The sequence below is a fragment of the Salvelinus fontinalis genome, chromosome 16 (genome assembly GCF_029448725.1).
Source record: "Salvelinus fontinalis isolate EN_2023a chromosome 16, ASM2944872v1, whole genome shotgun sequence".
Taxonomy (NCBI): domain Eukaryota; kingdom Metazoa; phylum Chordata; class Actinopteri; order Salmoniformes; family Salmonidae; genus Salvelinus; species Salvelinus fontinalis.
Genome location: NC_074680.1, coordinates 11,770,357 through 11,842,445, shown reverse-complemented (window position 1 = coordinate 11,842,445; position 72,089 = coordinate 11,770,357). Strand labels below are relative to the sequence as shown.

General features: G+C 43.9%; 1 protein-coding gene and 1 long non-coding RNA gene across 2 annotated transcripts; one reads left to right on the top strand and one right to left on the bottom strand.

Moving 5' to 3' along the window:
• Window positions 1-13,513: 13,513 nt before the first annotated feature.
• Window positions 13,514-59,647, bottom strand: msrab (methionine sulfoxide reductase Ab). The gene is made up of 6 exons (XM_055864392.1): window positions 59,319-59,647; window positions 50,822-50,890; window positions 49,942-50,061; window positions 40,568-40,672; window positions 32,420-32,526; window positions 13,514-16,974 (listed from the first exon to the last, which is right to left on the bottom strand). The coding sequence occupies exons 1-6, from the start codon at window positions 59,497-59,499 to the stop codon at window positions 16,789-16,791; spliced, it is 768 nt and encodes a 255-aa protein (XP_055720367.1). The 5' UTR covers window positions 59,500-59,647; the 3' UTR covers window positions 13,514-16,788.
• A 172-nt stretch (window positions 59,648-59,819) lies between these two features.
• LOC129812649 (uncharacterized) lies at window positions 59,820-63,248 on the top strand. The gene is made up of 2 exons (XR_008753040.1): window positions 59,820-61,050; window positions 62,783-63,248. It is a non-coding gene; the product is annotated as an uncharacterized LOC129812649 (long non-coding RNA).
• The last annotated feature ends 8,841 nt before the right edge of the window (window positions 63,249-72,089 follow it).

Below are 72,089 nucleotides of genomic sequence, written 5' to 3'. Positions count from 1 at the left end.
TCACTTAATGTGATGTGGATGTTGAGCGGCTTCACTGCAGGTAGATTGTATGTTTTAATATTCAATAAAACATTTTTTTTTTTTTAAATAAGTTGTCACTTATCTTATCACCTTCTGATAGTGTCATGATAAATGCTGAAATAAGTCAAGCTTTGTTTAAGGTCTATTTATACTTTGGTGAGTGGCTGATGACACTGATAATAGAATGGTTAGAATCAATGGTTAGAATCATATCATTAATATTAGAATCATTAAAATGTTATGGTTAGAATCATTAATAACAAGGAAAGAGTAACCAAGGAGAAAATATACAGTGTAATTTGAAATGACACAAACATACCTAGCTCAACGGATAAACTTAACATTCACAGTCACAGTCTCTTAGGAGAGTTGGGGCAACTCCCCCATGGCTTCCTTTTGATACTAAGATTGTGTCTTTGTCTTTAGCTAGTGGAGAGAAGGATCCCAATGAGCACAAGACACTGAAAATACGTCTTTTCAATGTCTTGTGCTCACTGGGATGGAGTGGTATACAGGCTCAAAGCTCATGGTGTTTGGACACAGTCCGAGACAGGACAGTCACAGGACAGGAGGCCTCAGACAGGCCCTATTGTGTCCAGATGGGCCTTTATTGAGTCCACAGCTGTGCACAAAGAGCCTACCGGTACGCCTCTGCAATGTGTCATTCACGCACGCACGCACGCACGCACGCACGCACACACACACACACACACACGCACACACACACACACACAATATTGTGACTTAGTGGTTAGTGGACAAAATAAATAACATCATCCTGGGAAAAAACATACCACTGTATAGGCAAGGGACTAAGAACATGACATTTGATACATTTGGTGTCTTATTCAATTAGTCCACTAGTTTTCACAAATCAAAGAAAGGTCAATCAGCCAGTCAGGTTGCCAGGTGCAGTCCATTGAGGCTAACGTTTAGGTGGGGTTCCCCACTGGAAGACAACTATTGGTTTGAGGTGAAATTGGCAACCTAGGAACCTGGAGGTGTAAATGAGTCATCGCCATGGGAGTGGCTAGTTGGTTGGTTGACAACCAGAAGGGAAGTGATGCAATCTTGTTTACCAGAGGTGCGCTCCATCTCTGCACCCCCGCTGCCCCCACTTCCCGCCCCCGTCCCAACCGCCACCGCTAGTGGCGTCCTGCACTGTGACTGCAGCCCTAATGCAGAGAGGTGCACCCACGCACCCCTGCTGCACACCCCTGTGAATCAAAACACAACGGTATAAGCCTCGAGCTCAGCCCTTCAATACACCACAGATATTATTATAGCTAACAGCAATTTGGTACTGTATGCTCTGTCCTAGATCGTCTGTTATTTATTATTTGTATGCAAAACTCCACACAACCCCAGACGGGAAAATAAAGTTATTTGAATTGAATGAAAGGGACAACATTATTACAATAATTAAGAGATGGTACCCCTAGGCAGTTGGCAGTTGGAATGGGAACAATTGGTAATGATATTCTGACTGTCGTTCAGAGGGAACAGAGGTCCCCCTGAAGAGATGGTCCATATATTGATGGACATGTCCTCTCCTACTAATTATACAATGGGTGGGTCTCATCCTGAATGCTGATTGGTTAACGCCGCATTCCAGTCGGTGTCTATTCCACAAGTTACCATCAGCTAAATCTATGATATTAAAATGCCTATTTACTCGGTTGCAGTCTTTCCAGCTTCAGTTTGAAGTGATTGTTTTAACTGTGTCATTGGCTAGCTCCTCTGAACAACAATGTCCTGATGATTGACCTCATTATTATGGATGTATCCAAATAAACTTCACTAGAAAACAGCATAAACAAATGCAAAATGCAACTACTTTGCTGTTATTCTGGCTGCACTTTTTGACGTGACTGTAAATTAGCCGTAGTTGGCTAGCTAGCAAGCAAGGGATAAGAACGTTGCCAGCCAGTATGGCAATGGAACATTTAGAACGAACGATAGATACAGAACAAAAAGTCTAAACGACTGGGACGCGTCTCTAGCAACCGAACCGATAGAACGATTGAAAGTGTGTCAATCATTAATTTTAATGTGTTGGTAACGCGTTGTATAAAAGTGATAAAGCCCTCGAAGCCGGTGTTTGGAGGATATATTGGCACAGTTTGTCGACAGTTGACTTCGTCTCGGGCCTAACAACACCTGTGCCAATATATCCTCCAAACACCAGCTTCGAGGGCTTTATCACTTCATTAGAACATTCTAAGTTAGAACCTATTTAAAGACATAAATTCACAAAAGCACAACGTCTTCGAACATACAATTACGAAACTTCAGAAGTTATTTTCAATACATTTGCTTGGTCCTAGAGTAATAAAATGTTCACAGTGCATTCAGGGGAGTTACTGCTTTCAATACATTTAAAAACATTCAATTTGGCAAAAAATCAGTTACAAGGTTATCATCCGACAGCGACACGATGTACAGACTTGGAAAGGGACAAACAATCGGTTATATGTGCTGACCTGACAAAGCTTGGCTATATCATCATGACCCACCTCAGGTGCACCATTATCATTCGTTATCTATAAATACCAGTTTTTCCATTTGATTAGACATGCCATGGCAGTCATGGAGCCATTACTACACGCACTGAGCACAAAGCTGGCCCCACACACACACACACGCACGCACGCACGCACGCAGCCTCGCTGCTCAGCTCCTCTCTTCCGCTTGTGTTGTCAGCTCCTCTCTGACTATGTCCTGTTTTGTGTGTGTGCGTGAATGCGTATATGAGCGCGTGTGTTAGTGTGTGTGTGTGTGTGACTATGCTTGTACGTGTGTGTGACTGAGTGTGTATGTACGTGTGTGCATGTGTGTGTGTCGGTGGATGCCAGATGTGTTTTGCGTCCCCTCTCCGTCCGTCCGGCACGCCGGGTCTTAATCGGAGCGTCACAGCTCTGGAGCTCCGGAGCACAGCGGGCCCTCTGTGTCGCCCCAAGAAACGCACCGTTGTGTGGGCCTGGGCATCTGCAGCCCGGGGGCGAGGGAGGAGCCGGTGGCCTTCCCTGGTGGCTTTTACAAGCTGCCTCCTTTTTTGGGACGGTTGACCTCTGAACTCTTGGAGATAGCACTACAACCTCCACACATGCATGCAGACGGACACACGCATGAGCATGACACACACATGGGTACACGCACCCGTGCACACACGCAAGCTCGAGCAAGGGCATGCACACACATGCACATACTCGCACACACACCCTCGTACTCACCCATCCACACACACATGGATGGTCTCGGGGGGCAGTGTGTGGTGTGTCACTGTCTCTGGCCCCAGTGACACGTGCTCCACTAGGCCTGGCTGGAGGCCCAACTGTGCACCTGTGAGCCTGAGCCACCAAGAGACAGGAAACCCCGAAATAACTGCTGAGTGTCTTCATCTCGTGAGTGTGTGTGACAGAAAGAGAGTGGGTGGGGGGGAATCGGTGGAGGGAGGTAGAGTGATAGAGAGGGAGAGAGAGAGAGAGAGAGAAAGAGAGAGAGAGAGAAAAAGAGAGACATTTGCACCTGGACAGTTTGGCTGTTACACTCGCTGCCTTAATATCACCAGTAAACTCTTGGCCTGCCCATCCTGCCCATCCTGCTGCTTACAGCAATTCCCCCCAACCCAAAGTGAACAGGGTCATCTACTCAAACTACACTTCCTTCAATTCTGACTCTAACAAAGCCTCAGTACCCAGTACATTTAAGCGTTCGTCATTTTCAACGAGGAGGCCACACAGCCAATCACGACCTCTGAACCCTCCAGAGGCTCAGATAAACTGTGACTCACAGTGTGGAGAAGTCGACAGTGCTGCCTTTAGCATGTCATTGGCCTCATTGAGACACCGACATTGACACTACAACAGTGTGTGATTAAATCATTCCACTCGGAGACACTGTGTGTAAGTGTGTGTGTGTCTGCTTTATCAAAAGTTATCAGACGAGTACAGACACTGACAAACAGGTAGTTAGCCCGACCACACATGTCTCTGAGCTAGCGGGCATAGTTCATGTCCTCATGGTTCAAACGCTTCGCATAGAGACACAGAGAGGCAGAGAGCTACATGCAGACCCATGCAGAAATCTGTGGCCCAATACTAAAATAAGCCCCGAGAGCGTGCACCTGCACCCCAGGCGGGTCCACCTACACACAGGTGTCAGGAAGTGACACACACAAAGAGAGAAAGAGGGAGAAAAAACTAGAGTAGGGTGAAATCTGTCTGCTGCGGTCACCCAAAGAGCTTTCTCTAGATTTCTCTTCTCTACTCTTTGGAGGGTAAGCATGAGTGTTTGAGTAGAGATGTGAGTCGGTATGAAAGTGGGAGTACTTCAGTATGTGTATGAATGTGTGTGTGTGTGTGTGTCTGGGTGAACTGGAGGGTGTAACTAGAATGTGTGTAGACAGCAGTGGAAGCTCCTCAGAGGAAGAAGGGGAGGACCATCCTCCTCAGTGAATTTCATAAAAATATGAAACATTAAAAAAAGTTTGCCTTTTTTGATAAAACTATACTAAATATATTCACGTCACCAAACAATTGACTTAAACATAGTAGCCTCAACAGCACTCTGTAGGGTAGCACCATGGTGTAGCCAGGCAGCTAGTTTCCGTCCTCCTCTGGGTACATTGACTTCAATACAAAACCCAGGAGGCTCATGGTTCCCACCCCCTTCCATAGACTTACACAGTAATTATGACGACTTCCGGGAGATGTCCTCCAACCTATCAGAGCTCTTGCAGCATGAACTGACATGTCCACTTAATCAAAGGACCAGAGAATTAATCTAGTACTAGAAGCATAAGCTACAGATAGCTAGCACTGCAGTGCATAAAATGTGGACTAGTTGACTCAAAAAGAGAGAAAAACAACAGTTCAACAGTTTCGAACAAATTTATTTATTCAAAAATGAAGGAGAAGAGAGAGAGAGCTGTATTTCTTTAAATGTTTTTCTCTCTCTCACTTACTTAGCTACCGAATGCTGCTAGCTAGTTTATTCTACTCAAACACCCGGATAAAGCAGAGAGGGATGCTATGTTAGCTAGCTGGCTATGGCTATCCAACAATGGAACTCTTCCAAGTCAAGGTAAGCTTTTGGTTTTATTAACTTATTACCACTGGGCTGGCCGGTGTAACTGCTAAACTGCTTGCTGACTATACACTGTACTGCATGATTGTAGCTAGCGGGTTTACTAATGCGTTAGTTCTAGTAGCTAGTAGTCATGTGTTGCTGCCATGCAATGTTGTTGTCTTAGGTCTCTCTATGTAGTGTTGTGGTGTCTCTCTTGTCGTGATGTGTGTTTTGTCCTCTATTTTTTTTATGTTTGCCTTTTGGTAGGCCGTCATTGTAAATAAGAATTTGTTCTTAACTGTCTTGTCTATTTAAATAAAGGTTAAATAAATGGTTAAATACAAAGCTACAGTGCATTCAGAAAGTATTCAGACCCCATGATTTTCCCACATTTTTCTATGTTACAGCCTTATTCTAAAGTGGATTAAATAGTTTTTCCCCGTCAACAATCAACACACAGTACCCCAATAATGACAGAGCAAAAACAAGTTTTTATACATTTTTGAAAATGACAAAAAAACTAAAAATAGAAATATCACATTTGAAAAAATATTAAGACCCTTTACTCAGTGCTTTGTAGAAGCACCTTTGGCAGCGATTACAGTCTCGAGTCTTCTTAGGTATGACGCTACAAGCTTGGCACACCTGTATTTGGGAAGTTTCTCCCATTCTTCTCTGCAGATCCTCTCAAGCTCTGTCTATTTTCAAGTCTCTCCAGAGATGTTTGATCGGGTTCAAGTCTGGGCTCTGGCTGGGCCTCTCAAGAACATTCAGAGACTTGTCCCAAAGCCACCCCTCCATTGTCTTGGCTGTGTGCTTTGGGTCATTGTCCTGTTGGAAGGTGAACCTTCACCCCATTCTGAGGTCCTGAGCACTCCGGAGCAGGTTTCATCAATGATCTCTCTGTATTTTGCTCCGTTCATCTTTCCCTCGATCCTGATAAGTCTCCAAGTCCCTGCTGCTGAAAAACACCCTCCCCCCACATGATGCTGCCACCCCCATGCTTCACCGTAGGGATGGTGCCAGGATTCCTCCAGACGTGACGTTTGGCATTCAGGGCAAAGAGTTCAATCTTGGTTTCATCAGACCAGAGAATCTTGTTTCTCATGGTCTGAGAGGCTTTAGGTGCCTTTTGGCAAACTCCAAGTGGGCTGTCATGTGCCTTTTACTGAGGAGTGGCTTCTGTCTGGCCCCTCAACCATAAAGGTCTGATTGTTGGAGTGCTGCTGAGATGGTTGTCCTTCTGGAAGGTTCTCCCATCTCCACAGAACTCTGGAGCTCTGTCAAAGTGACCATCGACCTCCCTGAAGAAGAACCTTCTCCCCCGATTGCTCAGGTTGTCTGGGCGGCCAGCTCTAGGAAGATTCTTGTTGGTTCCACACTTTTCCATTTAAGAATGATGGAGGCTACTGTGTTCTTGGGGACCTTCTATGCTGCAGAAATGTTTTGGTACTTTTCCCCAGATCTGTGCCTCAACACAATCCTGTCTCGGAGCTCTACGGACAATTCCTTCGACCTCTTGGCTTGGTTTTTGCTCTGACATGCACTTTCAACTGTTGGATCTTATCAAATCAAATGTGCCTAATACAACAGGTGTAGTAGACCTTACAGTGAAATGCTTACTTACAAGCCCTTAACCAACAATGAAGTTAAGAAAAATACCCCCCCCCCCCCAAAACAATAAATATTATATAAAAATATAAAAATAAAAACTACAAATAATTAAGAGCAGCAGAAAAATAACAATAGCGAGGCTATATACAGGGGGTACAGAGTCAATGTGCGGGGGCACTGGTTAGTCTAGGTTAATTGAGGTAATATATACATGCGGGGGGGGGGGGGCAATGCAAATAGTCTGGGTAGCCATTTGATTACATATTCAGTAGTCTTATGGCTTGGGGGTAGAAGCTGTTTAGAAGCCTCTTGGACCTAGACTTGGCTCTCCGGTACCACTTGCCGTGCGGTAGTAGAGAGAACAGTCTATGACTAGGGTGGCTGGAGTCTTTGACAATTTTTAGGGCCTTCCTCTGACACCGCCTGGTATAGAGGTGCTGGATGGCATGAAGCTTGGCCCCAGTGATGTACTGGGCCGAAACGCACTACCCTCTGTAGTGTCTTGCGGTCGGAGGCTGAGCGGTTGCCATACCAGGCAGTGATGCAACCAGTCAGGATACTCTCGATGGTGCAGCTGTAGAACCTTTTGAGGATCTGAGAACCCATGCCAAATCTTTTCAGTCTCTTGAGGGGGAATAGGTTTTGTCATTCCCTCTTTACGACTGTCTTGGTGTGCTTGGACCATGTTAGTCTGTTGGTGATGTGGACACCAAGGAACTTGAAGCTCTCAACCTGCTCCACTACAGCCCCGTTGATGGGAATGGGGGTGCGCTCGGCCCTCCTTTTCCTGTAGTCCACAATCATCTCCTTATATAGACAGGTGTGTGCCTTTCCAAATCATGTCCAATCAATTTAATTTACCACAGGTGGACCCCAATCAAGTTGTAAAAACATATCAAGGATGATCAATGGAAACAGGATCCACCTGAGCTCAATTTCAAGTCTCATAGCGAAGGGTCTGAATACTTAAAAAAAAATATATAAAAATCTATATATTTGCAAACATTTCTAAAAACCTGTTTTCGCTTTGTCATTATGGGGTATTGTGTGTAGATTGATGAGGAAAGCAATTCATTTAATCCATTTTAGAATAAGGCTGTAACAAAATGTAGAAAAAGTCAGTGTCTGAATACTTTCCGAATGCACTGAATGTTGACTATGACGTTAGCTAATATGGTGACAACAATGTAGGCTGTGTGTAGCGTTTATGATATGAAGGTTTGGCATGGAAAGGTTCTTTCACCCGGTCACAGAGAGCTGATGTGTTGTGCACTGAAGTCCACAAGCGAAGGGAAAGGTGAGAGGAGGAGAGTGTAGATGTGAGAAGGAATTATACAACGCACAAAGTGCTTGTGCTATTTGTATGTGGCTGCTATGAAAATGAACTGTGTCTGCGTGTGATCAGGGGTGTATTCATTCCACTGATTCGGTTGAAAAACGTTTCTTAAACGGAAACAAACAGAACAAGACATTGATAAACATACCTGAATTTGTCCAATAGAAACTCTTGTTTGCCACTGTTGGACAAATGATTACATCCTAGATCAGCTAGATGCTGGCAAGAGTGTGCAAGGCGTTATTGAATGTGTCACTGCCTGTCACCTTGATCACTCACATTCTTCTCTCGACCTGTGCACTTCTGTTGTAAACTTTCATTCATAGGCTAGGTTGTAGCAACCTCATGATGGGTATAGGGAAAATGTGAGTATCATGTAGTAGCCTAAACATATCGATGCTACACTGATCTCGGTGAAGGGAATATGAATGACAGTCATCCAATATTCAATAGAAATAAGGCCATGCTCATTAAAAAATAAATAATTCTCCCTTATCTAAATGGCACTGACCGCCACTGGTAGAGAGGTCTGTGTCTCTCTCTTTAGGCACTGTTGTGTGTATCCGTGTGTATGTGTGTGTATTTGCATGTTCAATCATCTCAAATCAAATAATCAAATCAAATCAAATTTTATTTGTCACATACACATGGTTAGCAGATGTTAATGCGAGTGTAGCGAAATGCTTGTGCTTCTAGTTCCGACAATGCAGTAATAACCAACAAGTAATCTAACATCTGTTTGGAAATTAAGGTTTGTCTGAGTTCTAAAACAGTCTGTAAATCATATGCAAGAAGTCCCAGTGTTGCTCATCTGTAGAGCAGAAAGGGTGACACACACACACACACACACACACACACACACACACACACACACACACACACACACACACACACACACACACACACACACACACACACACACACACACACACACACACACACACACACACACACACACAACCCCCACCCATGTCCCCCTCAAACAGAGACGCAGGGATTACCAACATACTTAGAAGAAGAACCTTATTTAGTTTACAAATGGATGGTTCACTTCAACTATTTAATTTCCTTGTTAACAAGTCAAAACTCCATCCTCTACATTCGCTTTGCTCCAGCCAACGTTCGAACTTGGAATATGATTGGAATAGGAATCATTGCTCAAAACACCTATTCACGGTGACATAGAGTGACAGCAACAAAGTGGAATTGTGTTTTTAGATTTTTCTTTACAAATGAATTAATAATAATAATGAATACAACCCCTGTGTTATGGCAAGCCTAAAGAAGTACAGGAGTAAACATTTGCTTAACAAGTCACATAATAAATTGCATGGACTCACTCTGTGTGCAATAATAGTGTTTAACATGATTTCGTAATGACTACCTCATCTCTGTACCTCACACGTTCAATTATCTGTAAGGTCCCTTAGTGGAGCAGTCAAATTCAAACAGAGATTCAACCACAAAGACCAGGGAGGTTTCCTATGCCTCGCAAAGAAGGGCACCTATTGGTAGATAAAATAAAATAAAGGAAGCAGACATTGAATATCCCTTTGAGCATGGTAAAGTTATTAATTACACTTTGGATGGTGTATCAATACACCCAGTCACTACAAAGATACAGGCGTTTTTCCTAACTCAGTTGCCAGAGAGGAAGGAAACTGCTCAGGGATGTCACCATGAGGCCAATGGTGACTTTAAAACAGTTACAGAGTTTTATGACTGTGATAGGAGAAAACTGAGGATGGATCAACAATATTGTATTTACACAATGTTTTGCAATGAAGGTCTACAGTAGCCACAAAAGTACTCTATAGGGTAGCACCATGGCGTAGCCGGAGGACAGCTAGTAACCGTCCTCCTCTGGGTACATTGACTTCAATACAAAACCTAGGAGGCTCATGGTTCTCAACCACTTCCATAGACTTAAACGGTAATTATGACAACTTCTGTAGGATGTCCTCCATCCTATCAGAGCTCTTGCAGCAGGAACTGACATGTTGTCCACCCAATCAAAGGATCAGAGAATGAATCTAGTACTGAGAGCATAAGCTAAAGCTAGCTAGCACTGCAGTGCATAAAATGTGGTGAGTAGTTTAATCAAAGAGAGAGAAAGAGAATAGTTGAACAGTTTGAAACAAATTCATTTCTTTTAAAATTTAGGAGAAGCAAGAGAGAGAACTATATTTCATTGTATTTTTTCCCCACTTTCACTTATTTAGCTTGTGAATGCAGCTAGCTAGTTTAAGCTTACTCAAACACCCAGCTCAAGCAGAGAGTGATGCTATGTTAGCTAGCTGGCTATGGTTATCCAACACTGGAACTCTTCCAAGTCAAGGTAAGCTTTTGGTTTTATACGGCCATTCTCTTGCCTACTCCTTTTGGATTCATAAACATTGTAAGACTCCAACCATCTGCCTCCTGTGTCTGCATCTGGGTCTCACCTTTTGTCATGATATACCAAGAAGACAGTGAATGTTGTCTTCTTCAGTTTTGACTTAAATCTGCTTGAAAATCTATGGCAAGACCTGAAAATGGTTGTCTAGCAATGATCAACAACCAATTTGACAGAGCTTGAAGAATTTTGAAAATAATATTGGCCAAATGTTGCACAATCCAGGTGTGCAAAGCTCTTAGAGACCCAGAAAGACTCACAGCTGTAATCGCTGACAATAGCGATTCTAACAAGTCCTTTTCAAGAAAAAGTATGTGAACCCTTTGGAATTACCTGGATATCAAAGGGTTCACATACTTTTTCTTGCCACTGTGTTGACTCAGGGGATTGAATACTTATCTAATCATGATATACAGTTGAAGTCGGAAGTTTACATACACTTTAGCCAAGTACATTTAAACTCAGTTTTTCACAATTCCTGACATATAATTCCAGTAAAAATTCTCTGTTTTAGGTCAGTTAGGATCACCACTTTATTTTAAGAATGTTATTCTTCCATCACAGTAAGTCAGAAGTTTACATTCACTCAATTAGTATTTGGTAGCATTGGCTTTAAATTGTTTAACTTGGGGCAAATGTTTTGGGCAGCCTTCCACAAGCCTCCCACAATAAGTTGGGTGAATTTTGGCCCATTCCTCCTCACAAAGCTGGTGTAACTGAGTCAGGTTTGTAGGCCTCCTTCCTTGCACACGCTTTTTCAGTTCTGCCCACAAATGTTCTATAGGATTGAGGCCAAGGCTTTGTGATAGCCACTCCAATACCTTGACTTTGTTGTCCTTAAGCCATTTTGCCACAATTTTGGAAGTATGTTTGGGGTCATTGTCCATTTGGAAGACCCCTTTGCAACCAAGCTTTAACTTCCTGACTGTTGTCTTAAGATGTTGCTTCAATATATCCACATAATTCTCCTGCCTCATGATGCCATCCATTTTGTGAAGTGCACCAGTCCCTCCTGCAGCAAAGCACCCCCACAACATGATGCTGCCACCCCCGTGCTTCACGGTTGGGATGGTGTCTTCAGCTTACAAGCATCCCCATTTTTCCTTCAAACATAACAATGGTCATTATGGCCAAACAGTTCCATTTTTGTTTCATCAGACCAGAGGACATTTCTCAAAAAAGTATGATCTTTGTCCCCATGTGCAGTTGCAAACCGTAGTCTGGCTTTTTTTATGACGGTTTTGGAGCAGAGGTTTCTTCCTTGCTGAGCTGCCTTTCAGGTTATGTCGATATAGGACTCGTTTTACTGTGGATATGGATACTTTTGTATCTGTTTCCTCCAGAATCTTCACAAGATCCTTTGCTGTTGTTCTGGGATTGACTTGCACTTTTTGCACCAAAGTACGTTCATCTCTTAGGAGACAGAACGCGTCTCCTTCCTGAGCGGTATGACGGCTGCCTGGTCCCATGGTGTTTATACTTGCATACTATTGTTTGTGCAGATGAACGTGGTACCTTCAGGCGTTTGGAAATTTCTCCCAAGGATGAACCAGACTTGTGGAGGTCTACAATTTTTTTCTGAGGTCTTGGCTGATTTCTTTTGATTTTCCCATGATGTCAAGCAAAGAGGCACTGAGTTTGAAGCTAGGCCTTGAAATACATCCACAGGTAAAACTCAAATGATGTCAATTAGCCTATCAGAAGCTTCTAAAGCCATGACATAATTTTCTGGAATTTTCCAAACTGTTTAAAGGCACAGTCAACTTAGTGTATGTAAACTTCTGACCCACTGGACTTGTGATACAGTGAATTATAAGTGAAATAATCTGTCTGTAAACAATTGTTGGAAAAAGTACTTGTATCATGCACAAAGTAGATGTCCTAACCTACTTGCCAAAACTATAGTTTGTTTAAAAGAAATGTGTGGTGTGGTTGAAAAAGGCGTTTTAATGACTCCAACCTAAGTGTACGTAAACTTCCGACTTCAACTGTATTAGTGTTTTATTTTTCATTAATGTTTTACAAATGTTAGACTTTTTTCTTCCACTTTGACATTACTGAGTAGTTTTTGTAGATTTTTTTATTATTTTTTTTACAGGATAATCATACTTTGTAACAAAATAAAATGGGGGAAAAAGTCAAGGTGTGTGAATACTTTCTGAAGGCATTGTATGTTATAAAACCTTAATAACCAAAAGCAGTCTTACAACATGGCGGTATGATCATGTAAGAGGTCATAGCGTGGCTTCTTGGAATGTAGGAAGAGTTTCATTCACTGTGGAGGTACTTCCTTAATTGAACCATTAAAGCTGTAATCCATAGAGGTGAAACTGCCACGTCTGTTTGCGATATTACAACAATAGAGACGGTACTTCAAATAACAAACACATTTTTCCCCCCTCTAACATCATTGTACACGCGATAGAACAGCAGAGTACTACGTTTTTATTTTACCACGATGCTGGATGTTCATTTCCTCAAAACAAAAACCATAACAAATGCGCCTAGGGGCACATTTGTTTCGCCTATCGCGGATGTCAGCTTTAATGGCCACTCTGTAGATTATTAAGGACCTCACGGACTGTTCACTCGGCGCAGACAGAGATAGTACAGGCGCATCAGTGTCAAGACAGAGAGACTATAACACTGCTTCTATTACCAGGCATCAGACGGTTGAACAGCCATCACTAGCCGTCTACCAGGTGATGCAAAACACAAAACACACACACACACGCTATCACACACACACCTCATACTCATAAACACACACTCCCACACAGCCAACTCTGTTGTCCCATGTCATAGAGACATTGAACCACTGGACACTTCCTGTTTCACACTGAGTATTTAAATACTGCATTCCCGACATACTGTAGCTCATTCAAATATTTGTACTACTGTACTTTATATTTAGTTATACTGTTTATACATATACATTTATACATATTTATTTATATACTGGATTCTTGACATAGCTTACTCTAATATATCTACTGCTGAACATACTAGGCTTGGGCGGTATTCTGCATATACTGTATACTGGGGTATTTGGAAATAGCCACGGGATGGTTTTTCAATACTGTTGAAAATATTTATTTGAAGTTTTTCAATACATTTTATACATTTCATATGTGTAGCTATTTTTTAAGCAAATACCTGCAGTCAACTTGTGCAATACGTTAGGAGATAAAGATCACATACTTCATTTTTATCCGTCACATTATTTTGCATTATGAAGCTTACTTAGCACAGTTGAACCAGTCACGTGTTTGTTTGTAAATAGCACAACAGTAGAAAGCGGGAGCAGGTGAGTCCAGCTGTGTATTGACAGGGGTCACATTTTATATTGAAAGTCAACTGTGTTTATATTTGCTTCAATAGAGTGATAAGGGACGTGCAACTACAGTTTTCCTTCACAGAAAATACATTAGTGCAACACATTCAACATGAAATAGCTTCATTTTCATCAGATGACAATAGAAGTGCAACGCTATTTGGCTGGCAGACACACAAGTAAATGAGCTTACAATGAAAAGGCAAGGTATTCTTTGCATAACTATATATGGCCATCATATTTCTAATGTTTAGGGCCCTAATAGAAAGCCAGCTACATTTCCTTAATGTTTTGCTTAAAGTTAATCTTGCACTTTAAAAGAAGCTACACATCAGTCGGAGCACTGTCTGCTGAGTTTAGACGTGCAACTAAAGCACACAATTAGTCTGATAACGAGCATAAATTACAATTGGCACAGCTAGCATTTTAGATCTGTTTTTACAAAATGCAGCAAGATATTTTTTATGCGTTTTATCTTTTTTTCCTGTGTGAAAAAATGATGCATCTGATATGCATCTGTATTCCCAGTCATGTGAAATCCATAGATTAGGGCCTAATTAATTGATTTCAATTCACTGATTTCCTTATATGAGCTGTTACTCAGTAAAATATTTGAAATTGTTGCATGTATATTTTTATTCAGTATGGCATATCTTGTCTAAAATCTTCCAGTGTACATACGTATAGATTGCATTTTGATTACTGTTACGATGCTATTTGGGTTATTAATTGGTTTTGTCCCGACGTTCTTGATTTCAAGTGCTTTTTTCTCCCCAATTCCGTGGTATCCAATTGGTAGTTACAGTCTTGTCCCATCGCTGCAACTTCCGTATGGACTCGGGAGAGGCGAAGGTCGAGAGCCGTGCGTCCTCCAAAACACGACCCGCCAAGCCGCACTGCTTCTTGACACACTGCTCGCTTAACCTGGAAGCCAGCCGCACCAATGTGTCGGAGGAAACACGTGCACCTGGCGACCGTGTCAGCGTGCATTGCACCCGCCACACCACAGGAGTCGCTAGTGCGCTACCGCTCAAACCTTTCCCTAACCCGGACGATGCTGGGCCAATTGTGCGCCGCCCCATGGGTCTCCCGGTCGCGGCCGGCTGCGACAGAGCCTGGACACGAACCAGGTTCTCTAGTGGCACAGCTACTAGTGTCTTAGACCACTGCACAACTCGGGAGGCACTGTGTGCTTTAAAAAAAACATTTTACGGCATCGTAAGGAGCCCGTAACATATGCATTTCGCTGCACCCACTACAACATCTGCTAAACTGTGTACTTGACCAATAAACGTCGATTTGATTTTGTTTCGCTGAAAACCAGGGATGCTCTCACACATAAGCCTGAGTGTACAAAACATAATGAACACCTGCTCTTTCCATGACATAGACTGACCAGGTGAAAGCTATCATCCCTTATTGATGTCACTTGTTAAATCCACTTCAATCAGTGTAGGTGAAGGGGAGGAGACATGTTAAAGTGTCACGACTTCCACCGAAGGTGGCTCCTCTCCCTGTTTCGGGCGGTGCTCGGGGGTCGTCGTCGCCGGCCTACTAGCTGCCACCGATCCATTTTTCCTTTTCGTTTGTGTCTGTCTGTATTGTTTACACATGTGTCTTGTTAGTTGATTTCGGTGTGTATATTTACCTCCGCTGCCTGCTAGTCTTTGTGCGGGATTGTTTGCTGTGGTGACGTTATTTAGGGGTGCGTGTCTGCACCACGGGGTTTCTTTTCTCTCGGCAGTTGTGCCGTTTGGTAGTGAGTTTAGGAGTAGAGGTTTCTCCCCCGTGTGTATGCGCTTTATTTCCCTGTGTGTGTGGCAACATCGTTTGGGCTTGTTTCAGTCCCATGTGGTAGTTGTGTTTTGGACTGCTCATTAAACTATTTTGCCACTGGGAATTCCTTGCTCTCCTGCTCCTGATTCCTGCACCTCCCTCCGTTAAAAGGCACGTAACATAAAGACAAATTTTTAAGCCTTCGAGACAATTGAGACATGGATTGTGTATGTGTGCCATTTAGAGGGTGAATGGGCAAGACAAAAAAATTTAAGTGCCTTTGAACGGGGTATGGGAGTAGGTGCCAGGTACACCGGTTTGACTGTGTCAAGAACTGCAACACTGCTGGGTTTTTCACGCTCAACAGTTTCCCGTGCGTATCGAGAATGGTCCCCCACCCAAAGGACATCCAGCCAACTTGACACAACTTTGGAAAGCAATGGAGTTAACATGGGCCAGCATCCCTGTGGAATGCTTTCGACACCTTGTAGAGTGTTCCTAATGTTTGGTATAGTCAGTGTATGTTTCTGAGCATGAGACAATAGAAGGAGACAAAACTGATGTGATTCCAACATACATGTCAAAAATTTCTACCACAACGTGCAAATCCCTTCTATGGAAAGGTTACTAATCTCTCTCTTAATGGAAGATAGCCCTAAAGGGTGAGGGTGTCACATTGAGTGGATGGAATGAAATCCTGAAGATGTTTTGTTGAGAGGTTAAGTTTGTTGGTATCTATTGCCATCTTGTGGATTTCTATCAGTACTTCAGCCTCGCATACAAAGAGGTCTCACGGCATCATGCACCAATATAATAATAAAATAACCTTGATATGAGCTATATTGAATTGCAACACTTCAATTTAAATGAGAAAATACAATTATCATTGTATACAAGAGCGTTCATACAGATTGCTAAATACTTTTGAAATGATTTAGCCAATTAGCCAAATGAACTCAATGCTAAGCGAGTTCAGAAACACGTTAGGGAGTGGAAACATTTTTCAACCCATACCTATTGCTGATTGTTTATAGAAAGTCAAGATTGTCCAAACAAGTCTCCTATCTTGGCCATAAAGAGACTATATGAAGCAGGAAAATTCAAAAGCGTGATTTCCACCTTGATGGCGACAAACTCAGATCTGCAAAAAACCCACCTTGTAATCCATCCACTTTCTCTTCCCCTTCTTCTCATCTCTCTCTCTCTCTCTCTCTCTCTCGCTCACGCTCTCTCTCTCTCTTTTCACAGCTCGTCTTTGTCATCGTCTAAATCAGCTCCGATGGGACAGCTCACCCCGGTCCCCTTCAGACAGCAGTAGCCCTTGGGGACCTTCTTCAGGTACTGCTGGAGGTAGTCTTCCGCGTAGAAGAACTCCTGGCCCTCTAGAACCTCCGTGGTGATGGATCCATAGCCCTTCTCAGATAACACCTGAAATGGACACGAGATCAAATTACAAGAAATGTATCATGAATGGAACCAGGAGATTTCCCTCCTGACCATGTGACCTGACCAGGAAAAATCCTAGATTCCGTTTTTGAGGCATTAGTCAGGTTACATGGTCAGGAATTGCCCTAATAACAGCTACAAACTGACTTCAAGGTTTTGTTTACTAGTCAGAAAATGTAAGAAAATAATCTGAAATGGTGCAAAACTGCTCATTTTCGTTTTCCATGACACAACATTTTGAAATGTTTTGCTACAATATGCCCAGAACATGAACCAGGTGCACTGTTTTCAAAGATAATGGATCTGCTCTCTGACTTAGAAAGCAGCGTGATTGATTGACACACGAAACAGACTTGGCTCTGTTCCTCGCGCCCTGGGACAAAGCATGAAAGAGTCTCTGGTTCCTTTGAGCTCTCCATAAGTGTCGCAACATGGTGTAAGCACCTCGAGAGCAGCATTCAAACACACTACCTGCTGGGGGATTACTCCTTTGCAGCAAAACACACAGCTTCCTTCCACCACAAAATACATTTCAAGATGAGCACTCTGGAGACCCCAACAAACAATACATCTAAGCTGTGCTGGATAGTTCACCGACACAAGGGATCACTTCATCCTTCCTTGATTCTTTGCATCCTCGTTTTCTTGGCCTCGTTCTCGAAACACGTCGGAAAGTCCGAGAGGAGGAGAGAGAATGCCAAAAACCACGGAAAGACATTGTACTGCTACGGAGCAGTATTAGTCCCTTATTTGTCAGGGAGAAAGAATAAAGCCGCAACATGCAGTACCAGTCTGCAGCCACATGGCAGCAGTGAAGAATATAGAGTGGAATGGTGCTGGAGGTGATGGTTCTCTCTCTATATCAAAGCACTGACTGCCCCAGAAAACAGGCTGCTTTTGATGGAGTGGTTAAGGTCAGTATTTGGGGAGGTAAGTTGATCCTAGATCTGTAGCCCGAGGAGAACTTCGAACCAGAGCACATTCAAAACAGGATTCAAGACCATCGGTCCTCGCTGGCCAAAACGGTTTGTGATGAGATATTTCGGACTGACATCGCATCAGTTGAGGGTCAAAAAGCATTACACTTATATAAAATGTAGGATGTGCCTATGGCAAATGTACTGTTATAATATACACATTCCCCAACAAAAGCTGCAAAGGGATTGCCCACCCTTTGCATATTTTACAATGGAGAGCAGCTTTTCCGGACTATAAATAGGCCTACTACCCACTCATTAAAGACAGAAAGCCCCAGGACATTAGAGGTTTGCTTTTATATGAGAGGAATACAATGTCCAAGAAATGGCCTGATAACAGAGAAGGAATAGGCTACACTCTCAAGCCTGACTCTAATGCAAGTCACAAAACGGCAGCCATTTTGAGCCCATAAATCAGAATGCATGCAGTCACGTCGTGTCAAAACGCCGTAGTGGATCCGCAATGCTCACTGCGGCTGGAGAATCAGCTAGCGCTAGTGTTAGCAACGGGTCTGACTGAATAGTCTTTGAGTGCAGGGCACCTTAGCGCTACACTAGCCCCAGTGAGTTCTGCATTGCGAGCTAGCCCAGTCAGCCCATCTTCACGCCTGTCGGAAAGGCTTGGCTGTCAAAGGCACTACGGCCGAGCGAGCGCGTCTCTCTCCCGTGTGATGACGGGAGGACCGCGGAGAGCGAGCTTCACCGTCGCTCCAGTCAAGCGAGAAAGCAAGAGACCCCCCCCCCCCCCCCCCCCCCCACCGCTAGAGAGAGACGGACGCGCCCGACACAAATAAAATGTGACACACCGAGTAAGAAAAAGAAAGGTTCACTCTCTATTTATCTACTGTATTCTCTCTATTTCTACTTCGGAAGGCCCACGCTGTAGAGAGAGAGAGAGAGAGAGAAAGAGAGCGAGAGAGACGGAAAGAGCGAGAGAGACAGAAAGACAGAGTGCCAGAAAGAGAGGCAGAAAGAGAGAGTGACACACACAAACACATTGAGTCACCAGTAGGACATTATTAGAGGAGTTTTGCCCTCACCATGGACATTGTCATTTATGCAATCTTTAAAAAAAAATATGGTTGACGGTTCTGTCAAAAGCAAGCTAAAGGACTGTTCCTTTACCCCCCCAGTCCTCTTCTGGGTAATGCTTCACAGATAAATGACATACCATAATATCTAAACAGAGCACACAGCATCCATAATAATGCTGCTACAATAAAAACACGTTACTCAATCAAATAAAGGTTGCTCGAAAATATACACGTATATTGTCAACTTCACACGGTGCACTCTACACTATCTTGTAATTTTTTTTCTTGGAAAGCAATACCTCATTGTGATATAATATTATACTATGATGCTCCTGACATGTTAGAGATGCCCTATGTCAGGGACCATCACCTACATTCAGCCGCGGGACAATGTGTTCTGGAGCAGATGATCAGGGGGGCATTTGTAGACTGCAAAGTGACCGCAAAAAGCCCCAAAAGATACAGTGCCTTCGGAAAGTATTCAGACCCCATTGACTTTCTCCACATTTTGTTACGTTACAGCCCTATTCTACAAAAAAAAAAAATCCCTCGTCAATCTACACACAATACCCCATAGTGACACATTTTTGCTAATTTATAAAAACTACTGAAATATCAGAATTACATAAGTATTCAGACACTTTGCTCAGTACTCTCTCTTTCTTTGTTGAAGTACCTTCTTAGGTATGACGCTACAAGCTTGGCACACCTATATTTGGGGAGTTTATCCCATTCTTCTCTGCAGATCCTCTCAAGCTCTGTCAGGTTGGATGGGGAGTGTCGCTGCACGACTATTAACAGGTCTTTCCAGAGATGTTCGATCGGGTTCAAGTCCGGTCTTTGGCTGGGTCATTCAAGGACATCCAGGGACTTGTCCTGAAGCCACTCCTGGGTTGTCTTGGCTGTGTGCTTAGGGTCGTTGTCTTGTTGGAAGGTGAATCTTCACCCCAGTCTGAGGTTCGGAGTGCTCTGGAGCAGGTGTTCATCAAGGATCTCTCTGTACTCTCTCTGCTCCATTCATCTTTGCCTCGATCCTGACTAGTCTCCAAGTCCCTGCTGCTGAAAAACATCACCACAGCATGATGCTGCCACCACCATGCTTCACCGTAGGGATGATGCCAGGTTTCCTCCAGACGTGACGCTTGGTATTCTGATGAAACCAAGTTCAATCTTGGTTTCATCAGACCAGAGAATCTTGTTTCTCATGGTCTGAGAGTGTTTTGGTGACTTTTGGCAAACTCCAAGCGGGCTGTCATGTGCCTTTTACTGAGGAGGGGCTTCCGTCTGGCCACTACCATAACAGCCTGATTGGTGGAATGCTGCAGAGATGGTTGTCCTTTTGCAAGGTTCTCTCATCTCCACAGAGGAACTCTAGAGCTCTGTCAGAGTGACCATCGCCAAGGACCTTCTCCCCCGATTGATCAGTTTGAACGGGCGGCCAGCTCTAGGAAGAGTCTTGGTGGTTACAAACTTTTCCATTTAAGGATGATGGAGTCCACTGTGTTCTTTTGGACCTTCAATGCTGCTAAAAATCTTTTGGTACCCTTCCCCAGATCTGTGCCTTTAACACAATCCTGTCTCGGAGCTCTACGGGAAATTCCTTCGACCTCATGGCTTGGTTTTTGCTCTGACATGCACTATCAACTGTGGCACCTTATAGAGACAGGTGTGTACCTTTTCAAATCATGTCCAATCAATTGAATTTACCACAAGTGGACTCCAATCAAGTTGTAGAAACATCTCAAGGATGATCAATGGAAACGGGATGCACCTGACCTCAATTTCGAGTCTCATACTTATGTAAATAAGGTATTTCAGTTTTGTGTATTGTCATCGTTGTGTGAAGATTGCTGGAAAAATTGCTGGAAAAAATAACGTAACAAAATGTGGAAAAAGCTAAGGGGTCTGAATACTTTCCGAAAGCACTGTATAACATTTGACTAAAACATAATCACTTCAAACCTTGCTTGCATTTGTATACGGTCACATATATCTCTCTATCATGCGTGTGAATACTTTGGAACAGATTTCCAAAATTAAAATTACGTGGAGCTGATTTGTTGCTGTTTTTACCGTTATTTTGGTCCAACAATAAAATATACATTTTTTTTTTTTGCTCTGAAAACTTCTTGGCCAATAAAATCCTGCGGACCGCCAGTTGGGGAATCCTTCCCTATGTAGAGGATCAACAGCAGAATAATAGCTGAAAGACGAAGGGAAGGGAGTGGTTCGACACAATTGTGATCCAGATAGACAAAGAGAGCAACCATGACAGTGCACCAAATGACCTGAGTGAGGGGGGGGGGGATTGAAAGAGGGTGATGAAGAGGAGAGGGGCATGGAGATGGATAGGCAGGGAGAGGTAATGGCAAATAAGAGAGGAATAGGGGAGCCCCCTGCTCTTCACCCTTTTTCTGGGGAAAAAAAAGGAGGACAGAGAAACGGAGTAGAGAAAATAAACTTTAGAGGCCTGACTATTAATGTTTTCTCCTGACAGGTTCGGGGCAGCGACAGAGCCAAGAACACTTTTTGAGTGTGTGTGTGTTTGTGTATCCCTACTCTCCAATGTACCTCTAGTGGTACCCCCGACACACACACACACACACACACACACACACACACACACCCTTCTCCTCACAGAAATCGAGGAAAGGAGTGTGTCGGTGCATGAGCGAAATAAAAAGGAAAGCTGCGTCGTGACAAAATGGCTCCAAAAAGGAAATCCGACAAGAGGAGAAAACCGATTATGGCCTTTGTTCTTTATGGGAACAGTGAACTGACAGAGCACATCACATACAGTACCAGTCAAAAGTTTGAACACACCTACTCATTCAAGGGCTTTTCTTTATTTGAACTATTTCAAATAAAGATGAAAAAACACATGGAATCATGTAGTAAACCAAAAAGTGTTAAACAACGATTCTTCAAAGTAGGCACCCTTTGCCTTGATGACAGCTTTGCACACTCTTGTTTTGCACAGCTCTGCACACTCTCCAGCTGCACCTGGAATGCTTTTCCAACAGTCTTGAAGGAGTTGCTGAGCACTTGTTGGCCTTCACTCCGCGATCCAACTCATTCCAAACCATCTCAATCGGGTTGAGGTGAGATGATTGTGGAGGCCAGGTCATCTGATGAGGCACTCTATCACTCTCCTTCTTGGTTAAATAGCCCATACACAGCCTGGAGGTGTGCTGGGTCATTGTGCTGCTGAAAAACAAGTGATAATCCCACTAAGTGCAAACCAGATGGGATGGCATATCGCTGCAGAATGCTGTGGTAGCCATGCTGGTTAAGCGTGCCTTGAATTCTAAATAAATCACAGACAGTGTCACCAGCAAAGCACCCCCACACCCTCACACCTCCTCCTCCATGCTTCACGGTGGGAACTACACATGCGGAGATAATCCGTTCACCTACTCTGCGTCTCACAAAGACACGGCGGTTGGAACCAAAAATCTCAAATTTGGACTCATCAGACCAAGGACAGATTTCCACCAGTCTAATGTCCATTGCTTGTGTTTCTTGGCCCAAGCAAGTCTCTTCTTATTGGTGTCCTTTAGTAGTGGTTTCTTTGCAGCAATTCGACAATGAAGGAAGGCCTGATTCACACAGTCTCCTCTGAACAGTTGATGTTGAGATGTGTCTGCTACTTGAACTTTGTGAATCTTCTATCTTCTATCTTCTGCAGCAGAGGTAACTCTGGGTCTTCCTTTCTTGTGGCGGTCCTCATGAGAGCCAGTTTCATCATAGCGCTTGATGGTTTTTGCGACTGCACTTGAAGAAACTTTCAAAGTTCTTGAGATTTTCCAGATTGACTGACCTTCATGTCTTAAAGTAATGATGGACTGTCGTTTCTCTTTGCTTATTTGAGCTGTTCTTGATATGGACTTGGTCTTTTACCAAATAGGGCTCTCTTCTGTATACCAACCCTACCTTGTCACAACACAATTGATTGGCTCAAACGCATTAAGACGGAAAGAAATTCCACAAATGAACTTTTAACAAGGCACACCTGTTAATTGAAATGCATTCCAGGTGACCTGATGAAGCCGGTTGAGAGAATGCCAGGAGTGTGCAAAGCTGTCATCAAGGCAAAGGGTGGCTACTTTGAAGAATCTCAAATATAAAGCATATTTTGATTTGTTTAACACTTTTTTGGTTACTACATGATTCCATATGTGTTATTTCATAGTTTTGATGTCTTCACTATTATTCTACAATGTAGAAAATAGTACAAAAATTAAGAAAAACCCTGGAATGAGTAGGTGTGTCCAAAACTTTTGACTGGTACTATATGTAAAGTACATTTGCCGTGTGAGTGGGTGCTCAGTTCTGTGTATCCTCTGTGAGAGTGTGAGTGTGCATGCTCATTTCTGTGTGTGTGAGTATGTGCGAGTGTGCATCTGTGCACGTAGGATGAAGAGCGCGTGCGCGCTTCTCCGCTCATCCCACTCACAGACCGGGTCAGGCATCCATTTTAGGTTGCCTCTCTAATCTGCAGCCAGTGTGCGGTCCTACATTTTGTTCGGGAGGCAGCGAGACACCAGCAAGCGTGGTTGTGCTTTTTCACTAGCCACAGCACTCCAGCTGCACACTGCGATATCACGCAGCTCACCTATGAACACTCCTTTCTACTTATGCATGACTTTCGAAATACTTATTCTGTATATGTACATATGAATGCACGCAAGTATATGCATGTGTTACCTGCATGGGTTTTGCATGTTCAATAGTGAACGGTAGGGGATTTTAGTAGCATTCAGAGCCTTTTTCATTGTGGCGGTTATAAACTAGAGGGTGGATAAGTAGGACTAAGGTGCGTGTGTGTGTGTGTGTGTGTGTGTGTGTGTGTGTGTGTGTGTGTGTGTGTGTGTGTGTGTGTGTGATGAAATACAGACTATGGTAATAATAGATATATATATATACAGGGCGGCAAAAAAGTATGTGTGAGAGCCAGAAATCTTGCTTGTTTGTAGGTGACCAAATACTTATTTTCCACCATAATTTGCAAATAAATTCATTAAAAATCCTACAATGTGATTTTCTGGATTTTTTTCCTTCTCATTTTGACTGTCATAGTTGAAGTGTACCTATGATGAAAATTACAGGCCTCTCTCATCTTTTTAAGTGGGAGAACTTGCACAATTGGTGGCTGACTAAATACTTTTTTGCCCCACTGTATATATATATATATCACTAATAGTTCAACTCAAGAGTATGCTGAGACACAACGTGGTGCAAGGACATACAGCTGAAGTCAGAAGTTTACATACACCTGAGCCAAATACATTTAAACTCAGTTTTTCACAATTCCTGACATTTAATCCTAGTAAAAATGCCCTATTTTAGGTCAGTTAGGATCACCACTTTATTTTAAGAATGTGTAATGTCAGAATAATAGTAGAGATAATGAATTATTTCAGCTTTTATTTCTTTCATCACATTCATCACACAAGGTGAATGCACCAATTTGTAAGTCGCTCTGGATAAGAGCGTCTGCTAAATGACTTAAATGTAAATGTAAATTCCCAGTGGGTCAGAAGTTTACATACACTCAATTAGTATTTAGTAGCATTGCCTTTAAATTGTTTAACTTGGGTCAAACGTTTCGGGTAGCCTTTCACAACCTTCCCACAACAAATTGGCTGAATTTTGGCCCATTCCTCCTGACAGAGCTGGTGTAACTGAGTCTAGTTTGTAGGCCTCCTTGCTCGCACACGCTTTTTTAGTTCTGCCCACATATTTTCTATAGGATTGAGGTCAGGGCTTTGTGATGGCCACTCGACTACCTTCACTTTGTTGTCCTTAAGCCATTTTGCCACAACTTTGGAAGTATGCTTGGGGTCATTGTCCATTTGGAAGACCCATTTGCGACCAAGCCTTAACTTCCTGACTGATGTCTTGGGATGTTGCTTCAATATATCCACATCATTTCCCCTCCTCATGATGCCATCTATTTTGTGAAGTGCACCAGTCTCTCCTGCAGTAAAGCACCCCCACAACATGATGCTGCCACCCCCGTGCTTCACGGTTGGGATGGTGTTCTTCAGCTCGCAAGCCTCCCCTTTTTTCCTCCAAACATAACAATGGTCATTATGGCCAAACAGTTCTATTTTTGTTTCATCAGACCAGAGGACATTTCTCCAAAAAGTATGATCTTTGTCCCCATGTGCAGTTTCAAACCATAGTCTATTTTTTTTATGGCGGTTTTGGAGCAGTGGCTCCTTCCTTGCTGATTGGCCTTTCAGGTTATGTCGATATAGGACTCGTTTTACTGTGGATATAGATACTTTTGTACCTGTTTCCTCCAGAATCTTCACAAGGTCCTTTGCTGTTGTTCTGGGATTGATTTGCACTTTTCGCACCAAAGTACATTCATCTCTAGGAGACGGAAAGCGTCTCCTTCCTGAGCGGTATGGTGGCTGTGTGGTCCCATGGTGTTTATACTTGCATACTATTGTTTGTACATATGAATGTGCTACCTTCAGGCATTTGGAAATTGCTCCCAAGGATGAACCTTTTGATTTCCCCATGATGTTAAGCAAAGAGGCACTGAGTTTGAAGGTAGGCCCTGAAATACATCCACAGTTACACCTCCAATTGACTCTAAAGCCATGACATAATTTTCTGGAATTTTCCAAGCTGTTTAAAGGCACAGTCAACTTAGTGTATGTAAACTTCTGACCCACTGAAATTGTGATACAGTGAACTATAAGTGAAATAATCTGTCTGTAAACAATTTCTTTTAAATGACTTGTGTCATGCACAAAGTAGATGTCCAAACCGACTTGCCAAAACTATAGTTTGTTAACAAGAAATTTGTGGAGTGGTTGAAAAACGAGTTTTAATGACTCCAACCTAAGTGCATGTAAACTCCCGACTTCAACTGTACGTAGACACATACATGGACACACACAGACAGGCACATAGTCAAAGACCACACATAGGGAAAGACAGGAGTTTTATGGACCAAACCAAGGTGACGAATTGGATAAGACATTCCTTAGTGACTGTAAAAGAGCACAGGTACTCTACACTGTTTAGAGCCCCGAAAAGAGCAGTTCTGCCCCCATTGAAGAACGCGTGGGTTTCTCCTCTATACTTTTTAGCCCCCAACGCCCCTCCACACAAATCTCTTTAAGCCAGGCTCTCTTATCAGAGGGCAAACTTGCTTCACCAAGGATCCTATCACATACGCAGGCAATACGCAAGCACACACACATACACACACACACACAAAAGTGCACACACGCATGGACGCAGGCGCACACACACGCACACACACACTCACTCACTCAATGCACTCTGGCTGGCTTGTTAAAAACCATTGTTCTACACACAGAACGGAACGCGGTCACACCCTCCCCCAACTTCCTACAAAAACCCTAGCCCACCTCACCCCATCCCCCCCCGCCACGCTTCTCCCCCTAATCAAACCCTCCCATCCCTCCTTTCTTCCCCCTAGCCCAGGAGAGACACTGCAGGAGAGAGACGAAGAAAGAGAAAATATGAAAAGGAAGAGAGAGAGGAGAGGGAGAGAGAAGGAGAGAGAGATGGAGAAAGAGAGAGAAGATGGAGCGAGAGAGAAATGTAGAGGGATTGAGGGAGAGGGAAAGACAGGAGAGCGAGAGACAAAGAGAGAGAGACAGGAGAGAGACAGAGAGAGAGAGAGACAGAGAGACAGAGAGAGACAGAGAAAGAGAGAGACAGAGAGAGAGAGACAGGAGAGAGAGACAGGAGAGAGAGAGACAGAGAGAGAGAGACAGAGAGAGAGACAGAGAGAGAGAGACAGAGAGAGAGAGACAGGAGAGAGACAGGAGAGAGAGAGAGAGACAGGAGAGAGAGAGAGACAGCGAGAGAGAGAGACAGAGAGAGAGAGAGAGACAGAGAGAGAGAGAGAGACAGAGAGAGACAGGAGAGAGTGTGTGTGTGTGGGGGGGGGGAGTGTGTGGTGTGTGGGGGGGGGGGGGGGAGTGTGTGTGTGTGTAGGGGGAGTGTTATGGTGCTCCTGAGCACAGCAGCGCTGCTCCAGAAGTCTTTGATGTTCCGCACATTTCAAATTTCATTATAGTGAATTCTCCACCTCCTCTCCTCCTCCCCCTCTCCTCTCCTCCATGCCCTCCCCTCTTCTCACGCTTAAACAAGCTTTTCTGCCTCTCTATTTTTTGTTGTTGCTTTAAATACGCACACTATATTTTTTGTGCCGCTGTACCGAAGTTAAGAAACTGAAAGCCCTGCAAAAGGAAGGAGCCTTGTAAGGGTTAATTATTCATTGGGCTGTGTGTACGTGCGTCTGTGTGTGTGTGTGGCAGAATCTTGGGCAGCCTCTAGTACCTATTGCCAAGCCAACCACATCTCTCCAAGGATGAGGATGTGCTTTTAGGGAGGCACGTACACATACACACACGGGCACTGTACATACACACACGCACACACGTAAGCACACACAGTCATGCTTGCAGTGGACGTGCGTGCAGTACACACACACACACACACACACACACACACACACACACACACACACACACACACACACACACACACACACACACACACACACACAGAGCCAAATCGTAATGAGACGGCAGAGCAATAGTAATTTCACATTACATCAGCTATTATGCAACGGTCAGATTCTTTGAAACCCATCAGATGTGCTTTGGCACTGTACGAATGAGGACTTGAAGTATATAGAAAAGACTAACCATTTAAGTTGTCACAGAGAGACGGTAGTCCTTCTACGGCAGGGTTCTATTCATTAAGGTATGCAACGAAAAACATTTTGCAACACAAATCTGAAATAAGTGTTTCTTATTGGACAAGTAGTCCTTGCAGTCCTTCTCTGTTTTATTCCGTTTTTGTCCATTTCAGTGCCGAATGAATATGACCCAGGCTTACAAAACAAATATCTCTCTACAATATGCAATTGTTCAAAACTAACCAACAAGGCCTCAAGCTCCCTGAGAAGCAAACATTTGTTTCTATAGTTTATTGTCAACTGCTTTGACCGTTGTGATCTTGAACGGCCCCAACCGCAGCAAGCCCCCTATCTGCACGTACAGCCAATGACTGGGGTTAGCGGTTAGCCTCTCAATGACAATGACTGGGGTTAGCGGTTAGCCTCTCAATGACAATGACTGGGGTTAGCGGTTAGCCTCTCAATGACAATGACTGGGGTTAGCGGTTAGCCTCTCAATGACAATGACTGGGCTTAGCGCTTAGCCTCTCAATGACAATGACTGGGGTTAGCGGTTAGCCTCTCAATGACAATGACTGGGCTTAGCGGTTAGCCTCTCAATGGCAATGACTGGGGTTAGTGGTTAACCTCTCAATGACAATGACTGGGGTTAGCGGTTAGCCTCTCAATGACAATGACTGGGGTTAGCGGTTAGCCTCTCAATGGCAATGACTGGGGTTAGCGGTTAACCTCTCAATGACAATGACTGGAGTTAGCGGTTAGCCTCTCAATGACAATGACTGGGGTTAGCGGTTAGCCTCTCAATGACAATGACTGGGCTTAGCGGTTAGCCTCTCAATGACAATGACTGGGGTTAGCGGTTAGCCTCTCAATGACAATGACTGGGCTTAGCGGTTAGCCTCTCAATGGCAATGACTGGGGTTAACAGTTAGCCTCTACCTACCTCTGACCTTTTCTACTGGAGGCCAGTTTGTGAAACAAGCCATCTCGCCTATTCACCCCATCTTAGATTGACACCCTGCGCTTCTCTCTCTCTCTTTCTCTCTCTCTCTCTTTCTCTCTCTCTCTAATGGCACATTAATCCAAACCGACTCTTAGATGCACATGTATTCCCTAATCCATTCCTCCATCCCGTCCTAAATGGGATTCATAGGAAATGAGGGGAATGGGATCGCCATGGTAACTGATCGGTCCCAGGGTCAGCGGTCATGGACTGGTGGGCTGTCAGGTTACTGTGTCAGCGCACCCCCCCCCCCCCCCCCCCCCCCCCACCTCCCCAGCCTTGGCCTTGGGCAGGGGTCAAATGTCAGGGAGGGGTGGCAGCTGGGACCAAAGAGAGGGGACGAGGGGAGCAATCAGATCACAGAGCCGAGACTGAAGGGCTGTCAAAAGGCCGCTGAACCCCCCACACACACAAACTGATTCAGAGGGGTTAGGTTAAATGCGGAAGACAAATTGAATGCATTCAGTTGTGCAACTGACTAGGTATCCCCTTTCCTTTCCCAAATCGTAATGAGACGCACACACACACATGAACCTCACACCCCAGGAACCATCACACACACATATATCATGACCCCCCCCAGAACCCAAGGGACGAGGTGGGTGGAGGGCTGGGTCCGTCTATCCGTCCAGACTGTCACAGAAGGACAGTAGGACATGCCCTGTCACCTCTGTAACCTCAGTGTCAGCCAAGAGCCCAGTGACCTGACTCAACAGAAAACAAGAGGGACAAGAGGGACAAGTCCCGCTCAGTCACAAACCCTGCTGAGGCCTCTGCTGTGTCAAGCATTTCACTGTCTCCTCAGTGCAACTGATGCAGAGAGGCCCAAAATGGCACCTCTGTAGACTAAAGGGTCAGACACACCTAGAAATCTGACTGCCGATAGGTACTTACCACCTCTGCCCAGTGATGGAAGTTAACTTTTTGTTGTTCACATAGAACAGTTCTACCTCCAATTTGCTTTGTTTAAATACTCCAGGCCACAAGGTGGCAGTGGCTTGTTGACTTGTGCCTGTAGCTATTGAGCTAATTAGCAGCTGTTCTAACATTGTTGCTAGCTAGCTAGAATATGTAGTAAGCCCTTGTTGATACTAACCAGATGGCCTCAACTAGATAAGTAGCATCATTATAATTAAATCACAATGGATTTGTTTTTGAATTAAGCTGCCTGTTAACTGTAGAGAGTCGGTGGAGTACCTAGCTACATTGTGCTAAATGGCGCTGCTAACCATTTAGCTAATGTTAGCTAGCAAGCAGGAAGGGATAATGCTAAGTGGGGATCCTTGAAATTGAAAATGGTTTAAGGTAAGAGTTAAGGTTAGGTAAGGGTTATTTTTCAGTTTAGGGTTCAGGGTAGGGATGTCCCAAGGATCCCGGATAGCACTAACCATGGAATAATGGAGAGAGAATTAAATTATTTCATCAAAATCTTGATATACCACTAGCTTGGTAAAGCATTTAGTGTTGTGTGCATTGTGCTGCACTTACCACCCCATTTGTTTCATATGAAGTGTGTGTGACTGCCTGCTGCACATTATCAAAATGAACCTAACAAAAAAAATCCTTCAAGCACAAAAATCCTTCGCTAGATGTAAGATGTAAAGACGTATTGTAAGGCTTTATTGTTTTAGTTAAAACAATTCTTGTGAAATAGGGGTTGGATAACACCGGGAAAAGTGCCCTCTTTTTTCCCTTTTTCTTGTCACTTCTGTCGGCTTTCCCAGTGGAGGTTTGTATTCTCTGATTGGCTCAAAGTCAAAGTCAAGTTCTCGACCACTAACGAGCATTGCGAACTACAAACTGGAGGTTCGTCGGTACCAGGTCGGGAACACAGCAGGGGCGTCTTTTATTCTAGCAAGAGAAGGAACGGCCTCCCACGGTGCTACAGTAAGTACCTATCGGCAGTAAGATTTCTCGTTGTGTCTGTACCATGACATGGCTACTTTGGTGATGACTGCAAGTGGTTCTATGATATTGAAGGGTTATCATTTGCTAGCAATGAATCATGACTTGCTGTAGACAAGTGAACCTGAGGAGCAAAAAGTAATTCCGTGTTTTTACACAGCGGCACTTGTGATATCAAAATTCCCTAATAATGACGTAATGTCAACGTAAAGCAGAGAATCAGGTTTGTTTAAACCAGTATTTCCCAAACTCGTTCCTGGAGACCCTAGTTTTTGCGCTAGCTGGTTCAAATAATCAAAGTTTGATGATGAGTTCATTGTTATTCTTATGTAGTGCTAGGGCAAAAAACAAAACTGTTATCCTAGTGTAAGAGGCAAAGTGTTAGAAGTGTAGTGTTAGATAACAGTGTATGTGAGTACACTGACAAAACATTCGGAACACCTACTCTATCCATGACATAGACTGACCAGGTGAAAGCTATGATACCTTATTGATGTCACCTGTTAAATCCACTTCAAATCAGTTTATATGAAGGGAAGGAGACAGGTTAAAGAAGGATTTTTAAGCCTTGTGACATTAATACATGGATTGTGTGTGTGCGTGTGTGTGCTATTCAGAGGGTGAATGGGCAAGACAAAAGATGTAAGTGCCTTTGAACGGGTTTTGGTAGTAGGTGCCAGGAGACTAGTTGACTCAAAGAGAGAGAAAGACGGTAGTTGAACAGTTTTGAACAAATTGATTTCTTCAAAAATGAAGAAGAAGCAAGAGAGATAAAAAAAAGAAAAATCACTTTCACTTACTTAGCTAGCAAATGCAACTAGCCAGTTTAGCCTACTCAAACACCCGGATCAAACAGAGGGATGCTATGTTAGCTAGCTGGCTATGACTATCCAACACTGGAACTCTTCCAAGTCAAGATAAGCTTTTGGTTTTACACCTTTATTGCCACCGGGGCCCGTAGATGTAACTGCTAAACTGCTTACTGACTGTACACACTGTACTGCATGATTGTAGCGGGTTTACTAACGCGTTAGTTCTATTAGCTACAGTATGTTGATTATGACGTTACTTTAGCTAATATGGTGACAACGATGTAGGCTGTGTGTAGCGGTCAGCGGTTATGATATGGTTTGGCTTGGAAAGGTTTTTTCACCTGGTGACAGACAGCTGTTATGCATTGAAGTCCACAAGCGAAGGGAAAAGATGAGAGGAGAAGAGCGCCTAGATGCTCCAAGGAATACAACGTGGCTGCTATGAAAGTGAATTGTGTTCACGTGTGATCAGGGGTCTGTCCATTCCACTGATTCTGTTGAAAAATGTTTCTTAAACTCTAGCAAACGGAATGAAACGGGGATAAACATACCTGAATTTGTCCAATAGAAACTCTCGTTTGCAAATTGTTGGACCAATGATCACACCCTAGATCAGCTAGATGCAGGAAAGAGTGTGGAAGGCGGTATGAAATGTGTCAGTCAGTCACCCCAAATGATTATCTTGACTTGTGTGTACCTACGTTGTAAACTTTATACGTTATAAGCTAGGTTGTAGCAACCTCATGATGGGTATAGGGAATATTTGAGTATCATGTAGTAGCCTAAACATATCGATGTTACATTGATCTCGGTGAAGGGAATATGAATGACAGTCATCCAATATTCAATAGAAATAAGGCCATGCTCATAAAAAAATATAATCGTCCTCCCTCATCTTAAACGGCACCGACCGCCACTGGTGTGTGTGCGCGTGCATGCGTCTATGTGTGTGTGTGTTTGTTAGTGTAGATAGCGTAGGGTTAGAAGGTTTTCAGTACCTCTTGGTAGGCTTGTCTGGTGTTGAGAGCCAGCTCCTGTTGAGCGTGAGTGGAGGTGTAAATGGCTGAACGGTACTGGGTTCCATAGTCTGCCTGCTGCTTCATACCTGAAAACACACAGACGAGACAGAAAATGCAGGTAATTATAGTGGAAGTGCTAACAAATATTGTGATATACACATCATATTTTTGCCATGAAGGAGCAGACTTGATTGTTCAAGATTTTAGCATACATTTTCTACATCACCTAGCTACATTTCCATATTGTATGAAAAATTATTCCAATTGTAAGTCAACATTTCAACTGAACAGAAATTACATTTGTCATTGAGTTACCAATTTAAACATCTCCATACATCTATTTCTATAGAAGTGCAGCTCTTTCTCTTGTGTTGTAGATACAGTAGTGGAGGATAGACAGTGTATCTGTTTCCCATTCTCAGTCTGCTAGCACGGCTTGTCAAGCTGTGCTCTGCAGTTTGTCAATATTTTCATCAGCTTTACATCAGACGCGTTGGAGAAGACTTGGCTCCCGTATATGTACTGCTAAGTGGCCAAAAAGCTTGCTTCTATTTTCTACTTTTGAAATGCCACTATCCTAGGGGGCGTTTGGCATCGAATGGCATCAGAGTCTCTTTTAGGCAGTCTGTCCCTCTATTCATCGCTCTCTTTCTCTCTCTCGCTCTCGCTCCCTCTTTCACCATCTTCCCCTCTCTGGTCCTTCTGCACACCCCTCCCTCCCTTCAATTTCACTCTCCTATCTGTTCTTTCACTATCACTCTCTGTCCTGCTTCTGATCCCTTTCTCCTTCTATCCCTCCGTCATATTTTTTTTTCACCCTCCCTCTGTCCCTCTCTTTCTCTCTCTCCTTCTCTCTCTGCAGGGCTGGATGAAGGCCATCTTACCCCCAGCTCCCGTCAGTGTGATAAGGCTTATGGCTGCCGCCAAAACACCTTCATCAAAGGGCACAACAACGCTCTCTGATTGGCTGCCCCAGCGCTGGTCCCGCAGCGCCGCCGACCGTTCCGCGTGACCTTCCCGCGTGACCTCCTTGGGTCCCTAACCAGCCACCGCCACAGTGACCATCGCCGTTGCCACTTCATGCCCCACATGGCTTTCACCATGACGCAGGATGACAAACGGTTGAAAACAAATATTTTGGGAGCAAAAGGGACTCAGGTAAACTTAGTTTTTTTTTTTTAAAGGGGGAAGAGGGAGAGATGAATATAGGAGAGCAGATAGATAGAATAGAATGGAATAAAATAAAATAGAATATAATTAAATGAAATTAATAAAATATAATGGAACAGAATAGAATAGAATGGAATAAAGTAGAATAAAATAAATTGTTTCCAATTCGGAGGTTGTGATGGCGTAGAGGGAGACAATGATGAAACCAAGGAATCCATGACATGATCCACGGCATTATTACACTTCATCCTATATCCCGATTAAATCTTGTAAATCATGTCACATTTGATCCCTCTTACTCTTCCTTTAAGAACTCCTCAGAGCCCCCAAAATAATCTAATACTTAAAAACTCCCCATCTTTGCCCTCTTTCCTTCTCTTCCCCTTCCTTTATTTTTAAGGGCCCTTATTTTTCTCCACCATCCATCAAAGAGCATCAGAAATTATTAATGAGAGCCTCCCTGCTTCTCTTGAATAATTCATGAGTGCCTTGCTTCTGAAAACAGAGGGGATAATGGGGGGTGTAGAGGGGGCTAGGGGTTACCCCACCCGCCCCACATTTCACAAAAGGTCATCCAACTAACCTACGCACCACCAAGCCCTAATTAAAATTGGGTTCTTTAAAAAAAATGAACCCCTTCCCAAAAAATGACCCCCCCCCCCCCCCCCCCCCCACAAAAAACGAACCCCCCCAAAAAAATCTCAAAATGTGGCAACAAAAGTTGAGTGATAAAAAGTTTGTTTTCTGAGCTCTAGGGAGATTACTAGTTAGTAGTGACAACTCTCCCCAACATCTCGTCTGCGTCCCAAATGGCACCCTGTTCCCTATGTGGTGCACTACCGTTGACCACAGCCCTATGGGCCCCGGGCCCAAAGTAGATGGAATCGGGTGCCATTTGGTACACAGCCCTCTTGGTTGTGCTTTAAACCCTCAAGAGATTTCCTACTTCTCCATTCTCCAGAAAGAAAATCTCTTTCAGCACTAACTCCAGCACATACGTACACACTATAGTCCCTGCAGCTTCCTACTTCTGGCAGTTGTTGGATGTGGATACATCCTAAAAGCCTTTTTCTTTCATTCGTTCCTTTCTGTCTCTTTCCTCTATTTCTCTCTCTGCCCCTCTCTCTTTCTTTCATCTCTCTCTGCCACTCTGATGAAATCGCGTGGCCGGATGAGGAGTGTGTGTGTGTGTGTGTGTGTGTGTGTGTGTGTGTGTGTGTCTGTGAAACGTGGGTGGGTATGTGTCAAATCAAATCAAATTTTATTTGTGCATAGGTCTGAGTGTGTGTGTGTGTGTGTGTGTGTGTGTGTGTGTGTGTGTGTGTGTGTGTGTGTGTGTGTGTGTGTGTGTGTGTGTGTGTGTGTGTGTGTGTATTTGAAATGTGTGTGTGCACGTTTGTGTAGGCCTTATGCTATGCACAGATTTGTGTGTTTTTCAGTTGCAGGCAAAAAAGTGGATGAAACGGTAAGAAGTTAATCAGATTAAGGGGCACGCCGGCTGCTATATAAAAAAAAAAGAAAGCAAACGGGAGGGAGGAGGACGAGGAGTAGGGGTGGGAAGAGAACAGAGGGAGAAAGATCTACTCGAAATGATGATGAACCATAATTCAGAAAACAAAATGGCAGACACCCCCACCACCATCTCAGCCCCTCAGTGCTTAACACCTTGTTTTAAACACTCAAGCCAAAAGACAGCAAACTATGTTTGATGGAGACGGTGTTATGGTGTAAATGTGTCCCCGTCCGACAGCCTTTATCCTCCCCGTGCACCCCCCCCCCCCGGACCCGGCCAGCTAAGTCCTCTTTGGCATATTTACAGGAATAGTCCCTCATCCCGTTAACAACTTAAAGTGCTCCGATTAGCCGCTCCTTCTCGCCACGTTCCTCTCCTCCTCTCTGGCCTCTCTTTAGTTCCCTTCTCACCCTGCTGTCGGCAGTGCCACGCGCCTTTGCACGCAAATATACGTACACACACACACTCATGTCTCCGTGCCTGGCAGAGAGTGGAGCAGAGACGAGGACAACTCAGAGTCACTCAGTGTCACAGTCGGCAGCTAGGACAGAGCAGAACAGAGCGCATGGATTGGCAAGGAAGCCAATGCAATCCTGCACCATAACCCTGCACATCTCGCAATAATTAACACCCGAGAACAGAACCAACACAACCCAGGCCATTTTATTCCAATCGACTCACATAAAAAAATAAGCCTGTTAGGCGTAAGGCTATCCGATGTGATAAGAATAGCTTAACTAAGCCCACGGTGATATCTACACACACAATAACACTTTTTCTATTTTAGAGACAAACACACGAAACACAAGCCAAACTCCTTCGTTCATAGCTAGTATTCAAATTGTATTCTATTCTAACCTTCTATTCTAAAGAAACGCACTAGTACTACAGAGGAGAGCCGCAGTGCCACTAAAGCCCCAGTGTCGGAGCAACAGCCAGTACCCAGGTAGCGCTGTGGCCCGCGGGACTGCTTGAGCAGTGTGCGTGCCAACCCAGAGACCAGCCGCTCCACTCACTGCTGCTATTTTTGCCCTTCTCTTACGTAACCCGTTGCTGACGCGCAGGAGAGAGAAACGTAAGAAAGTAAGAAAGACCCCTCGGGACCCATACGCAATGAAATGTGCGTGTAAATGTGCACAAGCGGGATGGCAATCACACAAACACACAGTCACCCGTCCCGTCCCTCCACCACGCACTCTCTCTCTCTCTCTCTCTCTGGCAGGGTGAGAGGGTAGGGGTTAGGAGTAGGGGATCATTGAGGAAGAGGGCACAGCTAGCCCTTCAGCTAACCCTGCTAAAGTAGAACAGAGCTGCTCATCAGAGGGTTGGCAGACTGAGGGTGACGCACGGACACACACATACTGTGGAGAGAGACAGGGGAAGATGCGCTGTTTGTCTGCTGGTACTCCTTGTATATAGCCATGTTGTTGTTATTTTATTGTGCTATTATGTCTTGTTACTACTTTCTGTTTCTCCATTTGTTAAAGTTCGAACTTTTGAACTGCGTTGTTGGGAAAGGGCGCGTAAGTAAGCATTTCACGGTAAAGTCTACACTTTTGTAATCGGCGCATCTGACAAATGCAATTTGATTTGATTTGATCACTGTGTAGTCCAAGTCTTCCCACTATAGTAACACAACCCTCTGTGTGTGTGTGTGTGTGTGTGTGTGCTCTAAATAAAACCATACTATTACTGCTTCACACTAAGGCACCCCACCACTACTAACAACAAAAAGCTTGGTCCTTGTACTATCTGTACAACCATATGTACTACTGCTAATATGAACAGTATAGCAATGCACAACACACCACTTGGGGTCTTCAAGCATCAGTCTAGTCAGTGTGTGTGTGTGTGTGTGTGTGTGTGTACAAAAACCTCACCTCCTATCACCACATATTGGTGTATTTGGGGGGGTTCACTGGGTACATGTCTGGTGATTGTTTGTTGTGTCTCATCACAAGCTAATTCATCTCCTCAATGAGATATTAACGCCACACCGGGAGGCCTCACCTACTACCACACACACACACAACGCAGACAATCGCCATAAAGTCGACCTGTCACCCTACCCGTCGTCAGTAATGAAGTGACACGTGGTAATGAGAGGGGGAGTGGGCCACTTTCAGCATGACGGAGGGGTGCGGGGGGGGGGCAGGGGTTAAGGTCACCCCCCAAGGGGGCGTCTCGCTTTAGATAGGGGGTTCCCCTAAAATATGGTGGGGGGAGATGTGTGTCATTAGGGACGCGTGTCTTTTCCAGCTGGGGAGGAGGGGAGGTAAGATGGGATGGTAGCAGACGAATGTGTGATGTCATCACTGGTTTATAGGGGGAGGTAGAAAGATGGCAAATAAAAAGGGGCCCGCAGTTAGTTGACGCGTTTGGCGATTTGATTTATGTGGAATCATCTCCACATTCACATCCGTGATGTTGTTTGCCGTCTTCAGCATGTGTGTGGGAGGTAGAGGGAGGCATTTACGTACTTATATGCCCTATACTGCAAAACCTATCTCTTACCTCTGTGTGTCCATGCATAAGCTAACTCGCAGAACGAAAAAAATAAACAAATGGAACCTAGTGAAGAGAACCATGGAAAATACATCAATGCAAATACAGGTTCCTCGGTCTGTACTAGCATAAACAGGCCCGCAATTGAGCAGGACACAACATCGTGGCACATTCAGATACATTATGTAGAACAAACATGCCTCTCTGACATGTAGAATAAGGAATCAGGTCGGCTCTATTCATGCCATTTCTATCTGCAACGATTGACACACGGAGCCTACTGAACGTGGCCCAGGTCTATCGCTTCAACAGTCACACAGCGAGCGCATCGCTATCCTCTGAAGAAAGCGGTTGCGTCGGCCATTTTGTTGCCTTGCTCACTGACGCAGCAGCATTGGCAGCCAGACACATGGCGGGCATGTCTTCAAAAAATGTACGAAAAAACGAGAAAGAGGGGGAAGGAGAAAAAAAACAGACGAGAGGAGACAAATGATGAGTGGGGGTTGATGATGGGGGAAGAGAGAGAGGATGAGGAGAGGAGAGAGTGACTAAGACATAAAAAGGGGAGCGTGAAGATGAGCGGGACGGCCTCGGGGGGAGCGGTCGACTCATTGCGCCGCTCTGCTCTGCGGATGTGCTGACAGGACAAGAGGAGAGGGGAATGAGGAGAAAAGGGGAGAGGAAATGAGAGCAGAGAAAAGGAGTGGAAATGAGAGGAGAGGAAAGGAGGGAAGAGGAGATGAGAGGAAAGCTTCAGCTCTGGGGTGTTAGGGGATGAGGAGGAGAGGGGGATGGAGGGATGGGAGGAGGAGAGGGGTGGATGGGTAAGGAAGGGGAGATAAGATGCTCTTATCCTCCAGACAGATTGAGAGCCCCGGGGTCCGCTGAGAGAACAGGGGGTTGGGTCCCTCTTTTAACAAGGAGGTAACGAACTGCTGAAGCAGCCAAGCGTGTGTGTGCTCCCTGTACGTGTGCGTGTGTGTGTGTATGTCTGTCTGTATGCGTCTCTTCATGTATGTGTGTGTGTGTGTGCTCTGTAAGTGTGTGAATGCGTTTTGAGAGTGCGTACACGTAATGTGTGTGATGATGTACCTGCGTATACGCGCCCAAGAGAACCTACCAAGCTCTCAGTACAGTCAATTTCGAATCCACACAGGAACAAACGTTACATTTTAGTATTTCCATATGCAGATGTCACATACAGGGTTTGATCATTTTACGACACAGCAGTGTGTGTATAAGAGTAGAGTGTGTGTGTGTGTGTGTGTGTGTGTGTGTGTGTGTGTGTGTGTGTGTGTGTGTGTGTGTGTGTGTGTGTGTGTGTGTGTGTGTGTGTGAGAAAGGGAAATAAATAAAGAAAAAGAAATGGAGGGTGTTGGTGAGTAGACAGAAAGAACAAACTTCTCATTTGTGTTGAGAGTATGCACGTACGTCTTTATGCAACATCCAAGAGAACTCACCAGATTAAGTGTGTTACTGAATATGGAAACAGGGCACAAAGAGGAGGCTGCTGGGAGTATCTGGTTGGCTGGGAATGTTGCTATCCTAGCCGTGATTGGTGGAGGCTATGCAGTTCGACATCACGTTGTTGGGACTAAGCCCTTCTGAACTGAGGCAAGGCAAAAAGGCAGAGATCTCACACACGCATGCACGCTCACAAACACACAATGAGAAGAAGTGTGTGTGTGTGTGTGTGTGTGTGTGTGTGTGTGTGTGTGTGTGTGTGTGTGTGTGTGTGTGTGTGTGTGTGTGTGTGTGTGTGTGTGTGTGTGTGTGTGTGTGTGTGTGTGTGTGTGCGTATGTACAGTGCCTTCAGAAAGTATTCACACCCCTTGACTTTTTCCACATTTTGTTGTGTTACAACCTTCATTTAAAATGTATTAAGATTTTCTGTCACTGGCCTACAAACACTTCCCCATAATGTCAAAGTGGAATATTTTTCTGAATTTTTACGAATGATTTACAAATGAAACGCTGAAATGTCTTGAGTCAATAAGTATTCAACCCCTTTGTTATGGCAAGGCTAAATAAGTTCAGGAGTAAAAATGTGCTTAACAAGTCACATTATAAGTTGCTCTTTGTGTAATAATAATGTTTAACATTATTTTGAATGACTACCTCATCTCTTTACCTCACCCATACAATTATCTGTAAGGTCCCTCAGTCGAGCAGTGAGTTTCAAACACGATTCAACCACAAAGACCAGAGAGGTTTTCCAATGCCTCACAAAGGGCACCTATTGGGTAAATATTCTAAAAGGAGACATTGAATATCCCTTTGAGTATGGTAAAGTTATTAATTACACTTTGGATGGTGTATCAATACACCCAGTCACTACAAAGATACAGGTGTCCTTCCTAACTCAGTTGCCGGAGAGGAAGGAAACTGCTCAGGGATTTCACCATGAGGCCAATGGTGACTTCAAAACAGTTATAGAGTTTAATGGCTGTGATAGGAGAAAACTGAGGAAGGATCAACAACATTTTAGTTACTCCACAATACTAACCTAATTGACAAAGTGAAAAGAAGGAAGCCTGTACAGAATGAAAATATTCCAAAACATGCAAAACATATCTTATTCTATATTTGTATTATGATATATTTGTATTATTATATTATTTGGCGGAAGCCTAGTCATGGAAGGTTTGAGGAACAAACACAAACTACCCCCGCCGTCAGTCTCATGGATGATTGGCTCCCAGACACATTAACACAGTCTGTCGTTGACTTACCCTCCTGAGACCCACCCAACCCCCACTGCCATCACACATGTGCGCGCACGCACGCACACACACACACACACACACCCATGCTTCCTTCTGCTCTAATACACCCTGGGCCCCCCGGGATTGGGTCCTGTCTGAGGAGGGCAACTTTTCTTTTGTATCTGTGCATCGTGTATGTGTATGTGTGTATGTGTGTAAGGTGTAAGGTGCTACCTTGAGTGGGGTCGTGGCTCTCCCAGAACACCTTGAGTAGCTCCTCCAGACTGATGTCCTCGGGGGAGAAGACCACCCTCACCACCTCAGTGTGTCCTGTCAAACCTGGGGACACACCAGATGATTGTGTTCATTAGGCACGAAAGGTGCTATTTTTTTCCCATTGCAAAAGGTTTTTCTACAGTGTGACAAAAGGAATGCAACCCAGGCCATAACAGTGTAGAACACATCATAATCACACAACTCCATTCCATAGATATTTCCATTCAATAGGTCTGTATGGAATAGAATATTATCGGTGAACACATGTTTTCATCTATCCTACTCTGAGGAGTCTGATTGATCGTTTATTTGTGTGATCATTATCATCATCATCTTGTAAATTATTTCGCATGCCCCACTTACACATCAAACTATAGAAATGATTTTCTAAAATGTGTTCCTTTTCTCCTCTGAAATCAATTAATTGACACAAACAGCTATTACATAGATATAATGGTCTAGCTGAATGTGGAAATCTTATTTCAAAATATTCCCCCAGCATCACATGTAATATATTAAATTTGCTCAGCACCGCTAGTGTTTGGAAGTCTGCCCATTAACGTTGCCTGATTAGAATGTAGCCTCTGTGTGAAGAGGAGCGCACAGTCACATGCACACACATACACACACGCGCGCGAATCCACTTGAGATACATGTTATTGCTAGAGGCAGCGTGGGAGCACAGCAACTGTTTCTGTTTCGAGTCGGAAGTTGCCAAAAGCACACAGGCACCGGGGGGGGCACCTCTCTGGCTGCCTGCAGCTGCCAGGACCCGAAAGCTTCAACAAGCCGCCTGGAGGCATCCGGAGAGTGGGTCCTGCTCAGGGTCAGCTGTTACACACATACACACACATATACAAACCCATATTCACACACTCAGCTGGTGCAGTAAGACTCACATTCACATATGCAGACACAAAGCAATAAGCAAGCTGAGGGTCAGATATAGGGTTGCAAAGGGTCGGAAACTTTTCAGTAAATTTCCAGAATTTTTCCATGGGAAGTTAACCCTTGGAATTTTGGGAATTTTGCTTAAATTCATCCAAAAAAGTTAGCTTATAACAGTGAACCTTTTTTGTGGCATACACATAAGGCAATTCTAGGTCTTGTAGCATATTTTGGTTATACTATCCCCAATTCAATGGAATTGCAACCCTTTGCATGCACAGTGCATTCTTCCATCACATGTGCAGTGCACTCTTCCATCACATGTACAGCTGATTCTCAAGATCTTGCACACCAATGAGATGCTATTGAGCCCACACTACTACACTGTCTGAGCCAAGGACTACATGCTTTCTGGTAAGTTTTGATTACAATACTTGGTGGTATATTTGATATGACGTACATTATTTTTTTGTTAACTAGTAAATAGTAGCCTACAGCAAAGTGTGTTTAAATAATTTCTAACTTGTTAACAATTTCTGCTAGTTAGTTTTTGCTACAATGTGGGTTTTAGCTTGCTTGAGCCTGCTAACTTAGGAGTGTTAATTCACCTGTTTCCATACATGTTTGATTTTAAAATATTTATCTTACAAAAGGAGTTGCTTCATCTAACTGCTTAACTATTTATCTGTACATGGAATTGTATTTGTTTTTTTTAAACATTTTTTTTCTAATCTTTAAAGGAAAATGCCATGGGCACTATCTGATGTGTGGAGACATTTCACTGCAGCTAATGTAGAAGGAAAAGCTGTGTACATTTGCAAATACTGTGCCAAATTATATGTGAAGAATGCAACAAAGATGCAGAATCATCTGGCCAAGTCCATAAAGTTCCCTCAGCGCTCACGACAAGCAACCTCTGACAAAAGTCTCTCTACTTCTATTTGAGGTGAAAATGATGAATCAGACACCTTATCGATAGCAACAGCTCATGGTCCTCCTGGAATCAGATGTTTTTTTGACTCAATGGAGGAACGTAGTCAGAGAAATGCTGATGAATGTCTTGCTCGAGCTGTGTACGCAACTGGTTCACCTCTGATGCTCACAGGCAATGTGTATTGGAAGAGATTTCTGAATGTTCTTCGCCCAGCATACACCCCTCCAACCAGACATGCTTTATCTACTCATTTGCTGGATGCAGAGTTCAACAAAGTTCAAGTGAAGGTCAAGCAAATCATAGAGAAAACAGACTGTATTGCAATCATCTCTGATGGGTGGTCGATGTTGATGTTTGTATTGTAGAAGAGCACAGACACAAGGGACAACAGACACACCAGTCTCTATACTACAGATGAGCTGAAGGCAGTCATCAATGACCTTGGACCACAGAAGGTATTTGCACTGGTGACAGACAATGCTGCGAACATGAAGGCTGCTTGGTCTAAAGTGGAGGAGTCTTATCCTCACATCACACCCATTGGCTGTGCTGCTCATGCATTGAATCTGCTCCTCAAGGACATCATGGCACAGAAAACAGTGGATACACTCTACAAGAGAGCCAAGGAAATGGTTAGGAATGTGAAGCGTCATCAAGTTATAGCAGCAATCTACCTCACCAAGCAAAGTGAGAAGAATAAGACCACCACATTGAAGCTTCCCAGCAACACCCGTTGGGGTCTCAATTACCTCAACACCGGTGCCCCCGCACATTGAAACACTGACCCCGCTATTGTTATTCACTGCTGTTCTTTAATTATTTGTTTTTCTTATCTTTTACTTTTTTCTTAATTTTTATTTTCTTAAAAGTGCATTGTTGGCTAAGGGCTTGTAAGTAAGCATTTCACTTTAAGGTATTCCTGTTTTATTCGGCGCATGTGACAAATAAAATTTCATTTGATTTTGTCATCATGTTTGACTGTCTCCTAGAGGGGAAGGGGTCTCTCCAACAAATGGCCATATCACAGTCTGCCGATATGGACAGCCCCATCAAGATGATCCTCCTGGATTATGTATTTTGGGAGAGAGTGGTAAGCAGCCTGAAACTCCTGAAACCTATAGCAGTAGCCATTGCACGGATTGAGGGAGACAATGCCATCCTGTCTGATGTTCAGACTCTGCTTGCAGATGACAGAGAAGAAATCCGTACTGCCCTGCCCACTTCACTGTTGCTCCAAGCAGAGAAAACTGCAGTTCTGAAATACATCAAAAAGCGTGAAGACTTCTGCATGAAGCCCATACCGCAGTGTACATGTTGGACCCCAAGTATGCTGGCCAGAGCATCCTGTCTGGTGCAGAGATCAACAAGGCCTATGGTGTCATCACTACCGTGTCTCGCCACCTTGGCCTGGATGAGGGCAAGGTTCTTGGCAGTCTGGCGAAGTACACTTCCAAGCAAGGGCTTTGGGATGGAGATGCAATATGGCAGTCTTGCCAACATATCTCATCAGCCACCTGGTGGAAGGGACTTTGTGGATCTGAGGCTCTTTCCCCTGTTGCCTCCACCAACCTCCAAATCCCACCGACATCAGTCGCCTCAGAGCGCAAATGGTCCTTGTTTGGGAACACACACACCAAAGCACGCAACAGGCTGACCATTACAAGGGTTGAACAATTGGTGGCTATCCAGGCAAATTTAAGGCTTTTTGAGTCTAACAATGAGCCATCCTCAACACGGTTGGAAAGTGACACTGAAGATGAGGCCTCAGATTCTGATGTTCAAGCGGTGGACATTGAGGAGGTCCAGGAAGAAGACATGGAAGCCTGAGAGGAAGACAACCAAAGCTTTAGTTTCTAGACTATCATTTTACAGATTTATGTTGAAAATGTTTTTGGGAGATGCGATGGATCATTGGGGATCATTCAATATTCCCTTTCTTTTGTTGTTCAGTGAAATCATCCCATGTGAAGAGTCAACTCATTTAATTAAAGTTCAATTCGTAACTATATTAGTATTATTTTCTTCTATTGGAAGGATTGAATCATTTGCAATTATGTCTACTTATGATAAGGTAAAATGTTTCTGCCTCCATATGATATGGTAAATATATCCAATGCAAAAAACATCTGCATTTAAATGGTATTGTCACGTTCCTGACCTGTTTCCCCTTGTTTTTGTATTTATTTAGTATGGTCAGGGCGTGAGTTGGGTGGGTTGTCGATGTGTGATTTTTATGTTGGGACTTTGTGTGTTCGGCCTGGTATGATTCTCAATCAGAGGCAGCCGTCAATCATTGTCCCTGATTGAGAATCATACTTAGGCAGCCGGGGTTTCGCGTGTGTTTTGTGGGTGTTTGTTCTTGTGTCAGTGTTTCGCCACACGGGACTGTCACGGTAGTTAATTTTGTTATTTTGTATGGCATATTGTTTTGTTGTATATTAAATCACTATGGAAACTAACCACTCTGCGTATTGGTCCGATCTGTCTCGCCTCTCCTCGTCCGAGGAGGAGGAAGAAAATGACTATCGTTACAGGTATCAATATTAATTTGCATATATTTCCGTTAATTCCCACGGAAAGTTTCCACCTCTGAATATTCCCCAAAATGTGCAACCCTAGTCATATACATGGAAAATAAATAAATAAATCAGGTATGGTCTATGAAACACACACACACACACACACACACACACACACACACACACACACACACACACACACACACACACACACACACACACACACACACACACACACACACACACACACACACACACACACACACACACACACACACACACACACACACACTGAATCAAGTGTGCAGAAGGAAAATAGAAAGAATGCACAGACACACACACATTGCTGCATGCATACACACACACAGGAGACAAAGGTGTGACTCACACACAGGAGGGACCTGGTAAAACTGACATACACATCAATCAAGCAGTCCCAGCTGTCAGTCCCTCTCTCCCTCTCTCTTACACACTCACACGGCCTGATTCTAACACACCCACACACACTGGACTGGAGTGGACTGGACCCCTGTCTCTGTCTCTCTTCCCCCTCCCGTGACTCAGTGGACAGCTCCTCTCCTCCTTTCTGTCTCCAGAGCAGCGTTTGGATCCATCACACCCAGTGAAGCGATGCCCGTTCCTCCGCTGTGCCCAACTCTCCTCTCTCTCTCTCTTTTTTCTCTCCTTTTTTTCCCCCCAGCTTGTTTCGGGGCTGCCAGCAAGAGGGAGCTCGCACCCCCCAAAGGGATTCCACTCAGAAGGTCCGCCAGCCAAGCCAGAAGCGCCCCTCTCGCCGCCCGCCCGCTTACCCCCCTGCCTGCTCGCCTCCATGCTCACCCGCGCTCATGCTTGCATTCCAATGCCTTGAGCGGCGGGGGCGCCCGAAGTTACTGTGGAAGCTCCGCAGTTGAAAACACTCTCACTATGTTTGGGATCTCTTTCATTTATAAAACAGGGACATTGCACCCTTTAGTATTGTTCACATTGAATCTTCGAATGCACCAATGAACTGCTCTACGAAATGTTATGCTAACCAAAACAATAAATACTCTCCTAAAATGGTGACATGCAGTATCATATGTAAGGTTTTCAGTTTGAGCGACTTTTCGAACATGGCCAAATATGAATCAGTATCAATCAATATTAATGAATCTATTTGAGTGAATGAATCTTCCCATAGGCTGTCCCTTCACAGTGCCAAGCAGCCCAAGGACGGAGTCTGAAATCCTGTGTTACGCTTTTCATCCCAACCCTCCTTCTCTTTCTTCCATTAGCAGGTTTAAGGTGTCTGTCTGTCCCCCATTTTGCCGGTTTACATTTTAGTAATTTAGCAGACACTCTTATCCGGAGCAACTTACTGTTGTGAGTGCGTACTTTTTCACAACTTTTTTCCCGTACTGGTGCCCCACAGGAATCAAACTCCCAACCGTAGCGTTGCAAGTGCTATGCTCTACCAACTGAGCTACACGGGTGTGAGTGGGACTACATAAGTCGGACTGCATGGAATCCTGGATCTACAAATCACTGTGCATCCCAAACAACTTCTCATTATGTGATCGAGATCAGCGATTCTGTGCCTCGCCTTGCTCAAACCGATCCCCTCAAATGAAAACGCTGATTGTCTACTGAGGAGTGAACATTGTCCCTGTCTAAATACTTCAAAAACCACCCTTCCATCCTTGAACTAATCACTGACCTAACACATTTGGATAGGTGTAAGCAACATATCCATCACATAGCATTCACCAATCCAGCTACGTCAGATCAAGGATTTCTTCAATGAAGGGTAGAAGGATTGGTATTGGAAGAGGGCAATTGCCTTGGGCTGAGCTGCAGGGTTGAGTTACAGTATGAGTAGAGAGAGAGGAGTAGTGGTGGAGTACATCAGCAGTGTATGGCAGCGGTGGCGAAGGTGGCACAGGAACCAGTGTGAAGCAAAACGCTGCAGTACAGAATACAATCCCTCCAAGTAGGTCACAAGTGGGGGGGGGGGGGGGGGGGGGGGGCAGAGATGAAAGAGAAGCATAGCGAAAGAGAGGGAGAGAGGGAGGATCAGAGAGCTTTACTGTAGAACGCCTGTCTCTCTCTCTCTCTCCGTCTCTCTCTCTCTGACTCGGACTGATCCTTCTGAGGAGTAGGGTGGCACTACCCACTCTAACTATCCTATGCAGGGATACTGGAAGTATTATCTTGAAATTGGTGATAACGTTGGTGTTATCAGGGTGGAGGACAGTCAAAGGAGGGGATGCCATGCCACTCTGCGTGCCCCACCAAAGTGGTTTAGGCATATTTTGGGCATGTCATTGTCCATGCTAGCCACGGGAAAAACATAGAATTGTGAAATGTCTGTGCAATCAAATGGTCTGAGACTCTGTGCCAGTCTGTGGGTTTACTGCATTTAGTGTGCACATATTACCATCAGTTGGTAGAAAGACTTTGATGTTACACTACATGACCAAAATGTGGACACCTTCTCGTCGAATATCTCATTCCAAAATCATGGGCATTAATATGGAGTTGGTCACCCCTTTGCTGCTATAACAGTCTCCACTCTTCTGGGAAGGCTTTCCACTAGATGTTGGAACATTGCTGCGGGGGACTTGCTTCCATTTAGCCACAAGTGCATTAGTGAGGTCGGGCACTGATGTTGGGCGATTAGGCTTGGCTCGCATTCAGCGTTCCAATTCATCCCAAAGCGTTAAGATTTCCCTTCACTGGAACTAAGGGGCCTAGTCCGAACCATGACAAAACAGCCACAGACCATTATTCCTCCTCCACCAAACTTTACAGTTGGCACTATGCATTGGGGCAGGTAGCATTCTCCTGGCATCCGCCAAAACCCAGATTTGTCCTTTGGACTGCCTCATGGTGAAGCGCAATTCATCACTCCAGAGAACGCATTTCCACTGCTCCAAAGTCCAATGGTGGCGAGCTTTACACCACTTCAGCCGACACTTGGTAATCTTAGGTTTGTGTGCGGCTGCTCGGCCACGGAAAGCCATTTCATGAAGTTCCAGACAAACTGTTTTTGTGCTGACGTTGCTTCCAGAGGCAGTTTGGAACTCGTATGTTGCAACCGAGGAAAGACTATTTTTACACGCTACGCGCTTCAGCGGTCCCATTCTTTGAGCTTGTGAGGCCTACCACTTCACGGCTGAGATGTTGTTGCTCTCACAGTTGACCGGGGCAGCTCTAACAGCTCTAACAGCTCTAGCGGGGCAGAAATTTGACGAACTGACTTGTTGGAAAGGTGGCATCCTATGACGGTGCCACATTGAAAGTCACTGAGCTCTTCAGTAAGACCATTCTACTGCCAATGTTTGTCTATGGAAATTGCATGGCTGTGTGCTCGATTTTATACACCTGTCAGCAACGGGTGTGCTGAAATAGCCGAATCCACCAACTTGAAGGTGTGTCCACATACTTTTGTATATATAGTGTATGTTCTGCCCAGATACTCAGGTGTTGCACAGACGTACATAAGCAAACACTGCAGACATGTACACATACACACTAACAGAGACATGAGGTACATAAGAGATGCGCGGTTTGACTTTATTTCCTGTTAGTGCGTAAGCCTGAGCTTTAAGGCTTAACTGTACGCGCGCCAAATACATGCCAATTGCCAAATGCTTTTGCGAACTCGGGCTGAAAAAGTTCATGTTGATCTCAGGCAAAAAGGATAATGTCTGAGGTTTAATTCAACAAGAGAAAAGCGGCATAATGGAGAGTTGAAAATAAAGAGAAGGGAGGGCCAGAACAGTAGCCTAATGTTTGGGAAATATTTAGTGCGTGATGATTGTGAGGCGCTGTACAAATTCGACAGTCACAAAACAATATGGAACGTCAAGGGAACTGTACTGTTCAGATGGGTCAAATGGAATAGTAACTGAAATCTGGACACCGACTATAGGTCTATAACCTCTCACATAGCCTTAATATTAACTCCTGCAGAATGAAGCAGTTCTTGCAGTAAAATAACTCAACAAATGTACATTTTGACTCTGGAACAGGATTGAAGAGAATGAATGGACGGTTAGGGAGCGTCTATAAAGATGCTGTCTTTATCAGCGTCATAAAAAGCTGATAGTATTTCAACCACATAAAATATGCATCCAAGCCAAACTCAAATCGTATCAGAAATGTGTTGGGGTCGATATCACATCTTTAAATTCCCTTAAAACCGGTCAAACTGATGTCATTTGAAATCGTTCCTTTTTTTTAAATGCATTTTCTCCCCGTTCCTTGTCTTCGCTGCACGAGAGAAGCAGAGATGAAAGAGAAAACTTTACAGATCAAGCGTTCATTCTATCGATGTATGACATAGTACCGGGGAGGTGTAACTGCATTCGAGCTGTCAAATCGGTGAGCAGCTGCTCTTGATCATTGTCACAAAGCTATACCTGCCCCACTCACGTTAGACGTTCAGAAGGAGAAAGTGTAAGCTATATAGAAATAATGACGCTCAAATTGAAAAACATTCAACAAAATAATGAGAATTTTTATCAGCCTAACCCAGGTGTAGTTAACATCTCTCATTCCAGTGTTTGAACTTGTAAACAAAGCTGCGCGGGAGTTCTCGTAATGCGACTCCGCTTTAGGTATAATGCCAGGAGCCGCTTGTGGATATGACAGCTCTAACGCGGTTCCACCTACAACACCGCCAAAGCAATCGCTATGCGAATGTCGTCTAAAGCGGATCTGATTGAATAGAGTCCCAAGTAACGACAGAAGAGAAACTGCATGTATCTAATTATTATAGACAAGTTGAATAACAAATAATAATTCCGGCATCTCTGACTGTGGAGAACATTTTCTATATTTGAAGGGTTAAGGTCGGGTGCGGGCCTCAGATTCTCACTTTATCACATATAGTCAGGTGGCTGCGGACGGGTGAACAAACAGCTGACCCGCGCATCCCTAGTGTACATAGACGTGTTTTTGTGTGAGGAGGGTGGGGTTTGTGTGTGTGTGTGTGTGTGTGTAGTTACCTGAGCACACTTCCTGGTAGTTGGGGTTGGGTGTGTGTCCCCCTGCGTAGCCCACATGGGTAGAGAACACCCCCGATTTCTGCCAGAAGCGCTTTTCAGGTCCCCAGAAACAGCCCATACCTGGCCCAGAGAGAGACATCCTTAGACATGATCTAAGGTCAGTTTGACATGGTTTTACCTCATAGTCTCCAGCCACCCTAGTCATAGACTGCTCTCTCTGCTACCGCACCTCAAGCTGTACCGGAGCGCCAAGTCTAGGTCCAAGAGGCTTCTAAACAGCTTCTACCCCCAAGCCATTAGACTCCTGAACATCTACTCAAATGGCTACCCAGACTACTTGCATTGACCCTCCCCCCGCCCCTCTTTTATGCCGCTGCCACTCTCTGTTATTATCTATGCATAGTCACTTAAATAACTCTACCTACATGTACATATTACCTCAATTACCTAAAACTAACCGGTGCCCCCGCACATTGACTCTGTACTGGTACCCCTTGCATATAACCTCGATATTGTTATTTTACTGCTGCTCTTTAATTATTTGTTACTTTCATTTCTTATTTTTGGGGTTATTTTCCTTAACTGCATTGTTGGTTAAAGGCTTGTAAGTAAGCATTTCACTGTAAGGTCTACTACACCTGTTGTATTCGGCGCATGTGACAAATATAATTTGATTTGCTTTTGTCAAGTTGAGGATTTGGGGAGGGTAAACTGATCCTAGATGATCAAAAACACATACTCTATCAATACTACTGTAGTACACTAATAATACTGCTACTATTGTTCACGAGACTGCAATATGACCACAGCGAACAAGAACCAATGAAAAGTGAAAGCGGTCATCAGTGGTAGCGGTCCTTTGAAAGAGATTGAGGCTTACCAAACATGATGGTCTCCATGCCCTCTGGAAACGGCTCCACTGTGGGGTTGCCATTGACAGCATGCTTCTCTATGGGGGGAGGGGAGGGGGAGAGAGAGAGAGAGAGAGAAATGACAGTCAGTATCTTTGTGTATAAAATGCTTTGTGCAATTCAAATGAAAATGATGACGACCGACGATGACGGATTAATATGAGACAATCAACATCACAGCATCTGAACCCTAACCAATGAGTGGCGACGTCAACATGCCATTGTGAGAGTATGTGTCCTATCTGTGCCATGCTGCTTAACAGTAGTGCATGGAGGTCAGGAGGACAAAGGTCACCACAGCGGAGCAGGGTAAAGTGGCACGATGTCCCAGTAAAATCTCCTCCTCCCCCTCTCCTCGCCCTCGTCCCCCTCTCCTCTCCCCAGGTAAACTAAAACAGTGGCATGCTGCATGGGTCGGATTAACGACCGCTTTGGCAAGCCGGCCTGTTCTTGCTAAGCGGGATCAGAGCCGGGTGGCTCTAGAGTTGGAAGACACATAGAAAATTAAATGGCTCTGACCCCAATTTCTAACCCCACCCTAGGGCTGGGCGGTATACCGTTTTTTGCATATACCGGTATTGATGCACATACCGGTTTGGGTTTTTACTTTACCTTCTATACCGTAATTTGAATGTTTGATTTGTTAAATGTGATACGCAGGGTGTAACGTCCATTTTTATAGTTTACTCCGCTACTTGAGTCATCTCTCTCTCCATGCCGCTTTCCACACAGACCTAGCCCCGCCCCCTGTCACTCAAGGAGCGCATTGGATGTTCCTCAACCACGAGACACTTGCGTTCAGTCTGCATGGTCAATGCAGCATATTCAACACTGTTGATGACAACGATGCAGTTGTCCCTTTGCTTCTTAATATAAATCTACTAGCAGCATTCTATAATATCACTATTAGCTTGTGTTTCTTACATCTGCAAACAGCTAGTTTGTCTTTTCTTAGCAAGTTGTTCCTAAATCTTGGTGGACGCTAATGCTAATCGCTAGCTGGCTAATAAATGTACTGAGTAAGAGCAAGCGTAATGAGCTATACAGCCTGATAATGCCAGTGATGGTGTAGACCTAAATCGACATGTTGTTTGGGCAACAGTGTCTTCTAAATTAAAGAGGTAAAAGCAAAGTAAGAATATGTTAGCTACATGAAGTAGCAATAACACAACTCCCTGGCATTTTCATTTATTTTCATGTCAAACAACACTGTATTAAACGTGCCCACTATTATATTCTAACTATATAATTAATATAGACATTATATTCCCATGAATCCAACAGTTAACCCCAAGTGTTTTGCTCTAAATCGCAAGTCAAATTGCAACATTTGGTTAAAAATAAGGCCCAGATTACTTGCCAATATCATGCAGCCCTGCGTGGCAGTGTGGAAATGATCTCAAATGAATTTTTTTGGGGGGGGGGTTGAAGTTGAACAATATAAAACAATCAGAATGGAGAAACACCCATTGAAATCACTTAGAATGTATGTGTTGCCACCCTAGGGTCAAGGACCTACTCATAATTTTTTTTTAAACTTTTATTATTAAAAAAACATAAAATACCATCAAAACGCCATTTATTTATTTTTAAATACCGTGAGATAATATTTGGTCCATATTGCCCAGCCCTACCCCACCCTCCCCTTCTTCAAACCAACCAGCAGCCATTTCTGTCAAGGGGGTCAAAAGGTGGATGATGCACTCTCTTTGTATGAGCCTGGTGGCATGGTGGAATTGGCTGTCGTGCCAAACTGTGCCCCTTGTTATACAGTATTGAATAGAACCTGAAAAACAAATGATATGCTACATATACGAAGTGGTTGTGGGGGCGGTGCATCGATGCCAACTGTGCAGGATATGGACGGAATAGAAATAAAGCGTGAAAACTGAAAGAATAACCAGCACACAGATTAATGCTAACACGACTGAGCTGACTTAGTCTGTAAATCTCTAAACGAGCCAGGCTGGTTTACACTGCTTCACAGACTCATTTTAGTTTGTGTAAAAATGGCTGTGAATGTGTGCACACAAATGCAAGCGCGCACACACACCAGAGTGTAATGGGGGCGTTTGCTTTTGACCAGAGTTATATCTGGGTGAATTTCAGATCATGTTTGACATTAACCTGAAAAGTGAAAATCTCCAATCGCCAGGTGCCACCCGGTCGTGTGTGTGGTTGTTTTAATATGCTCAATCTCTACGGTGGACTGCTGTCACTGTCAATTAGGGAAATATCATATAATAGAAATGATGGACGGAATTGTGATCCTAAAGCCCAACACAATGGATAGCTTGGGTTGTAATTTTAGACTTCTGATGAAATGACTAGTGACCTAAAGGTAAACAGTGCATTCGGAAAGTATTCAGACCCCCTGACGTTTTCCACATTTTGTTATGTTACAGCCTTATTCCCTCATCAAGCTACACACAATACCCCATAATGATAAAGCAAAAACAGGTCTTTAGAATTTTTTGCTAATTTATACAAATAAAAAAAACAGATATCATATTTCCATAAGTATTCAGACCCTTTACTCAGTACTATGTTGAAGCACCATTGGCAGCGATTACAGCATCAAGTCTTCTTGGGTATGACGCTACAAGCTTGGGACACCTGTTTCTCCCATTCTTCTCTGCAGATCCTCTCAAGCTCTGTCAGGTTGGATGGGGAGCGTTGCTGCACAGCTATTAACAGGTCTTTCCAGAGATGTTCGATCGGGTTCAAGTCCGAGCTCTGGCTGGGCCACTCAAGGACATTCAGGGACTTGTCCTGAAGCCACTCCTGGGTTGTCTTGGCTGTGTGCTTAGGGTCGTTGTCTTGTTGGAAGGTGAATCTTCACCCCAGTCTGAGGTCCGGAGTGCTCTGGAGCAGGTGTTCATCAAGGATCTCTCTGTACTTTGCTCCGTTCATCTTTGCCTCGATCCTGACTAGTCTCCCAGTCCCTGCTGCTGAAAAACATCCCCACAGCATGACTCTGCCACCACCATGCTTCACTGTAGGGATGGTGCCAGGTTTCCTCCAGATGTGACTTTTGACATTCTGGCCAAAGAGTTCAATCTTGGTTTCATCAGACCAGAGAATCTTGTTTCTCATGGTCTGAGAGTCCTTTAGGTGCCTTTTGGCAAACTCAAAGCGGGCTGTCGTGTGCCTTTTAATGAGGAGTGGCTTCTGTCTGGCCACTCTACCATGATTGGTGGAGTGCTGTTGAGATGGTTGTCCTTCTGGAAAGTTTTCCCATCTCCACAGAGGAACTAGAGCTCTGTCGGGTTCTTGGTCACCTCCCTGACAGGCCCTTCTCCCAAGATTGCTCAGTTTGGCCGGGCAGCCAGCTCTAGGAAGAGTCTTGATGTTTCCAAACGTCTTCCATTTAAGAATGGAGGCCACTGTGTTCTTGAGTGCCTTCAGTGCTGCAGACATTTTTTGGTACCCTTCGCCAGATATGTGCCTCGACACAATCCTGTCTCGGAGCTCTACAGACAATTCCTTTGACCTCATGGCTTGGTTTTTGCTCTGACATGGACTGTCAACTGTGGGACCTTATATAGACAGATGTGTGTCTTTCCAAATCATGTCCAATCAATTGAATTTACCACAGGTGGACTCCAATCAAGTTTAGAAACATCTCAAGGATGATCAATGGAAACAGGATGCACCTGAGCTCAATTTCCAGACTCATAGCAAAGGGTCTCAAAATTCATGTAAATTAACTATTTCTCTTTTACATTTTTTATAAATGTGAAAACATTTTTATTTTTTTTACGTTTTTCACTTGTTCAGTATGGGGTATTGTGTGTAGATTGCTGAGTATTATGTTTTATTTAATCAATTTTAGAATAAGGCTGTAACGTAAAAAACATTGGTAAAAATCAAGGGGTGTGAATACTTTCCGAAGGCACTGTGTGTAACAGGGTCCATACAAATAGATGTTATATAGCATTTCAGCTTGAGAGCCAGTAAATACCCACAATATGAAATGTATCGACTTGTGTGGAGAAGAAAGTAGATAAATACGATAACTTGGCCAACACGGAGTTCTTTAGAAAATAGAAAAGCCAACATTGCGACAAATCAATGTAGCCCTGAACCCCAGAGTAGCCTCACTCTACCCACCCCTGAACAGCCATCTTGAATGACGGGGCGCCAGTGGAAAGTCTCTAAGTTCATGCGTCTGCAGACAGTTTTTCCTGAAGAAAAACCTTGACCAGGAAAAACTCCTGATCCTAATGTTGGGATAGATCGCTTCAAGCAGACACTCGTCTTACTGCGCCCCCCCGTGTCAGGTCACATCTTGAGCCAGTAGGTAGACTGGCCCTACCACTCTATTCATGGGCATACTCATACCAACCTCTCACAAAAAGACAGGATCAGGCAAACAGCAGTATCGCAGTACGGCAAGAAGGCAATGAGTGGAGAAATAAGTGGAGAGAGGACAGGAAAGCAATAGAGTGGGAGGAGTAGGAGAAGAACGAGGAGTGTAGGATGCCGAATGCTAAAAAAGAGAAAAGAAAATCGCCAGGGAGAAGCAACAGATGACCGTGGCAGAGGGATGGACGGCGATATTCTTTTGGCTTCCGAAACCGCCATGCCTTTGGGCAGCAGATGAACGCAATGGCACGGGCGCCAGGTCCAAAAAGTGAACGGGGGTCGAAAAAACAAACAAACAAGGATATTTTTTTTTTAATATGTAATAACAGAGAAGGCCAAGAACACGCTGACATGTAGCGGTCGTCAACAGAATCTCGCTCAGCGCCAAAATCGCTCTCTCTCTATTCTCTCGTCTCTGTGTTCCTGCCATTCTCCTGCCATCTCTCTCTTCACACCCCCTCTTCTCCTCCCACCATGTTCCTATCATCAGTCTCTCTCTCCCTTACACACACACACACACACACACACACACACACACACACACACACGCACACACACACACACACACACACAGTCACGAAAGCTACATCTCCTTGGAGCACACACACCAACCTCTGCTGTGGGTATTTCTCCCATGGAGCCCTGGCACAGGTCCAGATGGTTCCAGGATGGCTCTTTTCACTGAGCCCAGTCCCCCCGCCAATGCCAGCAGGCGCCTTTGCCAACAACACCCCACCTTACAAATAGCACCGAGGCGGCAAAATAACTGGTTGAATATGCCAGTAATGGAGAGGAGGGAGAGAAAAGGAATAAGGGAGGGTGGTGGTGAGCTTACAAAAGGATACAACGTGTGAAAAATACTTTTGGTGTGACTTGGATAAAATATGGGCGTTTTCTTTGTCCTTTGTTTTTGGAGGAAATTGAAAAGCGCCTACAGTCAAACCGTAAAGCAGTAGTAATCAGAAATCAGACAGCTTTTGTTGGCTTATTTTGTTTTTAATTGTGGTGGTAGAAATAAAACAACTCCGCAAACCATCGGCTACCACGTTCGGTCAAAACGTGCTTTACCCTGCCTCTCCACCGGTCATGGTAGGGCTAACTTCGCTCTTTTGCTACCAGACAATATGTCCAGTTCCGTCACTGAACTGGCGTTTTCCTTTGTTAGCCTTTCGTGCCACTGTAACATTCCTGCATTTTTCATCCTCGGGAACTGATTCCTGCCGCACACGTAAACATGAGAGAATCCAGGTTTCCGGGAATCGAGGATTCCATGCCAATGCTGTGATGAAGAGGTCGCATTCCAGACTTTTAACTTCTCCCAAGTGGCATTGTCTCTCTCTCTCTTTCTCTCTCTCTCTCTCTCTCTCTCTCTCTCTCTCTCTCTCTCTCTCTCTCTCTCTCTCCCCTCACACAGGCTGGCAGACAGTCCGGCACGAGGCGAAGGTTGGCGCTTTCTACTGGTGCCAACTACGCTCTGCTGCACCGCAAAGCATCATGGGATGATAAGTTGGGATGAGGCGAAGCGGGGCGTTGTGGGGAGAGGTAGGTGGGATGGAGCAATATGGTGGTGGTGATGATGGTCTGTAGTTTTATAACTATTGGAAAGAAGAGGTGAGTGAGCCTTGAGCTCTTCTGAGTGAGAAAAAATACATGACAAACAAAATGGTTTTTCATTTGGAGTGTTGTGGCTGAAAGTTCAAAACTAAACTTACCATACTATGTTTTTCTGTGAGTAAGAATAGTCATTGGTATATCTACACGGTCAGCATATTTGAAATAGTTCCAAAAAGCTATTTGCAACGGGCCACTAGTAGTGAAGCATTAAAAGCGACGACTTTCGCTAGTTCAGCCAAAGCGAGACAGCATTAAGTGGGAAAACTGGGGTTGTGGGCAAGTTTGTGCTAACGTTTATTCAGTGAGGGAGAAGGGGAGACCACAGACCGTCAGAACATTCATCCCCCATGCTTCCCATACAACGTGTATCCTAGCAACCATTCCCGGTTGCTATGGAGAGGACTCCCGCCCCATCACCCGATTGATCTTGACTGCTACAGTCAGCAAGATGGAGCTGCTACAGTATGGGATCGGAGGAATTGATCACTTCAGGAGGTACAGGGAAAGACGGCAGCATGCTACAGAATACTGAAGAAAATACAAATGCACTAGGCTACGGGGAAAACCAAAGAGCAAACCGTGTTAAGGTAGCCTCTATTCCAAAACAAAAGCATGTGGATTCTTTCTCAGTTATGATTCCTCTACAGTAGGCTATATCCTGACTGTCAGAGGCTACTACTATGATGCCATATCAAACCAAACACAAGCCAACCATCCCTCTGCTGTCTGTCATCTCAAGCTAAGCAGGCTTGGGCCTGGTCAGAACCTGGGTGGGAGACCATCTGGGCTACTGAGAAGAGACTGGGTCATATCAGAGATACTGACACCATGTAGGAAACATGACTTCCGTGCATTGACAGGCCAAATGTTGGTCAATAGAGAAATGACATTACAAGCTCCTTTCAGAGAACGAAAGTTAGGCAAGTGTGGGCTCCCGAATGGTGCAGCGGTCTAAGGCACTGCATCTCAGTGTCCCTACATACCCTGGTTCAATTCCAGGCTGTATCACAACTGGCTGTGATTGGGAGTCCCAAAGGGCGGCGCACAATTGGCCCAGTGTCATCCGGGTTAGGGTTTGGCCGGGGTAGGCTGTCATTGTAAATAAGAATTTGTTCTGAACTGACTTGCCTAGTTAAATAAAAAGTGTGGCAACGCACAGTGTGCAGACATTCACACCACTATAGCCTGTGTGCACTTCCTTCCATGAAGGCCTGAGGTTAAAGGATGACTTAGAATAGTATTGCCACCCTGTCTGTCTATCCTAAAGCTAGGTGTTTCTAGTTAGTGCCTACAGGCAACAAGACCACAATTGGGATATATGCTGAGGATTGAACCATCAACCATGGGTAAGTCTTGTGAAGTATTTGCTCTACTGCTGAGCTACAAGCCTGAGCTTATATTCACAAAGGTTCTCAGAGTAGAAGTGCTGATCTAGGATCATTTCCCCCTTTTAAATCCTAATGAATATGATTACATGGACATGGGGACCTGATCACAGATCAGCGTTCCTAATCTGAGATGCTTTGTGAAAACGGGCCCTGACACGTTTAGGACCAAGTTGGCCAGGAACAGGGTGTCCTTCTCTCAGTCCCCCTCCCAAACCACCCCAACCCCCCCACGGTGACTAGGGGAGGACAGATTTCCGCCATGCGGTGTCCCCGAGCTGCTCCGACAGACGGCCCGGGAATTTACGACAGGGCGGAGCTTCTCATGCGCATAATGCACAGATGGGCCCCTGGACGCTGCAGTGGGCTGCAGAGCTCCCCAGAATGCTTTGGGTGTGGTGCTCAAGGCCATGCACTAAGCAGCTAGTTGGCCGGGGGGGAGAGGCGTGGGGGGGTGTTGACCGGACCTCAAGATCATCCTCTTTGCAATCTCAGGATGGATGATGCATTGCATAATCAATGCCAACAATCTGATATGTCATGTGTGCTGACTTATGTGGTTGGAATCTTGAAATTGGTAATTATGCTTATTACAAAAACAAGTCACATAGACATTTATAGACACCATCCAAGCACATACTCTCATAAGCATTAAACTCACTCAAATTATCTCAAATGAATAGCCCCTAAAGAATTACACCACAGTGGAGAGGAACGTTTGCAAAGGCTACTTTGTCAAAAAAAATATGTTGTCCATTATGACACAGAGACCAAATCAAACAACACTTTCAATGATCCGAGGGCAAACTATGTGCATGATAAAGTGATACAGTAAATAGTTTGGGATAACTTTGAATATGACTGATGACCATAAGGTGTACCCTAATACGTCACAAAACTAGGCTCAGGACCACCCCTCATTGGTCGTTAAACCCATATGCCTATAGTTGAACCAGAGAGGTGAATAACCATATATTAACTTAGAAACGTCATATGACAATCGTGGAAATCGTCATCTGACTTTGCTGTGCCCGGAGGACTTGTAAACAAACATCTTCTGTGGCACGATGTAGTTTTACGAGAGACGTGATTCATTTACCTGCCACGACCATTTTCTCCTCCCTTCCTTTCAGAGCGCGGTCTTTGGTGGGCATGGCTGTTGTGTCTGCCATGTCTGCGACAGCGAGTGACACAATAAAAAGAAGGCACAAAGCGAGAAGCAGTTGTGCTTTAGCGAATAACAGTAAACATAGTTTCTTCTGTACTTTGACAGTCTCCATGGCGCTGCGTCGCGCCGCTGTTGCGTTGGGATATGGGAGGAGTAAAACGACAGCGAATGTCCATCAACATGAATATTCAACGTGCGTGCGGGACGTCGTGCACTGAATAATAACTAGGCAGGGGTTAATATGACTTTGGCACAAAAGCCTACAGTGCAGTGTGTGCGTGAAATAAATTAAATTTAAATAAATATCCACATTAAGAACGCCGTTCAGCATGCAAATGAGCTGTTCACCATCCTCCATCGCTCATTCTGGGGGTTAGTTTAGGGCGGTGCATCTGTTTAAATGCAGCAGAGGGCAAAGGCAGACTATTTTTTTTCATGGGTAATTTCCAATCAAGTAATTCGTGTGTTTTAAACAGTGGTAGAAAACGTGGAAGAAAATGCAAGGTAATTCAATTAAAATAAAGTGTAGGTCTATTCTTGCTCCGCAGACCCAACATTTTCCAGATTTGAATGCTCAACCGTTTCCCTTTTGTTTGAAACATTTCATTCACTAGTCTGTGAATCCTCCTATGTTTACCTACGAATCGTCACTGAAATGTTTATGCCATTTTGTTTAGGAGATTTGTGAAATAATCTGCCATATTTGAGTATAATAACCATGCATTTTCTTCCAATGTTATAGTTTAGGCGTGTTATTGCTCCACTGCCGGTACCTGTGTTTAGTGTAAAGGGAATTGGATCGCTGGCAAAAAGAAATCCCTTTGCAACAGACTTGTTGTAACACGATCTCCATTTTGTGGATGAGGATATGGCCACTTTGATGTTTCTACTAGGCACAGGAAGTTGAATTGAAGTTTGTGCCCAGTGGATTTCTCTCAAAAACAAGGAGATAATGGGTAAGGAAGGATGTGTGGTCCCTCCCTGCCCACCAAAACGGAGGAGGAAAAGACTACCATCAGACCCATTTTGATGGTATAAGCAGTCTTAACCACCCTTCTTTTGTTTAGAAACCAAGAGCTCGAAACTGTAGTATGTTTTTTTTGAGATTGGACACTGTCAATAACAAGCTTGCCGTACATTTTGCTGGAATAACCTTAGAAATGACCTTTTTCATCATCATAATGTGCGGCCTCTGAATATAAACTAAAACTACCATTATACAAGGTAGAAGATGAAATATTTCAATCACAAGACTTTATTTAAATTTTTCACCTAGATGTTACAATCACAAACCAAGAGAACATACCTGTACATTGACTCATAATTCCATTTTAAGTAGCTGTCTCGGGCAGAGAGAGAGCTTTACTAGGTACTATGCTTGTGAGAGTGTATTAATATGCATATACACTGATTGTACAAAACATTAGGAACACCTTCCTAATATTGAGTTATATACAACTCTCTTTTGCCCTCAGAACAGCCTCAATTCATCGGAGCATGGACTCTTCCACAGGGATACAGGCCCATGTTGACTTCAATGCTTCCTAAAGTTGTGTCAAGTTGGCTGGATGTCCTTTGGGTGGTGGACCATTCTTTATACACATGGGAAGCTGTTGAGCGTGAAAAACCCAGCAGTGCTGCAGTTCGTGACACACTTTAACCGGTGAGCCTGGCACCTACTACCATACCCTGTTCAAAGGCACTTAAATATTTTGTCTTACCCATTCAACCTCTGAATGGCAATTCATACACAATCAATGTCTCAAGGCTTAAAAATGCATTCTTTAACCTGTCTCCTCCCCTTCATCTACACTGATTGAAGTGGATTTAACATGTGACATCAATAGGGGATTATAACTTTCACCTGGATTCACCTGGCCAGTCTATGTCATGGAAAAGGCCAGTGCTCCTAATGTTTTGTACACTCAGTGTACATACAGTACCAGTCAAAAGTTTTGACACACCTACTCATTCAAGGGTTTTTCTTTATTTTTACTATTTCCTACATTGTAGAATAATAGTGAAGACATCAACACTATGAAATAACACATATGGAATCATGTAGTAACCAAAAAAACGTGTTAAACAAATCAAAATATATTTTAGATTTTAGATTCTTCAAAGTAGTCATCCTTTGCCTTGATGACATCTTTGCACACGCTTGGCATTCTCTCAACCAGCTTCACCTGGAATGCTTTTCCAACAGTATTGAAGGAGTTCCCACATATGCTGAGCACTTGTTGGCTGTTTTGCCTTCACTTTGCGGTCCAATTCATCCCAAACCAACTCAATTGGGTTGAGGTCAGGTGATTGTGGAGACCAGGTCATCTGATGTAGCACTCCATCACTCTCCTTCTTGGTCAAATAGCCCTTACACAGACTGGAGGTGTGTTAGGTCATTGTCCTGTTAAAAAACAAATGATAGTCCCACTAAGTGCAAACCAGATGGGATGGCGTATCGCTGCAGAATTCGGTGGTAGCCATGCTGGTTAAGTGTGCCTTGAATTCTAAATAAATCACTGACAGTGTCACCAGCAAAGTACCCCCACACCATCACACCTCCTCCTCCATGCTTCACGGTGGGAACCACACATGTGGAGATCATCCATTCACCTACTCTGCGTCTCACAAAGACACAGCGGTTGGAACCAAAAATCTCAAATTTGGACTCAAGGACATGACAACCAGTTTCATCATAGTGCTTGATGGTTTTTGCGACTGCACTTGAAGAAACTTCTTAACATTTTCAACATTGACTGACCTTCATGTCTTGAAGTAATGATGGACTGTCGTTTCTCTTTGCTTATTTGAGCTGTTCTTGCCATAATATAGACTTGGTCTTTTACCAAATAGGGCTATCTTCTGTATACCAACCCTACCTTGTCATAACACAACTGATTAGCGGAAAGAAATACCACAAATTAACTTTTAACAAGGCACGCCTGTTAATTGAAATGCATTCCAGGTGACTACCTCATGAAGCTGGTTGAGAGAATGCCAAGCGTGTGAAAAGCTGTCATCAAGACAAAGGGTGGCTACTTTGAAGAATCTCAAATATAAAATACATTTTGATTATTTTAACACTTGAGTAGGTGTGTACAAACTTTGACTGGTACTGTATGTAGCCTACTTATGTAAGCGAATCATATCACATATGATTTACATATATCAAACTGCTCATGGAAGAACAGAACGTGTAGCAAGGCTATCCCTCATGTCCTCCACAAATATCACATCACCCCTCTCCATAACTGCCACAATCCCTCTCTCCCCCCTCTGTCTTTTTGCCTGTCAGGGTGGATATGGAACATATAGGTAGGCTATGTAATCCACAAATAACATCACATCACCCCCTCCATAACTCTCTCTCTCTTTCTCTCTGTCTGCGATGGTAGATATTGAAGCTCAATCACCTGCGGAGGAGCTGAGGGGATCTGAGGGCTGCTCGGGGGACTTTGCGATGCAAATGTGAGGTAATTACCTAAAGCCAGGAGAGTGAGTGGAAGGCAGCCCAGGCTAAAATAGAGCAAGAAGGAAAAGTGACGGTGAGAGACGTGAAAGATTCACAAGCCTGTTGATGCTGACTGATTGGAGCACTTGGAATGAAGGGCAAAAATGGAGGGGTGTTGTGTAGGAAAGGGATTCACAGAAGATAGCTGTGCCCTTGTGTTTTAAGCCCATTCTTGTGTCTGTGCGTGTCCTCTTTTTCTTCTGCAAAAAAAGATGAATGTGTTCCATGTTTTTCCTGACTCCAGAGAGATTTGGTTAGTTGTCGTTGTGTGATTAGCTTAATGTATGTCATGGTTGCCATGTTCAAGTGTAATAGGCTGTATATGGAGAATAAAAGCCGTTGACTATGTGGCCATGTGCGGTTTGTATTCTATCACAAGAGGAAATGCTAGCTTGCAGTACATTTGATTGTTCCTCTGATCTGATCATGCTCACAAAATCTGCATGGATGGAGAGTAAGTAAGGTGATGTTTACAGTGGATGCAAACTATTGATCTGTTTAATGATGCAGTATGGGTAACTGTGTGTGTGTGTGTGTGTGTGTGTGTGTGTGTGTGTGTGTGTGTGTGTGTGTGTGTGTGTGTGTGTGTGTGTGTGTGTGTGTGTGTGTGTGTGATGTCAGTGGTAACTTCCTTTAGAGTCGGCAGGCGCTCATTTATCAACCGTGCGTGCATTTCATGCAAAATGTTTGCGTATGTATAGATTCTAGGATTTGTGTGTGCCACAAATTATTGGGATTTCTCACTGTTGTATGCAACGTGTAAGGGATAATAAAGGAGGGGCTATGCATTCTATGGAAAATAATGAATGACAAGGAGTGGAACTAACCTTCCACTGAGTTGCATTATTTTCCAGAGAACGCATACAGTAGAGCCCCAAGTTGATTATCCTTTTTATACCATGGCTATAATTTAACACATTTGCCACTACAAATGTGTTAATTTGCCGTAGAAATGTGTTCAACGTCCACTGAAGTAGCTAGCAAGTTTACCAGAGTAGTTACCGTGGTAACCAAACAAACAGACTTGCTAGTGTAGCTAACCAAACCATAATTTCTAGCTTGCCATTATGAAAATCTAATTCAACAATGCCAATAATGTTATTTTGCTTTCAAAAGCAGCTCAAACATAGAATGTGTAAGAATGAACAATAGATTCAATTCTACCGTGCAAATATACCATGCGTTATAGGGAAATAATGCAAGCTCTAGAATGCCCTTCAAGCCAATCAGAAACAAGTATTCAACAATGCCATGGTAAATCCAAACCATATTCCATTTGTGTGCTCATAAACGAGCAGTTAAAACCCTGCCTGGAAAACGCCCTCCATTCGCCTAACAAAAACACCTTAATGTGCTGTATGTTTTAGACATTCTGGAACTGGGCCATGTCTGTTTCTAAAATAAGCAAAGTTGATCACATTTCTGTAGAAGTGTGGGCAGAATGTTTTAATCTTTTTAAGTGACTTAAAAAATTAAAAATAAATGCATGCCGCCTATAGCGGATGCCAAATACATTCTGCGTGATTGATTGTCTATTCAAACAATTTAAAAGTAAATGCTACAACCCACACTATGCAAAGTAATAATTGTTGTTCAATATTTTGTTTGTCAATAGCTGTTTGTATTTCGATCTGCAGTCTTGGTATAGGCTCTTACTGTAGATGAAATAGGCTATGATGCCACACTCCTATCTCACAGCATTACTGGAGCCTACCCATACTGTCTAGGCTACTGGTCTATTTACTTTTGAGCATGCATGACTATTGAATGGGTGATGGATAAGTGGTATCCTAATATTTGGTGTGTAACCAGTCATAAACCAGTCATGTCAGAAAATATGATTAGGATTCAGGCCCATATAATAAAACTCAAAGGAACACATGCTACTTTGTGATCTCCTTACCAATGGAAAATGCACCTGTATTATCACTAGGCCTATGTTTTCATGTTTTATTAGCCTACCATTATTATAATTCCCGAGCATCAAACATTTCCATTTCCCTCAAAATAACAATATTTGCTTGCAAGATTCAACCACGCATGGTCTGAGATCTGGGTGGATATACACGCATTTCCTCTGCAAGATCAACATTGATAAATACCAACCTTTAGGGTAATACTGGCGCACGCAAGGTTTAAAGTATTTTTTTGTGCTCATGCACCTTTGATAAATGAGGTCCCATGAGAGCAACAAACAAAAAAAAACACGGCAGCTGTTGTCAGTCAGAAGAAGTGGTTATGCAGATCTGGGCTGAGTATCAAAGAGATTACCAAATGACCTGGAATAAACAAACCCACTGAACTCAATGGCTCATCCATTCTGTTTGATTGCAGTGGTGCTTATATAAGTTGTAAAAAAAAACTAGCGTCTCATTGAGTCAAAACCAGGTTTGGGGTTATGTGTGTGTACATTGGTGCATGGTTTGGGGCATGTGAATTAGTGTGTTTGGTGTCAGATACTTTGTGAGCATGCTTCCCCATTTGATTATTAGTGAGACTACCTACAGTATGTGTCAGTCTAGGGCTGCATTCCAAATGACACCCTATTTCCTATATAGTGCACCATTTTTAGCCACTATAAAGGGAATAGGGATTGGGTTCCAGGTGTGTCAGAAACAGATAGGCCATTACTGCCATGCTTCAATCTTTGCCTCTTGACTCCACAACTGATTTTAATTAGCGTTTGAAAAAAGCAGCAAACTGTTTGGCACTTTGGCGTAATTGTTGCTTTTGCTAGTCTCACACTGCTGAGGGCCTTCATTAAAATTATAACTCAACAATCACACCACCTCGCTCGCTGTTTCTCAAGAGCTCTCCTCTTCCTGGGCAGGTGGGACTGAGGCACGGTTGGCACCAACAAAACAAAAGGACTGATTATGTCTGTGCTTAATAATGTCATGTGACTCTCTGACAGAGCGTTTCCTAGGTGCTGCCGTGGTGACATAGACAGGATTGGCAAAATACGCAAAGTTGATCCAATCAGAAATAATCAATTACCATGACACATGAGAATTTGACCTATTTATTCCCTCAGGTGACATACTGACTTTATGTCTTTAAGGCCAGGCTTTTTTCCAGGTCACATTATGAGATCAAACACGGCCTTACGTCATCATGGCTCATTCCAATTGATGACACTGTATCTTCAAATTTCATAGAGGTTTTTAGGCTAGCCACATGATAGAGAGAGAGAGGGAGAGAGAGAGAACTAGAGAGAGGCTATTCAAACACAAGAACGTACAGTATGTGTGAAATGGATCAGGGAGGGTGAAGGCCTTATCTAGTACATTGTTTGATCTGAGTAGGGAATGTTTAACAGAGTCGAGAAACAGGAAGTGACCTATGATAGAGTGTGAGAGAGTCAGGAAGCTATGAATGACAAAATAGGTACAAAGGAGTGAATTCTGGGCTCTGTCCAGCTCATGTGTAGTCTTAACTCTCACTTACAAGAAGTCAGTACATTCAGAAGCCGTCGGTACAGGAAATGTACAGTAGTGGCACAAGGTCACCTTGTAGGTGTGACATCTCGCTGCCTGTTACATCATTGATTTAAGCCAGGAGAGAGGTAGAGATAGTTAGAGAGAGAGGGAAAGGGAGGGAGGGAAGTCTATGGCGGATCAAGATCACTATCCCCTACCAAGTAGCCTACAATCCAGCAAGTTTAGCCAACCGCTCAATCAACCGAGTATATGGTAAGGGATTGCAAGCAAGCAAGAGTGCTCTGCACTTGTGTACAATGGCAATGGGGCATAGCAAGTTACTATGGGCCTGCCCGGATCTATAGAGAGGGGGAGAGCCCATTGGCCCTCCCCAAACTCGAACCCAATCGACCCGTGCTAAGAATGGCCCGGCTAAACCACTCTTGCCCTACATACACAGGGCAGATTACGCCCTGTGCATAATCCCACAGACACCAGAGGCATGTGCCACTGTCACCACTCCTCACCCTGCTGCCTACACACACACACATGGACACAGACACACACATATATACACACACATGGAAGCACACACGCACCCACCATACACCCCCTCCCGTCTCTTTCTTCCCTAGCAACTCCCTCCCCAGATGCCCCGCCCTGGTTTTAACCTACAGGCTGGTTTCCTCACCTAAACCCTGCATGGAGCACCAGTACCGGGATTAGGGTTAATCTGGACCTTGTGTCATCCAATATCCCTTCCCTCCCTCCTCAACCTCATCCCTCCCTCCTCTTTGGAAAGAGGCTTTGGGTGAAATCCTTTTTAGTGACTCCCCTCTCCTCACACAGACTCTGAGCCTGCTGTTAGGGTCAACTTTTCCTCTCAGGCCAAGCCAATCACTGTCCAGCTGACTCGCTCCAGTAGAAATCATACAGGACATGAAACAAATACTAGATGGATTTCTTATCTGTATGAAATACACACAGACCTTGGGATTTTGTGCACAAACTATGATGATTGTGTGGTAAAATGTTGCACTAACTTAAATTACATGTGGGTTTAATACCACAGAATGAGCAAGTGTGTGTGTGTGTGTGTGTGTGTGTGTGTGTGTGTGTGTGTGTGTGTGTGTGTGTGTGTGTGTGTGTGTGTGTGTGTGTGTGTGTGTGTGTGTGTGTGTGTGCGCGCGTGTGTGTGCATACGCGTGCATGCATGTCTGCTTGTGTACACAATTCCGATGGACCACACATACCAAGGAATTTCAATGGTCTAGAAATTCCTCCTGCACCCAAACCGCCCAACCCCCAGCGCCCATTACCCATCCATCCTTCCATGCTCTCTCCGTGCGATCACCCCTGGGACAGAGGAACCTGCTAGGCCTGAGTAAGAAGAAGGAAGTGCACAGTGATGTGGAGAGGAGAAGAGAGAGAGAGAGCTACAAAAGACTATATCGTCCTTTTTGGGTATTTTTGTCTTCGGAAATAAATTGCAAATTCACCCTGAAGCAGAGCTCCGCATTGAGTTGAAAGCCAGGGTGAAAGAGAGAGAGCGAGAGAGAAACAGAGAGGGAGAGAGAAAGTGAGAGAGAGAGAGAGGGAGAGGATGTAGGCCAGTGTTTTTATGTTCAATTCTTTAGGGGCAGAAGAAGAAATACCCTTGAGCTTGAACACTCGTAGTAAAAAATGAGAGAATCTCTATAGTGGAATCCCTACAGAGAGAGAGAGATGAAAGTGTATCATAAAATACTAATGGATTGGGCTCATCATACCAGTGCAGCAAAACAGTTCCAATCAAATGCAGTTGACACCAAAGACATTCCAAATCCACCAGCTCAGATGTTCATACAGTATAGCAAGATAGTTTGTGCAACTACCGTTATTGAGAAGTAGGAAATGACAAACATATGGAATAGTTTGAGGAAAAAGCAGAGCGAGCGATAGGACAAGGGAGGACAGGGATGAGTATGGATGGACAGAGAGAGATAGATATTTAATGGATGAAAATTATTTGCCGTCATGTGGAGTCTGATTCCAATCAATCAGGGTCGGCCGTGTCCCCAGTGCCCTCTCCGCTTTTCTCCTCTCCGCTTTTCTCCTCTCCTCTCCTCAGGACTGGTAAACGGTATAGTGGAAGGAGCCTCAATCTATCACACACACATGCACATACACACACATTTGCGCACACACAAACATGCACACACGCGAGCATGTACAAACGTACACACGCGTGCACAAACTCACACACGCGCACGCACGCACGCACGCACACACACACACACACACACACACACACACACACACACACACACAGAGAAAACACTTATCCTAACAGTAAAAGACACATGCAGCCCTGTGCTATAGACTGCAGCATATGCCTCATTCCCAGTGCATGATTATTCACACATGCATGACACGCATAGTAATGGTACATGCTCACATGACCACATCTTATGCACAATATCCAGTAGTGGATTCAGGGATTTCAGGCCCTACTACCATATGACTGTGCAGTACATCCCCCTTCATTGCAAGATGCCAAAATACACAATCGCAGGGTGAAACTGTACCATCACTGTGTAACTGGTAGATACTGTACAATCTGGTTTCTCCGCCACCTATCACACTGTGACTTTCATTCATATCTGTAGCTAACAAATGATATATACAGTAGGCTTTTGTTTTGGTTTAGCCAAGACATGCCCCATGTCGCTCTAAAATTAGCCTAGTAGAGCATACTCTTGAACAATATAGGCCTACTATAATTTAAAAACACATGAACATACTTGAAAACCACTGTTGGTGGTAGCTACTGGCAGCATACCCAGCGCTTTTATGTTATGGCTTTTTAAAAGCGAACCGTAATAAAAACAGCATCTCCAATACTAACTGGTGCAGACCTAACTGAGTTATCAATGTTATGTGGGCCATTGAATTAAGCGGCGCTTATTATTAAAAATTACCACTCTTCTTTCTGCTTAACTAGGCTGCAAAATTGATTTACCTTATCCGCACAATCACAATGACATATTGTTATTATTAGTAGTAGGGACGTTATTCTATGTTTATCTCAGAAAAGACATCATCCATGAACCATGTATTGTAATTACAAATGTTATACATACCGTTTTATGGAAAAGGTATAATGTATTGCCTATGCATAACAATGTAAGCTGTAATTGCACAACAATTTCTAGATAATATATGCCATTTAGCAGCCGCTTTTATCCAAAGCTACTAACAGTCATGTGTGCATACAGTACATTTTACATATGGGTGGTCCGAGAAAACAAAACCACTACCTAGGCTTTACAAGCGCCAGGCTCTACTAACTAAGCTACAAAGGACCAGACAAACAATCAAAAATGTTATTTCAGCATTTTGAAAAAGCTGATAATACATTTAAATGATTAAATATAATGTTTTTATTTGTTTTTTTTCCAACACATAATCAAATCCTGTGCATTTGTCAATTTTTTTTTACACAGATTCTTTGATATTATGTAATGACACTTGTGCCGATAATATCAATAACCTTATAATAACATCAAAGATTGGCACAAATGTAATTCCGTATGATATTGTCCAGCAGAATAATACTGAATAATACGTGAAGATTAGAAAATGGTGCAAAATCACAAGTAGGTCACTAAGCGATTTATTTGAGAAAAAGAGGGGGATGGAAGAGAGAGAGAGGGGGGGGGGGAAATTGGGTCATGCTGAATGCAGAATGATGCAGAGGCAGAGAGAAGTTTGGGGAAGCTCTCTCAGAGATGCGATATGTGTCAGTCAAGCGGTTGGTCCCCCTCAACATCAGTGGTGTATTCAATAAGAACCAAACTAAACCAAACAGAACAAAACCAGGAGGGATCTACCTGAACAGAAACTCTCGATCTCGTAGCAAAAGGTTTCCCATTTTGAAAAATTTTGCTACGGCCTGCATTATTGAAGAGACCCCAGTATCCTCTCTGACTGTTGTGTTATGTTGTGATTGGGGAGGGTAGGTCTTTCTCCCCTTAATGCAGGGGAGAAGCAGTGTAAGATGTAGCTAGCTGTGTGGAGACCATTTAGACCACTATAAGCAGATGCGGATGCTATAATCACCAGCTCCAGACTGGTAGTAGTGTAGCCTATTTCTACTAGCTGGTGTTTGTATTGTATCTTAATCTTTTTCTTCCATGTTAACAGCTTTAAGAGTAAAACCCTCACACGGTAATATACAATAGACAAATAGCCAGATGAACCATTTTAGGATACTTAGCACCAAGTGGCACATTAAACTATCCTCAAAAAATATTTACTATTTGATAAATACGAACACATACACACACGCACACACACGCGCACACACACACACACACATACACACACACACACACACACACACACACACACACACACACACACACACACACACACACACACACACACACACACACACACCACTGGGTCAGTCTGTAACTCTAGTGCTCTCGCTAATGAAACTGAAGCTGATATTCTGGTCATTGGAGCACATCAGTGTCGAACCCACTGAGAGTCAAGGTCATCGATCTGTCCACAATGAACGGCTCTATCACGCACTGGAATTGAAATGAGTGTGCGCACACACACACACACACACACACATACGCTCATTAACATACGCACACATAATATCAAAACTAAAAAGGCATAGCTATTTCCCCCTATTTGATACAGATTGAGGCTGCTTAGCTCTGTAGTTAAAAATACAATAGAGATATGTCTCCCGTTCTAGTGTGCTTGTTTTAATCAGTGAAATCTTCAACACTATGTGTATGTATGTCATTGTGTGTGTGTGTGTGTGTGTGTATGTGTGTGTATGTGTGTGTATGTGTGTGTGCATGTGCGTGTGTGTGTTTACGAGGAGCTGTGCGTGTGTGTGCAAACAGAGCTCACCATGAGTAGGCGGTGCACACGCGTGTTCGGGCTCCAGTAGACACAATACCACATGCTGCCATCAGCCATTTTGCCGAGCTGCTCTATGGCGTGTGCCAGATAGAGGAACACGGCTACTCTCACCTCCCCCCTCCTACCGTACCGCTCGCTTCAAACACACACACACACACACACACACACACACACACACACACACACACACACACACACACACACACACATACAGTACACACACACTTCACACATGCTTTATTCATACATACGCACACACACACACACACATTTACATTCTGCACACACACTTACAAACCCACACGCTTTAAAATGTCGTCCTATCCACCTACACATCCATCTGTATCCGACATCATAGCAGAATGTGACATAGCGTATAATGCAAGGCCATTCCCATTGTACTCTCCAGTCAGATACAGTTAGTTGAGCTTATCTGGGTAAGGGGACAGTGCACAGCGTCTGTCAATGCGTTAGTGATGTCGATCAAGCTGCTATATTTGCATTGCCATATAGGCTCAGAGATGTGTAGTGCAGAATCCTCTGCAATCAGTACAACTACAAACCTTGATGACATCATTTGAAATTGCTTTATGGATATAAATAAATAATTTGCTGGCCTGTTGTTAAACTGAAAGATGAATATCAAAAAGCAAAATTTTTCATGCAGGAGAGCATAAGGAATAGTATCTAGGATGAGTTGAGAATGTAGTCATGTGAATATTTGTAAAAGCCACATGAACTGCAGTGGATTGGCACAATACTACAGCTAATACAGAGCCTTCAGAAGGTATCCACACCCCTTGACTTCTTCCACGTTTTGTTGTGTTACAGCCTGAATTCAAAATG

Excerpts from the sequence above, each read along its gene's own strand:
- msrab (XM_055864392.1), bottom strand. The coding sequence starts at position 59,499 with ATGGAGACTGTCAAAGTACAGAAGAAACTATGTTTACTGTTATTCGCT. Across the intron at positions 50,891-59,318 it reads GGAGAAAATGGTCGTGGCAG|AGAAGCATGCTGTCAATGGC; the intron begins GTAAATGAATCA and ends CTCCCCCCATAG. Across the intron at positions 16,975-32,419 it reads CCAGACAAGCCTACCAAGAG|GTGTTATCTGAGAAGGGCTA; the intron begins GTACTGAAAACC and ends TGTCCATTTCAG.